We start from the raw sequence: 65,511 nt of genomic DNA, 5'->3' as shown, positions 1-65,511 counted from the left end.
GCAGCTCCCAAACCATGGGATGATCTGCCTCAGCCCATTAGACAAACCTTTTCACTGTCTATTTTTAAATTGCTTCTTAAAGGATACATAACACACACAGTTTCTGCCAGTCTCATGTTAATCTTGAGTACCTATAGAGTAGTATTGCATCCTTCATATCTCTGAAGAGTCTTTAGTTTTATCATATGTATAAAAGAGAGATACATACCTGCCAACTTTTCAAAAAACCTTGGAGTGAGATTTTGTCTGGGGAGATCAAAATTATGCCGCACACGCAGCCACACAAGTTAGTGGCTCAGATATCAGACAATTGGAATTAGTTTGATGTTGTACCCATGTATACCCTGCATTCTGGTGGTTTGTGGGGAGGCCCAAAGCCGTTGATATGGACAGCCTACTGGAGATGGACAATATTGGTTACATTCTGTGAAGCAGACATACCTGAAGGTCCACCCCCAGGAAATTTTGGATTAAGTAGATGTGATTTCCTGCATTCTAGTGGATTTTGGGGTGGTCTGCTAAAGATTACAATACCTGAACTTATTCTGATTCATGTTCGGCATCATTGTAGAGCCTTCTAGACTTGAGCTAAACATTCAACCAGAAAACTATTGTTGTGCCTAAATGACTGCCTATGTAGGCCTACCACAATAAAGCCTTATTCATAGACCAGTGTTTAAGGTTGATTAAGGTAGGTAGGTTGATTGATATTTTGATTAGAATGGTATTGGAATGGTATTAACAAACGCATTCTTCATGTATTGTGCTAGTTTAGCAATTATGTTTGGATCTACACAAAAACACACAACATTTTGTTAGTTAATAACAGGCTTCATGGTTCTTGAATTTTAGATACAGTATTCAAGGACTGGCAATTATGTGAAAACAAACATTGGTCTTAGAAAGTGCTTAAATTAAACAAAGTTAAAGAAGAGAAACCAACATATTTCTGCTTTTTCATTCAGGGAGTGTCTGCTTCCGAATTCAGACGAATGCCCTGTTTTTACACAGCTTACACATACACACAGTGTTGTAAATGTTTGTTAACTGTTGGATTGATAAGCTGTGCATTCAAATAATGTTGAATAATAATGTATATGAATATTATATAAAATCATATTTTAAATAAATGTATAATTTATCATTTTGACTCCTAATTTATAATTTTCCCTGTTTAAATTCAGTTATGTGTTAAATCCTATAAAATCCTCTGCTTCAGTCTATTGCAGATATAGATATTCATACATGCAGCATGCGTATAACTACGGTTGCAGACACACAGGCAACATTTGAATGTTCACAAAGCGCGTTCACGACCTTTGACAGTTCGAAAGCGGCCCATAGAAACAATAGGCATCTACTTATGGACAGCAGCACATGGGTTCAGTGGCGCTCATCAGGAGTTTGAAAAGAACGAACGAGTCTCGGCCCAAGATCGGATTCTTTTTTTTTTGTTTTGCGTGAGAAATTGGATGTGTGGCGTGAGTGCGTGTGAAAACAGGCAAAACCGTGTGTCACACGGCGAAAGCGTGAGAGTTGGCAGCTCTGGAGATACACTGTACTGATTCTTTTCCAAAACAGCCGAGCTCATGCAGAACTAAAGAGTCAAAAGCACACACACACACGGCATTATCCCTGGATAACTTTCTTTAATTTGGGAAGCTGAACAAGGTTATACTTCCCTCACAATCATAAGCACACTTCTTTAGTCACACTGTTGATTTCATTTTATAAAAACAAAACGACAGCGCTGTCGATGGCTCCTATAACCCGAACGAAACTCATTGATGGGCACGCTCTTGCTCTCACTCCGATTGATGTGCGCACACTCATCCGGGAGAAGTGCCCATACAAGGAATTCCGCCCTTTATGACTTCATAGAGGGCCATACTCAAAAAAAAAAAACCTTTCCAAAACTTGTTTGAAACCTGAAGGAGTGTATTTGGCACAGAAATACTCGTTTTTTTTAACTTTGGCCATGTTTAGCATGAGAAATCAACTCTTTAACAGTGTAAATATGTCCGAATTCATGAAACAGCATTAGACAACCTCCACCCCACACCCTAAAACCAACCTTTTCTCCTTGGCCTTTGACACCTTTTTGAATTTGTCTTTGGTTTGGTGCTCATTGTAAATATGTAAATGTTGTAAGAAAAATAATTTAATTACCAAAGCAATATTGCCATACACTAAACTCCTCACAAAAGCCTCTACCACAGATCTGACTGTGATATCAATCAATATGAACTGGACGTTTCATTTCTTAAATGTTTCCGGGAATTTTAGTGTTAAAAAAATGTTGTTAAAAAGTGCCTTGAATTTGAGCCCACATGAAAAACGTTTGGAAAAGGATCTGATAAATGCCAATAAAAACATCAGATTTTCTCAAACAGCTGGATTCTTTGAGTTTGTTTGTCATAATAATTTTTGATTTTGTTATATCAGAAATAACTGAACTAAGCAGAGTCAAGTGGACTCAGTAAAGTAATGTGGAATAGTATATAAAAATAGGGAAGAGTATATAGGATATGATTTGGAACATCTGATTGTAGACTGACTGTTAATTCACGGTATATTTCTGTAAGCTACTTTCACAAAAATGACAAATATTGCCCAGAATGCATTGTTTTCTACAACATATTACTGAACAAAAATCCAGTGCAGAAACTTATTTAATTATTGCTCTTGGGTTGTGTACTGAGAACGCTGTTGTTACCACTGCACTGACTACACCAGGGACTGTCGATAACCCAAAGCCGTCAAAGAGGGCATCTACCACTACAGACTTTATTTACAGCAGTGCCATCTTTTTACGGGAATGGAAGCGAGACTGTGAGAGGTAGACTAAACATACATCTCTTCAGTGTGTTGTACTGTTATTTAAAGGTGCTGTATGTAAGAATGGTACTGTAGTACAAATTCAAAATACAGTTTGCCCCCCCGCCTCATCCTCAGACTCGACGCTCACGCGGGTTGCCAGTTTGAGAACACGCAACAGTTGACAGTTGATGAGTTTATTTATTTGTGTTTTAATGTGCTTCTGTTCATAGAGATTTTTAAATGGATGCAGAGACTTTTTAGCTCAGGTAGAATCTGTGATCTTTGACCCAGTTTGTTCAGTGGCTTCCATGGCAGCAATACGTGGTGTTTTCCACCAACTGGCAACCTGTGGTGTCAATACTATAGACCCTTTTCACATTTCCGGGTTTCTCAGACCGGAAGTCGTCATAGTTGGGTTAAATATTATAGCTGTGAATGAGAGAATACATTCAATATTTTTTTGTGTGTGCCCATTTGCTCACATAGCAAAAGAAAAACGCCACAGTAGTGATTACACAACTTTCAAAAAGAGGGAAAAAATAGAGTGAGATTGATAAAGGCAGAGAAAAGAGAGAAAAACACTCCCATAAACGCTGTTACTAAACACCCTCACAGCAGCTGTAACTTTTTTATTGTAATTTGATGCAAAAGTAATAAAATACAAAGTATTAGTGTTATAAATGTACATATATACATTATATACAAAAGACGTTGCAGGATTTACGATATTGATGACCGTTAAAACGCATCATCACAGTCTGTAAAAAGGGTCTATTGGGTAAACTGGCGACGTGCGTTACCAAAACAAAAACCGACATTCCGACATTGCGACACGGAACGCACATTTCAAAGTAGAATAACTGGCTGTAGCATTGTTTTTCAGAGAAAAGAGTATGAGAACTCAGCATGTTTCCTAAATATCTGCAAACATACTATGGTGCTTTAGTTCAGTCAAAAACTTACATTCGGCACCTTTAAAGTGTTTTTAGATAGTCCTGCTGATGAAACACTGCAAAAAAATAAAATAAATTCAAGACATTTCAGTAGACAAAAAAACTCCAGACAACACAAGCTGTGGAAAATTATAAGTGATAGGAGCTTTTAACAGTGGATGCCATTAAAAACACGGTAGGCTAAGTATAATAGTTGAATATACTTAGGGAAACTATCTTCTGTTGCCATTCGGTTATTGATACACTTTATTTCGATTTTGTTATACGCTGTATCCATTTGGATAATTTGCGGAAGTGATCCCCCTTTCATTTCTCATAGCAGGCCTGGCTCCTTATTGTCACTGCCAGTCAAATCAATCAATCAATATATTGATATTTAGGGAGATATTTCATTGTTTTTTCAGTGGTGATCGGGTGTTATATTCCTATTATGACCTGTAGATGGTGTGTAATATACAATAATCCGGTACCTAAAATTGTAAAAGGAACAGATATAATGGAGAGCCAAAAGCACATGAAATAATTTATGTTGACACAATTTCTAATCTACAATAAAGGTGTAATATGTAAAAGCTTTCAAGTGTTTTAAATGGACAGGACACTAGACGACACTCCAGTGGGATAGTGTCCATAATGCTTTTATAATACAATCTTATTTATGGAAATATCAGGTTTAATATAAGTTTTTGGTGATTTTTATTACAGTAAAACTGGTAATGCATTATCAGACACCACTATTATAAAACAAATTACAATATTCAAAAAAACCTCTTAGTCTTTTAATACGAGATTACCGGTAAGCCATTTCTGATGTTTTGGTGTAAACCACATGACACTAAAATGCCAATATTGTAGTACAGTGGGAGACCACAGACGCGTGTCATTCACGGAATTGCATTAATAGAAAGCCAGTTAGTGTCAAGATTTATAATACAAAGTATTTTTCCAATGTTAAGTTTAGTATTTTCTTACCGTGTCCGCGGGGCGGGAACATGTGTGACGTACTAGACAGAACAGCGAGCGCGTGTAGCCTATAAACGCCTCGTCCGTTTGTGGGTCAGCGTGCGCAGTCAGCGGAGGCACCAACTGCAGAACCATACGTCACCGCAGCCTGAGGACAACAGCGCCAAGGCTTCATTCTAGCGCTCGCGCTCGGTGCTGCTGACTGAATGAGGTCACAACAACCCTCCGAAGGACTAGGAAGGACACAGCTTCACTAGGATGCAGCTTTCCGTTTGGGAAGCATCCTCTATTTCTCCCCCAACAACAACAACCCCCACACATCTCACAACAAGCGGACAATATCATCAACCGATAGGAGGATTGGTTTTCGTAGATTCAGAGGGGAATCTGGATCACCACTTTTCTTTCAGCCCATGCAGCAAAAAAGGCTTCTGCGCAAGAACAGAAGATAATATTTTTTGAACGAACAATTGATATCCCACAGAACAACCATTATTTTCAGAGGAATGAAGTTCTTTATTTTGCACATAGCGAGTGTTTTACTCGTGCATGGTAAGACGTAGAGCTATTTGTTCAAATGTTTATCACTTGCGATCAGGAATCAGCTCATATTATTTCTTAAGTATTTATTGCCAGCTTCACAGACAAGCTAGGCTTAAGCTATAGTCCCAGACTAAAATGCATGTTTGAGCTGTCTTCACTGAAAAAAACTTATACTGGCATATTTTAAAATATGTAGTGTCTAAGATGCAATTTAACTAAGGCCTAATCCTGGCTTTATTGTTGTGGCGACAGAAACGAGCAGTAAAACTGGCATCGTTAAAATAAGAAACATCACTTGCCTACATTAAAGATATAAAACTGTTTTATATATTTAATCGCTGTTTTTATCATTAATGGTTAATATCATCTATTGAATTGTCAGTTTTAATGGCTAGAACGGCTGAACTGGATGGTCGGCGTCGTTTATTCTGTCCTGTGACTTATAATTGTGTATTTTTTTTCTTCAGATGTGTCTGGTGTTGATACAGACACTGTGTCTGTGATGGAGGGAGATTCCGTCACTCTACACATTAGTGTTAAAAAACCCCAACAAGAGAGAATTAAGTGGTATTTTAATGACACTTGTGTAGCTCAAATTAATGGAGATCCCTGTAAGATCTGTGCAGATAATCAATGTCATGATAATAATGAGAGATTTAGAGACAGACTGAAGCTGGATCATCAGACTGGATCTCTGACCATCACAAACATCAACACCACAGACTCTGGACACTATAAGCTACAGATCAACAGCAGCAGTGACAGTGAAAAGACCTTCAGCGTTTCTGTGCGCGGTGAGTCATTTAATATAAATGTAATAGGTAAAATACATAAAATTAATGTAAATAGGTCATTTCCTTAAAGGGGTCCTATCATGCCCTTTTACAAAGTCTTGATGTTTTGGGGTGTACTAAAATATGTTTTCATGCTTCATTGTTCAGAAAACACATTATTTATCACATATTTTACATTATAACAGCTCCTCGCTCCCCACTCCAATATTATCTGCCTGCAATACTGGAGACTGCACTTTTAGGATGGTCACAATTTCAGGACTGCATTTCTAGGACCCTATTTTTTTTGTGACAGCGCCATCTAGCCAACTGTGCTCCAACAGAGAAGACCTGATTTAAACTGGTTCCACCTTATTTTTTAACAAAACAGCAGGCACAGTCATTTTAAACTGAATTACTTCAATTAGTTTAAATATTCAAACAGGGTAAGTTTAGGGCTAGGGTTTGGTTAGGACAATATATCAATTAAACAACTAAAATGACAACTAAAACTAGAAATGCAGCCTCTGGGTTTGTAGGCAGAGGCTACTCCCCCAGTCTGGCCTGAACACACTGTTTATTTCCTCTTTTGATGAAGCCCCTCCTTCTGAAACAAAAAATGTGCTGTGATTGGTTAGCTGGTCCAGTGTGTTAAGATTGGCACCACTTTGCATGTGTTCGGGAAATGTCACGACCCTCACCATAACTACTCGGATGCATGGGCGTAAATTTCATCTAACAGTTGGGGGGGACAATAAACAACATTTCTCAAGGTACATTTTTGAAGGGGACACAAATAATACAGGCAAAATTGTACTTGTAAGGATATGTGTGGCGTTTTGGTGCACTGGAAATCTATCCTTTTATCTGGCCAACCACACAAAGCAAATTGTTTAAATATGAGTTAAGTATATATCATTATTATTTTCAGTGAATACACAATGTGGTTTTTAATGATAACTCAGATGTAAATATTAATGAAATATTCATTTCAAACCAATTCAAGTCTGATTCAGTTAACAAACTAGAGGATCATGTAGAACGGATTTCATGCTCGGACTTTGCAAGCACGGATAAAACGTATAATTGGAACTGTTAATAGAAAACGCAACTACAAATAATAATAATACATACTTACCATTTGTCATCCACAAACAACAGATTGTCACGACAAAGTGGCAACTGCTCCGTTTCCGTTTTTTTTTTCTTTTGTGTGTGTATTGGCAGTAGAATCAACATTGTCATATCCATTACCATGCCAAAACACTCCAAGAGTTGTCATGACAGAAATTGATACATTTGCACAAATGTTAACAAACTAACAAGCAAAGGCTCCTCAAAGCACAAAACGTAAAGAAAACAGAGAGAAGAGATTTCTTAAAGGGGTACTTCAGTGCTGGGAAGATGAATGTGTATTTAAACTGGGTCATTTATGTAGTAGAAATTTGAAATTATTTTTGAATTTGGTGCCTTCTAGACTGAGAAAAGACAGAAAATGTATTTTTGTCTCATGTGGATGAAAGACAATAACTCCCAGAATGCACTTGCTTTGCTGCCCTCCGAGGCCACTCCCAAAGCCACGGATACTGTTATCACTTGCCCACCATTACACTGCCCCCAACGTCGTTGTGTTTTTCATAGTAATACAATCATTTCGTTCAGTTAGAGAACAGACACTACAATTAAAAATCAAACATGTCTTTTCAATAAAGTGTGAATGAGCCGAACGAAAGTCACGGCACAAACGCAGCAGGAGTCAGATTTCATTCATCACGAGAGCGAAGAGCTGAGCAGAGCTGAGGTAAGCACGGCTGTCATCCACGACGCGTGTCCAGTCTGGCGCGTTTTCAGATCACGCCTATGGAAGCTAAACTTTCATAGGAATTCATTGAAAAGTTGAAACACTCACTTTGCTCCGCACCGCTCCGTTATGAATGCCCGAGCCGAGCGGCCGTGCGCATTTACATTCTGTGAGCGAGATCTCTCCCCTATAGGCGGCTTGAAAACATGCAGAACTAGTTCCTTCTAGTGGCTGTAGTCTCTAGCCTCTGGCCAAAAAATCCTCAGATGACGCAAAATGACGATATTTGCATCATCTGAGGATTTTTCCAGCCTAATTCTCTCGTCCTGGGGAGACATGAGGGGGGAAAGTACGATAATTCGAATATACTACCGGGTTTCTACTGATACAAAGTTTAATGCTAAATCGCTGAAGTAACCCTTTAACCATGTTTACATATCCAGTTATTTCTTGGACACTTTCCCCCCAAAATATCCTCCATCATCTGATGGTTTGTGTTTCAGATGTTCCTGCCGCTGAACGAGATGAAGTGAAGAGAAAGTCAGTGATAGAGGGAGAATCTGTCACTTTAGATCCTGGTGTGATGAAACACCTGAATGATTTGTTGATGTGGCATTTTAATGAGATTCTCATCGCTGAAATCACTGGAGATCAGAGTCAGATCTGCACAGATGAGCAGTGTAAAGAGAGATTCAGAGACAGACTGAAGCTGGATCATGTGACTGGATCGCTGACCATCACGAACACCAGACACACGGACACTGGACTCTATAAACTGGAGATAAACAGCAGCAGCATCAGTCGTCGCCCCAGCATCAGCATCAGCAGCTTCAAGAGCTTCAGTGTTGCCGTCATTGGTTGAGTATATCATTTAATACACTTGAATTATATTTTTTGCAGAATTCTGTATAAACTGTTTGAAGTAAAAAAGAGGTTTGACTCAATAACATTTGATAACTGCTAATTCTAATAACTGATTTTTGAATTGCTGTTCTTAAAAAACAAAAACATCTATCAGTTCAATCAATATCATACAGCTGATGCTCAAAGAAGAAAGGGGTAATTATCAGTTTAAAATATCAGTAAAGTTGATTATCATTTGATGTCTAGTGATTATGTCTGTCTGTGTTTACTGTTACAGAATCAGCTCAGTCTGTAGCTGTAATATGTGCTGGTGTTGGTGTTCTTCTGCTGGTTTCTGCAGCTTTAAATCACACCGCTGGCGTGATTAACTGTCACCGCAATAAAGCTAAAAAAGGACATAATGTAAGTATTACATGCATACGCACAGCTGAGTTATATATAATTATATAATCAGGATATAAACTAATTCACATGCAAATAAAACAATATGGGCCAGATTTGCTAACAGCTTGCTCCAGCGCAAACCCTCTTTTGGTGTTAAAAACTACAGTCAGGATTTACTAAAGAGACCCCATGAAACGTTAGTGATGAAAAGGTGTGGACACAGTTATTTTTGCGGCTGACCTTATTGCATATGCATTTGTAGAAGTTTCCCTTTCAGACACAAAATGTGTGGTAGGAGAGTATTTAAAGCTGCTGTCCATAACTGTTTTTGTGTTCAAGATTTACATTTTCCAAACCGTGTTTTTGTCTTACCCTGAATCATTATGGTACACTTATAATAAGTGTGTATATTTGGACTATTTCAGACCGGTCTGGTTGGAACCGCGTGACTCGCCAAAGACATAAACAGAGAGAAGTAGCTCCGGCTGCAATGTTCTTCCACAAGATGCATGCAGTTCTGTTTATTAACCGCTAGAGCGCAAAAAGTTACGGACTTCAGCTTTAAATAAACCATGCAAGGTGATTTACTAAAGTTCACCATAGTCAAATTACTGGGATTTACACCATTATTTAAAGCCCAAATAAGCATGTCTTAACCCATTTTCGCTTGACATGCTGGAACTGGGGGCCAATTGTTCAAAAGTAATCTGATTGGATGAAATCCTGAAAATGGGTTGTTCAATAGAAAAAAAGGATTCTGAAATCAGATTAGATCACCAAATCCAATCTTGGTTTTGATCTGGATCAAATCAGTTTGTGTTGTTCAAACTTTTAAGTAAGATTGGGAGACCTTTGATCCAAAGAAATCCGGATTATACTGATCCCAGCAGAAGGGTGGATTACAGGAACAAAAATGTAATAAAACTTTAAAACTGGCCAAAAACACATTTGTAACATGTAATACAAACATAATTTTGCTCTCTTAGTTTAACTGTTAAAGTAATACATTAGTTTTGGTATCCTACAGTAAAGTAAAAAAGAGATTTTGGCACCATAAAATAATCCCCAAACAGCTGTAAATATCAAACAATAATATTACATTTAGATTTTAAGTGCTTTTTTATCACTTTTTGTAAACTACATTGGCACGATCATAAGAGATGAACCATCTCTGTGAGCGAGCACAATGTTTTTACACAAAACTTTTAAAGTCCTAAAGCATTTAAATATTTATCTCATATTTTATTTCCATCAGCATGTCCCTTCAGGGGCTCCGTAGAGCACCAGTAATCCAGATTTGGTCATCTGTAAAAGTGTGTATCTGGATCAGGGTAATTTTGCTCTGAAAAACTGCCACAAAAGTATTAGGAAAACATAGGATTTCCAAATCCAGATTAAACTTTTTGATCAACTGGCCCTGGGAAATAATTTTCTCCCTTTGTGTTTATTTATCTTTAATGCCAGATGAAGACGTTATCCGAACATATTGTTTCTCAAGCCACATTCATTTTTGATTTGTGATTTTATTAGTCATTATGGGAATGCTCTGCTGCGTCTGTTCTTTAACCCTTAAATGCATGAATGTTTCGCCAGTCATCATTACATATACGGGTCTTTAGCGACCCGGATCTATATCTAACACGGCTGAATCTCTACCTGTCGCGATATTATAAGACCTACCTGATATTAGAGAAACAATTACAGAAGAATAAAATAAATCATATTTTGTTACCTTTTGGAGCTTGGAAGGGTTCAGTTTGAGCCATCATCGCTGTCCTCATCAGAGCTCATTTCCCAGTACAGTATCTTCAAAATCACTATTTTGATTGCTGACAGCTTCTTCACCAGATCCATCATGAAGTGACAGTGACACTAATATTTGACTGCAGTAAATCGCTAAGCCATTTCAGGTTTTGAAAGCTTTTAAGCTTCCTATTCTATTGTTTTCTGCCTGCGGTAACTATGGCATTCCAATTTCCCAAATGGGTATCAAAAATGTCCCAAATGGCACACTTCATGTGCACTTTCAGTCTTGTGGACTTACAATGGCTGCCACATGCGTGTGTCCGTTAAGTCCAAGAGACCGTAGGGTGTCCCCATTTGTCATTTGAGGTCTCAGAAGGGTGCTCGCGAACGCCCCCTTTGCGGTCGATATGCGCCCTCGATGCGCACTTCTGCCGAGCCCGCACTGGTGCGGGTTCTGCAGCGGACTTCTTCCCGACAGTCAAAGTGTCGTTACGTCATGAAAGTGCGGACTTGTAGGAAGACCACAAGGGATTAGGGTGGCATTTGGGACAGGGCCTATGAGTAAAACGTCACTTCATCATTGTGTATCAAACATTGCCACCTTGTGGAAAAAAGGTGAACTGCACTTATTCAGTCATCAAAGATTCAATTATTGTAGTGCAGAAAAAATATTCTTACATTGTTACACACCTCGGACCCTATACGATTTTTTTTTTTACAAAAAATGAATAGCAAAACAGGTATTCTTTAATAATTGTATTGTTTTTTTCTTGTTATATTGTTTTAATTGAATTGATTGAGGAATAATAAGAAAGTTGATGTCTAACATTGTTCGATAGTCGTACTGGAAGGGTTGGACTGTATTAGGTGATGGCTTAAATCTAGCTTCCTCAGTGGGGTGTCGTAAGAACACACGGGATTCGATCAGTTCCAAGCAAAAAGGTTTAATTGTTGGCAGTCTTTATATGTACATAACACAGCAGTACACAGGTTTGTATGAATAGATGCACGGTGTGTGTGTGTGGTCTACAAAGAGAAAGGAATAAAGATATATATTAACAATATGTCCTGAGTATTATTACTCAAACATTTTCTCAGTACATTGTTTCCAACATAAATCTCTCAAGTAATTAAATTATCAAGTTATCAGAACAAATAAAGGAATCAATATCCAAGCAATGAAATTCTAAACCAATACTGCCACTTAGTGGTCAGAAACGGTAAAACGCTCAAACCCGAAACTAAATATGACGTGATTTAACTGAAAGCACGTAATTAGAAACATCGCGTTCATTAAATGGACATAGCAACTGCCTCAGCTGTTAAAGTTATAATCACTCACACATGCATAAAAACCAAACACTGGTGGCAATGTATATAATACGAATTGCAAGTTATTATTAGACACAATCAAGCATGTTCACGTGCAATCAACAGCACGCGATAAACGGCTTTAACACTGGTATATACTCATTACTCAATATCAGGATGACTTTGTATCAAGACTTTACAAACTCCTTAACCAGCATCTAGCATTAACTTGGTAAACAGTCAACTTACATTTACTTATTGACGCACACTCTGCACACACAGTCCCGCTCGTACATTCTGCTCTCTGGGCTTATGATGACTGACTGAAAAGCAGAGCATGCGCACTGAACTCGGCCTTTCTAACACACATAAAAAAATGAATGAGAAAGAGGGTAGTGAATGACACCCCGGGTCAATGAAGACCCGAAGTATGCGTTTAGGGGTTCATCTGCGCTTGCATTCTCCTCGTGTTACACACTAATTTGCCTTGTTTAGTAAATCTGGCCCTATATTTGCAAAATATGTTTCTCAAATGCAAAGCCGTATTCGCAAATATACAAGTGTGCACACAAAGTTTGGAATGCTTTAAATGTATAAATTTGTTGTTGAATTTGCATGTTATCACATGTGTGGATAATAATGCAATAGAGTTTTTGAGAAACGTCCATTATTTAAAGGGTAACTTCAGCGATTAGCATTAAGCTTTGTATCAGTAAAAACCCGGTGCTATATTCGAATGATCGTGCTTCCATACAGGCATGAAAACTGAAAACGCACCAGACTGGACACGCACCGTGAATGACCTTGCTCATTTTAGTTTCGGTTTAGAATTAGCGCCAATTCGGGGGTGGGTTGCTTGAATTGTGGGTTCATTAGCCTATTATTCTTAAAGGAACACACCAACTTTAACTTATTCACCGTACCCCCCAGAGTTGGATAAGTCCATACATACCATTCTCATCTCCGTGCGTTTCATAACTCTGTCTGACACACCCACCACTAGCCTAGCTTAGCACAAAGACTGGAGGTAAACGGCTCCAGCTATAGCCTACTGCTCAATAAGTGACAAAATAACGAACTTTGCTGACGTGCCATGGGTGCAGCGGCGCAATGATATTATACAGTGCCTGAAAATAGACTAACTTCCGTCAACATAACCAACGTGACAACCTGCTTGCACAGAGAGCGCACTGGGGACTATTTTCAGGCGCTGTGTAATATCATTGCGCCGCTGCACCCGTGGTACGGCAGCAAAGTTCCTTGATTATTACGCAGGAATGAGAGTATAGTTCCTAGCCATATCGGTCTAGAAAATCAAAACTTTTCATTTTCCGTCAGTCTTAGTACACGATGTAACACATCACAACATGTAAATAGGAAAAATTTGGCGTTATTTTGTCATTTATTGAGCAGTAGGCTAGCTGGAGTCATTTACCTCCAGTCTTTGTGCTAAGCTAGGCTAGCGGTGGGTGCGTCAGACAGAGTTATGGCACGCATGGAGATGAGAATGGTATGTATGGACTTATCTAACTCTGGGGGATACGGTGAATAAGCTAAAGTCCCAAAAAGTCGGCGTGTTCCTTTGAGATGTTACTTCAGTCTTGTTCATTCTGTGAATGTGTTTTCTTACAGGAGAATTATGATGAAGACTCGTCCCCTTATAAGGCTGAGATTCCATTGTTGACTGTTGCCGATGAATCGTTCCCTAATTCGACATCACCTTTTTTAGCCATTTAAGTAAATTATAGCATGTAGCCTAAATATATTTTTTGAAAGAAGCACACTATCAGCAATAGAACAGCGAATGCTTAATGTTTTTCTGTAGAGGTTTATTTATGATGCTGTCGTGCTTTTTGTAGCAGTTTAGTACCTCATTCTTTATGACCAAGAAGTGTATTTTACTACTCTCACGCAGCGCCATACTGCAATATGCAAGCACACAGATCACGTGCACAAATATGCAAACAAGTTAAGCAACATGAATCGACTCTGCACTACTGATAAAAACCACTGGAAAAGACTGATATTTGTCACGGATTCAGCCAGCATGCCACCAGCACCAGGTCGTTCATCTCCACCCACTCGTTCACAATCACAGAAAGAGAATGTACCTTCTTCGTCTTCCTCCATCCGTCGATCCTTCAGACTGTTCATCATCTGTGTGCTCATCGAATCATCCTGCAAAGAAACAAAGACTCCTCAGTTAAGTGTTACTGCTCCTTGAATGGCTTATGCTTGATGATCCTGAACGCTATAAACTCTTTGTGAACAAAGACCTGTTAAGTTCATCTCCGACTCTCACCTCCTGTTTTATGAAAATATTGTTACATGTGTATCTAACAGATACACTTTTAAACAGTCATATATGATATTTCACTCATTATTTTGTTTGGTTGTTGGGGTGTAATAGAATATAATGTTATATAATGGTCAAGAAAATATTTTTTCACACATTGTACATGATAGCATTACCGTTCTTTTAGTCTGTATTAAAGGGATGTTCAGTTCACCCAAAAAAAATCAGATTCATATGTTGAAACTGTATTTTTGGTGCAATCCTGTTGTCGCTGACTGTGGCTGCTCCTGTTGGTGTAATTTACTGTCTCTGCAGGAAAAGTAAATGAAAAAAAAAAGTGTAAGTATTACAGCCAAGAGAAAAATAATTAGCTTTATTGTGCTACAGTAGAGTGTACATATTTCAGTGTCAAACAGCATTATATAAAACTTATAAAACTCCAATTAGCCTATGCATTAAGTCATGCATATTAACTAATGCACATAATGTAATACTCATTAAGGAATAAACCATTAATGATTACTGCATCAGCAACTAATAAAGATTAACTGATTAACATAATGTATTTATTCCTTAACAACATACAGTATAGAGTGGTGCAGGTATGACATCAATTTGTAGCCCAAAATGCAGAAGCCAGTTTTTAGCACTTCCGGTTCCATCGCCCTGAAGTCAATGGTTTTTTTTTGAATGGGGTTTTGTTTAAATGGCTGAAATAAGGTCTGTGGCGAACACAATCTCAAGACACTTTCACGTTTTATTCTACGACATAAAATACATCAGTACTACCCCACTCGTGATTTTTTGAAGCTGTTATGTGTCTTGAAAAAGGCGGTTGCTAACAAGTGGCTGAACGTCATCACGCAGAAAAGGTACGTTTAGTCCACTTTAAAGCCTCATTATTCTCATAATTGTGCTCTTATACTAAAAAGTTATGGGAAAATGCCTTTTAGATAAAAACTTAGAGTTGTCAGACTCTGAACCCCCCAACAAAAAAAACCTGTCCAAAATAACCCCCCAAACAGACCCCAAAAAACCCCTAAAAGACGGTCCCCAAAAAACCCCAAATCACTGGACTTAATGACTACAGACCTGTTGCTCTCACGTCCGTGGTCATGAAGTGGTTTGAAAGACTGGTTCTGGCCCACCTGAAGGACATCACTGGACCCTTGCTGGATCCTCTTCGATTTGCCTACAGAGCAAATAGCTCTGTGGATTATGCAGTCAACATGGGACTGCATTATATCCTGCAACATCTTGACACAGACCTGGGACTTATGCAATGATCTTATTTGTGGACTTCAGTTCGGCCTTCAATCCCATCATGCCTGATCTTCTCTCAGCTAAACTGACCCAGCTCTCCATGCCACCCTCAATCTGTCAGTGGATCTCCAGCTTCCTGACAGACCGACAACAGCTCGTGAGACTGGGGAAACTCACATCCAGGACTCTCACTACCAGCACTGGCGCCCCCCAGGGGTGTGTTCTCTCCCCACTGCTCTTCTCCCTGTACACCAATGACTGCACTTCTAAAGACCCCTCTGTGAAGCTCCTGAAATTTGCAGACGACACCACTGTCATCGGCCTCATCCAAAACGGTGATGAGTCTGCTTACAGACTGGAGGTTGAACAGTTGGCTGTCTGTTGCAGTTATAACAACCTTGAGCTCAACACGCTCAAAACGGTGGAGATGATAGTGGACTTCAGGAGGAACAGCCCAGCTCTCCCCCCACTCACCATCATGAACAGCACTGTGGAAGCAGTGGAGTCATTCAGGTTCCTGGGCACTACCATCTCTCAGGACCTGAAGTGGGACAATCACATTGACTCCATTGTGAAAAAGGCCCAGCAGAGACTGTACTTCCTTCGTCAGCTGAGGAAGTTCAACCTCCCACAGGAACTGCTGATTCAGTTCTACTCGGCTGTCATTGAGTCTGTGTTATGCACTTCCATCACTGTCTGGTTTGGTTCAACTACCAAATCTGACATCAAGAGACTACAACACACAATCCGGACTGCGGAGAGGATTATTGGTGCACCCCTGCCAACCCTCCAGGACCTGTACTCTTCCAGAGTGAGGAAGAGAGCAGGGAAAATCATCACAGACTCCGCTCACCCTGGACACCGCCTGTTTGAACTGTTACCATCAGGACGGCGACTCCGATCACTGGCCACTAGAACATCTAGGCACAGTAACAGTTTCTTCCCACAGGCCATTTCCCTCTTGAACAGTTAAATACACCCCCCCCCCCCCCCCCCCCTTCCCTAAAGTGCAATACTCTGACTCTTTGGTGCAATCTTCTAAACTCAGGAGATTATTTATATTTATATATTCATACTACTCAAATACTGTAAATATGTTCATAATCTGTAAATGTTTAGTCTGACTAAACGTAACTGTGATCTTTTATTCTTAGAATTTGTATTACTATGTTCTTGTTGTGTTTGTATTGTATATGTGCACTGGAAGCTTCAGCACCAAGAAAAATTCCTTGTGTGTGCAAGCACACTTGGCAATAAGGCTCTTTCTGATTTTCTGATTCTGACAATATTTTTTTTTTAGCAGAGAGTTCTGGGAAATGGAGTCAAAACAGTTCATGGTGACAGTAAGGGACGGGCTGCCATCTGCTGGTGCATAATGGTACCCACAGCTGACAGTAACACCTTTCATAAGGCCAGAATGGGAAACAGAGACAATTTCTTCTAAGCATGGGTTTCAATCTATTTGTGTAAAGGGAAGGGCGTCAGTTATCGAAATACAAGGAATCTTTGTTAGGTTCAAAGACAAACTTTTTTTATGTCTTGCCAAAAGACCATGTAGGACTCAAAAGGCAGTCCATCTGGACCTGGGCTTTTATTGAGAGGAACCTGAATAATCAAACTCTTCCTAGGTCAAATCCATCTTACAAGATGACAGATTTCCATCACTTATAATAGCTGTGAATGCTTGAACCCTCTCAAAAAAAGCTTTCAGAAAACTGTGGTTTAAAAGAAGAAGTAGAGCTGTAAGTAAAAACTGGAAACAAAATGAGAAACACTGGCTTCATTTGTGACCAAATTGCCCTCAATATATAGAGTAGATATTATTTTAGCGTTCCCTCTTTTCTTTTATAAATTAAATAAAATATGCAGCATTTTTTCTCCCTGAATAGCCACTTCACTCTGGATCTAATAAAGCACCCTTAGCATTTTTTTCTGCATATAGGTTAATTAGGCTAATTCTTCTTTTATGTTGTGTCATTGTATCATCTTCATTTGTCTGTTGCTTGCCTAAAATTTGATTCATTTAATTTAAAATAGAGGTATACCATAAATATTTTGCTTTTGCCAACTGTTTACTAAATCAAAAAGCGATTTTCTTTTTACACTTGTATTTGAATAACTCCAAATTAAAAGATACTGGTTTTGCTTTTCAATCCTTTAATAATGTTCTTAATACCTAAACAATAAGAAGGAGAACAATTTCGGACTCTCCAAAAACATGGCCCTGCTCTGAATATTATTCCCACCTCAGTTCAGTCAGTGGCGGTAGTGCTCCAAAAGCTGGTTTGCCAACCGCCAAAAATAAAGAAGAAGAAGAAAGCGAGTGAAAACATTCGCAAGATACCTTTTTTTAACTTGTCTACATCAGACTGTAAAAAAAGAAATGGATTTTTTGTGTGTTTTTTGAAAATGGCGATTGTTTTAAATGTGTTCTTGGTGTTACTGTTTTTATTCGACCACGGTAAGGAGACATTGTTCTCTCTGCATGCCTACGATAAATTAGCACAGTTTTGTTTTCAGATTCGCCTTGCTACAGCTGCCTATTTCGGAGTGCCTGTTTATGCCAGCTCCACGCAGGATTTAAAAAATCATAACAATAAAAGAAAAGATCCAAATGTTATCACGTCTGCAGTGGCGTGGTAAGTAGAGCCTCGTGGAGAAAGGTCTTGACGCGGTCGACGTACATGTGTTCTGATCCGCCTGATTTTGCTATCCTTCGTTTTCCCATCACATATCACAATTTACTTTCAATAAAAATGAAGAAAATGTTCTAAAGGTGAAAATAAAGTGCATAATGACTGTTTAATAATAATAGAAGTATGTATTGGTTAGGTATAGGGAGGGCTTTTATTGTCCCATTAAGGAGGCATCCATTTAATACTTTTAATAAATAATAATAATTTACAGTTATTATTGCATCCTGTTAATGTACAACAATACTGAGGTGCAGATAGTATGTATCTGCCACGATAAAGTATAAATAGCAATTACTATTTACACATATTGCAAAGAACTGCTACTTCTACATGGTAGAATATCACTATTTTCACTTAGTGCAAATATCATCTATTGCCATTTGCCACTGCATTTCTTACTAGGTCAAAATTAATACCTTGATCAAGCTTTTATCATTTTATAAACTCCTGTCATCATTTAACTCCAATACATTATATTTTTGTTGGAAAGTGTGTCTCCTCTTCTCTGCTGCCATTGTGTTCTCTGCTGCCATTCAAATCTAATATAACTCATTGTGTGCTTCCTAGACATTTAGATTTAGAGAACATATTGACATGTTATGTTCCCTTCAATTTATCCAATGATTTTTGTCGAATTGGTTTTTAAATAAGTCTTAAATTCACCTTCATAAAACCTGCAGAAACCCTGACAATGAATCCAGACATATTTCTCTAGACATTTTCACTGCACTTACCTGTTGTTTATTTTTGTTTGTCTCAAAATTAACTGTACGTAATTTCTTTTTAAGGTTTTTTTGATGTTGATTATGTCGAAGTGTCAGTGATGGCGGGAGATTCAGTCACTCTACCGACAAATGTTCACACAAGCCAACAAGAGGATATTAAATGGTATTTCAATGACATTCGAATAGCTGAAATCAGTGGAGATCTCAGTGATGCCTGTACAGATGTTCAGTGTGAAGATGGAGATGAGAGATTCAGAGACAGACTGAAGCTGGATCATCAGACTGGATCTCTGACCATCACAAACACCAGAATCACAGACTCAGGACTCTTTGAGCTGAAACTCATCAGCAGCAGCAGCATCAACGAAAAGATCTTCAATGTTACTTTTTATGGTGAGTCATTTCATGAATGTTTAAAAGTAAGTTAAATAGGTTTAAATTACAGATTTTTAAACATTTTTAGTAAGGGATGATGTACATCCAGTCGGTTGTTATCACAGAATAAACCCAGACTGAGTGATCAGGACCCCGACGCCAAGCTTTATAATAGCAGTAGTTGTAGCTGTTTTTGAAGTCCATAAAAATGCATCTGTCCGTCAAATAACGTGCTCCACGCGGCTCCGGGTGTTAATAAAGGCCTTCTGAAGGGAAACGATGCGGTTGTGTAAGAAAAATATCCATATTTAAAACTTTATCAAGTAAAGTTCTGGCCATAGTACCTGGATGAGCGGTTTGTTATTCACTTTGGTGGTTGTTATCTGGGAATAGAGAATGGGAACGTGACGTCAGCAACGCAATGCATTCGTGGTCTTTAGGACACTGCACTACATTAGAGAATGAGTAGTAGTGGAGGTAGACTTTAAAACTTGTATTATACAGTTAAAAACACATTTGAATGGTCACCGCTTGCTGTGTTATGAACTGTCATAGCCGCTCTTTTACAACCTGCGTGGAAAACATCTCAAATCACGCGCAATATTTCAGTTTACCAGCTTGGAAATAATAAGAGTAAGTGAAAGTAATGCTACCTTCACGTGCTATCGGAAATTTGACAATTCCCACTTCTGAAGTGGTGATTACGAGCTCATCCCATTCATATTTCAAAAGTGGAGGGCGTTCATGTGCAATTTTTACCAAGGAAACTCCTATTCACGATAATTCCGAGAGCACGTGAAGGCAGCATAACACTCGGAAATAAACAACTTAGCCAAAATGTGTCTTTATAATTTGTATTTATTATTTATAACAGATATATTACAGATGAATATTTTCTGAACCGCTTGAATGTGCTCACACCATAAATAGTGCATGAAACGCGTCTGGAAATGCTTCATTGTTCAGCTTCTCTCAGTAGAACGAAATCTTGTACTTGTTCCATTTAAGTCCAGTAAAACTTTTTAGTACTGTAGGCTAAAGCGCTTTCAAATACAAATCATTTCAAAGCTGCATTACGAGCCATAATCTGTTATCCTTTAATGCACGTTAAGGAATTAGGGCGATATGATATAGGCTATGTTGATTGTATAAATGATCCACTGGCTGAGATCAAGCTATAAGTATATTTACTATTTTATATATAAGATACAGACTTTTTAGTTAGGCTATTAAAAAATAAACTGCAAAAGACAAACCAATGTGTGGTGCGATAGAAGGCGGCCGTCTGATTTCTCATTGTATGAAACGTGATGAATATGTGCAGTATCCTGGCCGCACGACTGAGCGCTCATGTACGTTAGAGATTCGAATATTAGTCCATTTATTATAAGTGAGTGCAAGCAAGAGATCTTAAAAAGTATTAAAGTAAATACAGTCGTTTTTTCCTCTGGTGATTCGCATTTGTTATCATTGTACGCTCCTGAGCGTGTCCTAAAACATGGCGGCGACTACCCATAATGCAATGCGCAATGACGTAGTTTCCCAGACTCTATAACATACCGCTGGAATGCGCGATTGACCAATCAGAATCAAATATTCCTCAGAGCTGTGTAATAACATTCTTGCCATGTTCTTTTCTCTTATGCCTTGTTTACACCTGGTATTAAGATGTGTTTTGGTCGATCGGATCACAAGTAGACAAGGGAGACACATTCCCGTTTACACCTGGTATTTTAATCACTTTAATCACTTGTTTTTTTCCACTTTCAACCTCTTCTGTCCTGATTTCTTCGAGGGGAGGGTTTATGGGCTGGTAAGTAAATGTGGTGTTTTTCAGATCTTTCGGTATAATCGCCAGATTAAACTTATTCAATTTACATATGAATGTGCCTGGAGACAACAGAAAAACACACAGAGAGCATCAGCTTTTGTTTCTGATAGGCGCAAAACCAGCCGAACGCTGTGAGTGTGTGTGTTAGAAATCAGGAACGGTGACGGCCTTTTGTGACTGTTTGAACATATTCAACCACATGAGCGTTTACACTACGAAAACAATCTGGTCGAATGTGTTTTCGACTACCTCTGGAAGTGGTCGAAAGTGGACAGGCTCAAAACATTTTAGACCCCGTTTACACCTGTGTTTAGCGTCGTCCACTTGTGATCCGATTGACCAAAATGCATCTTAAACAGGATTTATTCTATTTTAATGCAGTAAATACTTAAAGGGGCACTTCAGCGCTGGGAAGATGAATGTGTATTTAAACTGGGTCATTTATGTAGTAGTAATGTGAAATTATTTTTGAATTTGGTGCCTTCTAGACTGTGGATGAAAGACAACAACTCCCAGAATGCACTTGCTTCGCTGCCCTACGAGGCCACTCCCAAAGCCATGGCTATTGGTTATCACTTGCCCACCATTACACCGCCCCCACCGTCGTTTTGTTTTTCATAGTAATAAAATAATTTTGTTCAGTTAGAGAATAAACACTACAATATGTCTTTTCAATAAAGTGAGTGAGCCGAACGAAAGTCACGGCACAAACGCAGCAGGAGTCAGATTTCATTCATCACGAGAGCGAAGAGCTGAGCAGAGCTGAGGTAAGCACGGCAGTCATTCACGACGCGTGTCCAGTCTGGTGCGTTATCAGATCGCATATGGCAGCTTAACTTTCATAGGAATTAGGGCTGCACGATATGAGGAAAAGCTGCGATGTGCGATAACATTGTTTAATATTGCGATGACGATATGACTTGCGATAAATATTCAAATGTGAATGCTAGCTATAGCCTACTGTTCCCATGTCTTAGTGCTTTAATAGGTCGTGTTCAGTGTTGGGCAGTAACGGAATACATGTACCGGCATTATGTATTTAGAATACATAACTGTATTCCGTTACAGTTACAATTTAAATAGTTGATATTTAGAATACATGAGTTTATTTACTATCTAAATAAATTAAGGCAACTAAATGCATTTCTCAGAAGCCCCAAAATGAAAACGAAAAAATGCACGGTTTGCGTGATCAGTCACAATGGAGTCGGAAGAGGAGCAGCGGGAGCTGTAGAGATGGAGCCAGAACAACAGAGCCAGGGCAAGAAAACGTTTCTATCTTGGAAATTCAAACAGCATTTCATATTAAAGAAAGAGAAGGGAGAACGAAATATAACACGGCAGTGCAACTGTGCAGTGGCGCGGTGGTTGGGGTGGCGGCTACGCATGCATGCCTATATTTTTTTATATAGCCTATTATATATATAAATTCGTTAGGCTATATATTCGTTAAATATATTATTCGTTTATATTTTATTTTCAAAATGTAGGCTATTTAATTGAGATTGAGGTGTATAAATATAAAATAAAATATTGAATATTGAAAATAAAAAATAAGGCTCAAACGTGCGTTTATTTTAGTAGGCATACTTCCGTCAGTGAAACAACATAGCCTACTACAGCCTGTAAAACATTTTAAATAAATATCTGTAAATAGGCTAATCGAAATATAAATAATAATGCATGGAAACAAATGGATTCATGCCGAACGAGAGAGGAAGGTGTGGTGAGCCAAATTTAAGTTTGCTTGCGTTTTGCTATCAATCTGGTCACACGATTTTCCACGAATTTAACATAGGCTTACTCCATTTTATTCTACTGGACATGGAATCTCTTATTTATTTTCCCAAATCCTCATTTACGTCTCTCACATGGGATAAAACGTTTCTTCCTTGTTTGATTTATTTAGGAGTAGGCTGTTCGCATCATTTACTGTGGTAAAGTAGAAAACGGAGTAGGACAGATACATTTTACTTCTAAATTTACTTTATTTAACACAGTTTGTGCTTGCTATTAGACTTGGTCAAGTTTATGTGTAGGCGTAGGCTATTTCATACACGCCGGCGATTTTTAGTTTCGCTTTCTCTCACAGCGCATAATCAGACAAAGCCTCAGTTCTTGACCCTGCGGAAGATAATTCTGTTCTTCACATTTTACTACAAGTAGCCTATCAGTTTTGGAACATCAGGAGAAAACATGAAGATATTAGAAAACGATGCTTCTTTCCTGCTCGTGTCATCCCTTTCAGCACAAAGAGGTATGACGCACGTCTGTGGGGAAATATAAACACATTTTTTCTTTAACTAATATTGGCTGTGATGTAACATTTAATTGCAAACCTATTATTTATTTTTAAATAAAGCTTTGTGCTTCACTCGTGTCATAATATTCACGTAAAACAGCATTCACATACAAAAAAAGCAACCTGGTCTCATTGTGAAAATGTACCTCTGGCAACGTTTTTGCAAACCGCCAAAATACGTGCCAATAAGTACATATCTCTGCAGTTTCAAAGTGAAATGAACACTAGAGGCAGTAAAACAGCAAGCACTTTTTATCGTTTTTTTTTTTCCCATGTAAATGAATACATTTTGGAGTTTGCGTCACTTAATCTGCTCCATATGCTCGGCTTTTTTTATATAATAAGTTTGCTCAGTAGCTCAGCTGGTACAGATTTGTACTTGTAATAATGAAAGCTCAGGTACGAATCCCGTGAAAGACAAGTCATGATAAAAGAGCTCAAAGATGAGTTCACACAAGCTAACAAGACATGGTTACTATTGTATTTTTGTCACATTTGCTTTTGTTAACACTATCGGTTAGGTTTAGGGTTTAGTGTAGGTGTACGTGTACGTTAAAAAACAATGTCACAAAACGTCAGATTGACGCTCATCTGTTCCGGGGAAAAAAACGAAGCTTTTGGCGGCACCCAGTGGACATATCACTTTGAAACTGCAGTGATATGTACATATTGGTACGTATTTTGGGGTTTGCAAAAACGTTGCCAGAGGTACATTTTCGCAATGAGACCAGGCTGAAAAAAAGTGTTTTGGCCGACCACTGCCTGTGCTCCTGCTTAGTTGACGTGCAACTTTACATTCTCCTATGTGCTGATTTACTAGCCCAAGAGCCGTTTGACGTTAGCTAAATATTTTATAATATATGTTTAGTAAGCAGGATTTGATGGCCGCATTCCTACACTTATACTAGGGTTGGGCGATGTCCCCTAAATTGGCAGTTGACGATGTTTACAGTAAAACATCGTGATGGTCGATGATATCGTCGTTTTAGGTTTTTTTTTTGGGGGGGGGGGGGGGGGGGTAAATAGGTAGATAATATACTATCTTTACATAAATAGCTACTATTCTATTAAAACTATAATTTCGTTATTTTTACTAACCCAAATAATGACTCATCCGCTAGTTTGCACGTGAGGGGAAAAAATGGGTTCCTTCCACTTAAGAGTTGAGCTCTTTTTATTTTAATATATCTCTTTACATAAATACTATTTTCTACTTTAAAAAAAAATTACTTCGTTATTTTACTAACCCAGTGTTTTGTATGTGAATGTTGTTTCACATGAATATTACCACAGGAGTGAAGCACAAAGCTTAGCCTAGAAAGGAATTAATGGTCAGAGAGCACTTTTTCATTCTGTTTTGCGATCTGGATCTGGATCTGGATCTGGTCACTCGACTTTCCGTGAATTTTAACAATAGGCCTAGTCCATTTTATCCCAATGGACATGGACATCTCGTTTCTTTTCCCAAATCTTCACTCGCGTCGCACCCATGTTCACAGGGGATTATAAAAGTTTCTTCCTTTCGTTTGCTTATAATTAAGTATATTATAACTATTCACATCCTTTACTGTGGTAAAGTATAAAAAACACTGTAGGACGAATACCTTATTACTTCAAATTTTATTTAACACAGTTTGTTATTAAACTTGGTAAGGCGCGTCAAGTGTGGTTTATTTGAATAGCGCATTTCGCGCGCGCCGGTGATTTTAGTTTCGTTTTCTCTGGCAGTGAATAATCAAAGATTGCCTAAATGTCTTGACCCCGTGGAAGATAAAATTCGCTCTTCAGACCTTTTACAACAAGTGTTGCTTTGCAACATCAGTAGAACATATGAAGATGAAGATATTCGAGAAGGTCTATCCAGCTTGTGTCCCACATTCCTCTCAAAGCGCAGAGCGGTATATGACGCATCTTTGCGGGGAAATAGTATGAATCAAATATTTTTCTAACTAATTAATTTTCTTATATTCTTGAGGTTACCATTATTTACTGAAAATCGTTTAAATGTTTTATAGGCTGTGTTGTTTCACTGACGGAAGTGCTTAAATAAACACGCATGCTTATGGATGTTTCAGCCTCAAATAATTTCAAAATGTAGGCTATATATATCTGGCATAGACTACAGTATTTAAAATAGCATATATGCATTAGTTACATTCTCAATTTAATTTACAGAGGAATCCCTGCTAAATGTTTAGTTTAATTAATACTATAGAAGAGGATTTGTGTGTGTCGCACTCACAACAGACTCGCAACGGGGGCGGGGCATCACGATGGTGGCGCTCCATCGTGATGTCGGTCAGCATCGTCCATCGGCACAACCCTAACTTATACAATGCAATTCAATGTGGAAGTAATCCAAGTATTCAGAATACGTTACTCAGATTGGCGCATGTAATAAACTGTATTCCCTTATTCATCGTGTCAGGCTGTCTGTTGCGATGTGTTCATCGTGCGAGTTCATATCGCGATGACGATGAAAATTCGATGTATCGTTCAGCCCTAATAGGAATTCATTGAAAAGTTGAAACACTCACTTTGCTCCGCACTGCTCCGTTATGAATGCCCGAGCCGAGCAGCCGTGCGCATTTACATTCTGTGAGCGAGATCCCTCCCCTGTGGGCGGGTTGAAAACAGCTCCTACTCTACTGGCTGTAGTCTCTAGCCTCTGGCCAAAAAATCCTCAGATGACGCAAAATGACGATATTTGCGTCATCTGAGGATTTTTTCCAGAAATGAAATGCATAATTCTCTCGCCTCAGGGGGATATGAGGGGGAAAAGTACGATAATTCGAATATACTACCGGGTTTCTACTGATACAAAGCTTAATGCTAAATCGCTGAAGTAACCCTTTAATCTCTTTGAAAACACACTTCCTGTTAAAATACTGTATAATTCAAAATGTGTGCAAAACAAATAAATGTTCCTTTTCAAAGAGCATGATAAATTGTTCTCATATCCACAGTGCTTTCACGTTTTTTTGTTGTTTTGTTTTCAAAAAGCTCCTTCAATCATCTGTTGGTTTGTGTTTCAGGTGCTACAGAACAAGATGAAAAATCACTGAACGTGGGAGAATCTGTTACTTTAGATCCTGGTGTAGCAAGGAAACCAAATGATAAGATGACGTGGTATTTTAATGGCATTGCCATCGCTGAAATCACTGGGTATCATGGTAAGATCTGTGAAGATGATCAGTGTGAAGAGAATTTCAGAGACAGACTGAAGCTGGATCTTCAGACTGGATCTCTGACCATCACAAACAGCAGAGCTGAAGACTCTGGACTTTATGAACTAAAGATGACCAGCTTCAGATTTCGTCGCATCAACAGCGATATCAGTGTGAAGCGCTTCGGAGTTACTGTTAGTGAGTATAATTTAGTTCCCATGAGCTAATTATAGCTCTTTTTTTACTCACTCAGTATTAATTGAGATTAATTCTATCACCTTCACATGCACATCAAGTTTATGCTGAGTTCACACTGCACTAGGGCTGCACGATTTGGGGAAAATATCTAATTGCGATTATTCTGGTTAAAATGCGATTTATATATTATTTTTTACAAATGAAAAGTGTGTATATAACATTTTGTGTTTATATATTTATATGGCTAATAATAATTATTATGATTATTATTATTGCTAAATAAAAATTTGAAATATTACTATTACACCCATTAACCCAAATCGCGATTGCGGTTCGATTTCAATTAATTTGAAAATCATTCATCAAATGACTGTTCTTTTCACACTGCATGACTATCTGGGGTAGCATTCAGTCATGGCTGTGTTCACACTCTATGGATCGGCAACAGGAGGTTTCACACTGCATGACTTTACAATAGGAAGAATCACAGACAACTCTGTCTCGCCCGTAAACTAACATGAGAAGTGATGAGGAAATAACACAAGATCATGCATGCGTCAGATTGGAATTATTAAAAATGATATCCTGCAAGAAGCTTGCGATCCAAATCGTCTGTGCGCTGATTTTCAGCAAAAACAGGAAAAAGAAAAAAAGATTATGGAGGACGAAATGGTGCAGCCTAGCATGGATAAGAGCAGGGAGAGCAGCAATAACCCACCTTAGGGTAAACAGAACAGAACCGACATAACGTATTGCATATCATTAATGTTGATATTAAATGTACAAAATAATTCAGTAATTTAGTGTGATTCAGGGGGAATTAGAATACCAAATCCTGACTGGACGAGAGGAGGAGCTGGGGATGGAGGAGGGTAAATGAGCTCTGGAGAAACTTGATAGCTGCTGATAGTACTGAAGGGGCTTATATATGTATGCTGTGATAGACGTTGTATTCCTATAGGTAGACGTGATCAGCTGATGTGAGCTTGACTAACGTGACCCTGCCAGAACTGACGCTATACACTTGAATTTTGCAATGTGCTGCTGTTGCAGCTGGTCAAGCAAATGCTTTTTCTTTGTTTCTGTTTGATAGAATATCAAATATATCTATAAAAATACTGATATTTTGGTCTATACCACCTCCCCGAACTTCTCGCTGCCCTGTATCTTGCTCTCTCTCATTGGCTGTAGGTCATCGCCGATGTAATTTTCAGTCAGAACACGTCACACAGCAGGATTTTAAATCGCCGACAGGTCCAGATATTTAGCATGGCAAATATCTCACGGGTGTCGGATCTGTGATTCTCCCTCTGTGATTCTCCGTTCTCGGATCTGTGATCTGTGAAGCACTGATTTGCCTCCGACTTCGGGCATTTGTCTGCGATTTTGCGAAACCTGGCGAGTGAAAATCGGGCCTAACATCGTGCAGTGTGAACTCGCCATTACACGCAATGTCACAACAAACGCATGCTGTTAACAGGTCTAAAGTTATTAACATTATAAATGCATAACATTAGTTTTTCTGTGAACATTAAGTGCACACTGCTGTGATGCTGTTTTAGCTGCTGTTATACATTTTAGAAGATGCTGCCATTTATTAGCTAACTCAAGGTCATACAATTGACCAAAGTAAATATCAAAAGGTGTAAATGTCAGGCAAAGATATTGTTGAAGTTGATATCAGTCGCTCTCTAGTAATAATTGACTGTCTGTCTTCAGCTGTTCCAGGTTCAGGTCTGTCTTCAGGTGCTATAGCTGGAATAGTTATTGTTGTTCTGCTGCTTGTCGCTGCTGCTGCTGTTGGAGCGATTTACTATCACAAGCCTCAAATGATTGTGAGTATTACATACAGCTGATTTAACAAGATGGAGATTGTAAAGAATATTTGCAACTTATTCTGATTAAGTGATCTGTGTTTAATTGAGTTTGTTATTATTGTTCAAACAGACCCTGTGAGCCAGCACGATAATCTGGTAAGCTACTAAAGCCTCATTCAGTGCATATCCAATTGGTAGTGGTTCAACGGATTACAAAACTCATGGTTTGGATCATATTAACAGTTTTGAGTCACGGCTCTGGGGGAGTATTATAGAAACATCTTGGCTGCATCCGAAATCGCGTACCTGTTGAGTAGGTACTACATTTGAATTTGAAGGATCTTCGCGACCGTTAAAAAAGTGCGTTCTATATAGTATGAATGAATGTAATTCGGAAGTACAGTATCCGCCATGTTGTCATGATCATGTGACCTACCAGCGTCAGATGCGTCCCATCACCTCCATTCATAAATCGTCTCCCGTGGCCAAATGGGATAGTAAAGTGTCCATCGTATGCACACTTCAGAATCTCGCCGGAAGTAGTCATTTTCGCCTACTGTTTTTCAAATACTATATTCAAATTCAATATTCGGATCACAAGGCGACGACGCTAAATACAGGTGTAAACAGGGCCTAAAAACGTTTTGAGCTTGTCCACTTTCAACCACTTCCAGAGGTAGTCGAAAACGCATTCAACCAGATTCCTTTAGTAGTGTAAATGCTCATGTGGTCGAATGTGTTCAAACAGTCACAAAAGTGTAAACATTGCGTAAACATTATGGGAAGTGCTAGTCAGATGGGATTTAAGTTCAAGACCAAAGTTTAGTTTGAAGAGGAAAAACTTACCAAGAACAATGTTCTCTCACCATTCCTGATTTCTAACACACACTCACAGTGTTCAGCAGAAACAAAAGCTGATACTCTCCGCATGTTTTTCTGTTGTCTCTCCTCGAGTTCAAATGTAAATTGTGTGAGTAAATTTTTTCCGTTAGATTGAAAGATTTGAAAAACGCATACAATTACTTGCCCATAGGCTGTTATGACTCTGGTCTATGGTCAGAGTGTAACATTAAAGTAATAAGTCACAATATAAAATGACAATCACTATTAGAAAAACCCCAATTCTTCCAGAATGTTGCATTTGTAATTCTCAATGCTTCAGATAATATGGCATGCAAACATTTTATATTACTGTAGTATAAAACTGTTATTCAGTTTATCAGACTGAAGATAAACCATCTCGTCACAGAGATGTTGTATGGTTGTTGACATGTGAGATCCAAAAGACACACTTCCAGTCCAGTGCTGCATTTATCAACTTTGTTTATCACAGAGCTCAATGATATACTTTTAAATTCACAGTTCCAATGCTCAAACACATAGTAATCCCACAAGCTTCCACCTGCACGTCCTGACACGTCAAAAAATGTGCTTCCCTCCATGACACACCTGACTTGTTTTACCCTCTGGCTACATATGTACTCATTAGACCCACACTCCACCCAGTGTCAAAGAATGGAATTACATTAGATATTTAATGGCTCTTTCACATTGTGTTTAATATTGAGGAAAAGAAAACTACTATATATTTTGGAAACACTGAAAGAAATGTGTGTGTATGAATCATCAGTGCTGTTCTTCTCTTTTACCGTCTGTGAATCTGTATATCTTCTTACAGGAGGATTCGTTCCTTTATTGAGAATAATGCTAAAGTGATGACTCCTGCCCATGAGATGAATGTGTCACGAACAGGCGGTGTGGATAAACTTGATGGAGGCGAATTAAGTTCAGACAGCTGAATATAATGAGTGACCAAGACAACTAACGACTAACTCAGGGAGAAGAGACGCAAAAAGTCCAAACTAACAGAACCGTGACAGAATACCCCTGGAACCCACGTAGCCGGAGAGCTGATGAGGCGAAGTGGAGCCGCAGCGACGACCCCCCCTTCCGTTCATGTGCGCTCAGTGCTGCCGGTTCTCTTGAGCTGAGCTGCGGCAGAGTGATCTCGCGCCACAGCGCCAAAGCGGTATTTATGCTTTTGAATTTCGTCAAAAATGGACGTAATCTAAAATCTGAGACTTTGTTTCATATCAATAGTAATAAAGCACAAAGATTATTGCGATTTATTGGATGGGAGGTGCGCTACTAACTGAAAACAGGATGACTAATCGATTCTTGGGATTTAAGAATCGATATTGTTTTGTAAAAGTGAGAATCGATTAAAATCGAGAAATCGATATTTTTTACCCAGCCCTACTATACGTACACTAACTGGACATTTAAAGTGCACATTTATTTGGACTCTTCAGGGTGAACACTACTCACACTATTTAGAGGATGTTTACAGCAGTGTGTTGTGAACTTCTGTTGTTTCTTGAAGTAGAGACCAGGAGAACTTGGATAGGTTTTTCAGCAGGATTCTTTATTGAGAAAAACGTGCTGTCTTTCCGCTGAGGTTCCAAGTCTGACTAAAGCCAGTTGAACATTGTATTTTATATACATTTCAAGGGGAGGGATTATACTGCAGGGGAGGAGACACTCTAAGCAATACAATGCCTGATTTAATCAGCATAACAGTGTCAATCAAATGCATAGATGCTAATCCAATCACTCAGCATAACAGTGTCAATCAAATGCATAGATGCTAATCCAATCACTCAGCATAACAGTGTCAATCAAATGCATAGATGCTAATCCAATCACTCAGCATAACAGTGTCAATCAAATGCATAGATGCTAATCCAATCACTCAGCATAACAGTGTCAATCAAATGCATAGATTCAATCAGCCTACCACTCAGGGGCTCCAAAAGTCATTAAAGACAAATGGTGCTCATTTTAGAAACAGGAACTGGCCTGGAAGAATCTGATCTCATCAATTTGACCTTAAATGCTAAATACAATGTACTTTCTTAAATTTGTAATCCCACAGGTGTTAATTTCGTTGATGATTAATTTTCACGAATTGTAACGTGCTGATCTAAACGCGGGAAAATGCGGCTGTCAACAGGCTCAAGCAACAGCGCTTCAGAGCGGTTCAATCAATGAATAGGGCACATTTATGCTAGGTAATTTGATTACTAAAGCTGAGGAAAAATTACAGTGTTTACTTTACAATGTTTATATGGTAATATGTTTTATACGGTTGTAACAATGCATATTTTATCTCCCTCATCTGAACTTGAATGAGCAGCTGCAACTGCAAAAGTAAGCGCAGACATTTCAAAATAAGAGTCACAGTGCATTTCGAGCTTGTTATAATTAAAAGTCACGCATTATACATTTTTGGTTACACAATAAACTGTCATTTCATTCCCATTTAATTCATAGTCAGGAGGAAAGACCAAGAACAGTATTTGACACATATTATTCAATAAAGTGTCAGGGTTATAATAGTGTAACTAAAACCATTAAAAAATATTCATTACTTCAAATAAAAATAAAACTTATTTGAAGCTTTAGCTTAACCTGATATACTAACTAAAACAGAAATACAACATTATGTAAAAAATGTAAAATGTAAAAAAAAAGTGAATTGAGCTCTCTTTCGTATTTTTTTTTGCGCTTGAACAGTCAAAAACACAATTATGTCAATGTCAGTTTTGACATGTGTTTAAGTAACAGTCGGTTATGTAACTCTTAAATGCTCAATTAATGCATTACAATTTAACTAAACTCATTCGATTTTGGATGACTAAATCTACTGTAGATGTAGTCGACTAAAATCTTATGATATTTAGTCAACTAAAACTAGACTAAAACTAAAAACAATTCAGGTGACTAAAATATGACTAAAACTACAGGGCATGACTAAAACTAAATCAAAATTTGCTGTAAAAAATGAAAACTGGTTTATAGACATATGCCGGTATACGGTAATACCAAAGACTGTAAAAAAATATGGACGTAGTATCTGTGACGGCACCCATAGGATTCTGATGAGCAGTTTTGAGGCATAAAATAAGGTCGAGCTGGCCGTTGCCTTTAGTCACTCCCGGACAACAGAAAATGGGCAAAAAGGCGGGACGTGGGTGAGGCTGAGGTGATGTGATGACTAACAGACAGCAGAAAAATGGCTATCCACCTGTCACTCAAAATGGCCAGTGGCCATGCCCTTAATTATGCAGAACTTTAAGGCTTTATGTAATATAAACAAATGAGTTATAAAACATTTTTTAGGGCAAATAAAGGGCAAAATTATATATATATATATATATAGACCAAAACCACAATTTGTACCAGGCTGTAAACATGTTTTTCTGCTGTAAAGTTGGGCATTTTAACATGGGGCTCAATGAGATTCTGCTCCCTTCTGGAGCCTGTCTCTAGTGGCCAGTCGATGAATTGCAGTTTAAGTCACTTCTGTATAGACCCTTTTTGCGCCAACAATTACGTCACAGCGTTAGCTGGAGGCAAAACAAAGGAAAAACTGGAGGCGGCCAATACAAACCAGCATCAGAGCTCAAAATGTCATCTTTTTGTGATTTTGGGTGCCAGAATCGACGGAGTACAGGCTCCAAATTGAAATTTTACGCATACCTGCTGCTACTGCCAGACAAAAAAACGACAACAGCTGCGTTAAACGCAATAAAAAGAGCGGACTGGAGTGAGTGTGTGTACCAGGTGCTGGCTAGACAGAACTTTGGATCGTACGACACAAAACTCATCTGTTAAAGGTCCCATGGCATGAAATTTTTATTTTATGAGGTATTTCAACATTAATATGAGTTCCCCTAGCCTGAATATTGTCCCCAAGTGGATAGAAATGTTGATCGGTGTAAAACCGAGTTCTGGCTGTCTTTCTCTGCCTTTGAGAAAATGACAGGCCAGACTAGCCAATCCTGAAGTCTCCTGGTTTGACGTCCAAGCAGGAACGGTTACCTCCCTTTCCTCCGCCCAGAGAATCTGGCACGCCCATGCAAACGCTATATTATTGTCCTCGGCTTGTGAACGAGTGAACGCTGGCAGTTTCTCAGTGTTTGGATGTACAAATGAAAATAGAAGTCTTTTTTCAGTTCCTTCTGATCTGTGATCAGTGATTTCTTATGTGTAGCTAATTATTTATTATTCGTGCACACACTGCGGCTTCTCCCGACAGAATGGTGTTTTCGTGTTTTCTATCTTGTGAGTCAGTGTTTTTGTACGTCCTCGTCGCGTCTATCTGTTCTTAAATGTGCATACAGTCGGGAGATTCTGCTTAACATCGGCAGAGCCACATCTTTAGAGATAAACCTCACGCACGCCGAAGCTCGGCCTTCAACATCCCCGACCCCCAGTACTGCATCTGGCCCACAGCGGAGGCACCAAACGCGGCGTGAGATTAAGCAGAAGGGGGGTAAGCGTGAGGGTATCCGGCTAGGCTAGGCAGCTTTCCCCACAATAAACTGGATTACATTCGATTACTGCTGTTGTGTCTTTGTTTGCGCTGTGTAAGTTACTCAATGTGCGTCACTGACGCTTTTCATATGATTGGAACATATCTAGAAATAATACTTTAATCAAACTTACTAACTCGTTCATCTCGCTGTAATGGTACATTGCATGTGTTACAAAGTTGGTAGAATAATGATGAAGCCTGGGACTCGTGTTTATTCAGAACTCTCAGATACAAACACAATAAACTTGCGCTGACAGACAGCGCTCTCATAACTCAGTAGTTACTATAAATAACTTTGTTAGCAATCGCTCCGTCTCCATGATGTCTGGTTCGCGACCGAATCATTCTTTTGAATCGGTTCTTTTTAGTGAACCGAACCAGTTCACCAAATCGGACTGAATCGTTCTAAACGGTTCGCGTCTCGAGTCAGCGCTGATCCATAATTTACTAAAGTTACCAACTTTCTGACATGAGTGACAGCCCCTCAGACTAGAAATAAACGAATAACCTGAAGTATATTCTAGTAACTACAACAGTTCACCCTGAACTGAGACATGCTGAGAACTGATGTGAAGTGAACTCAGGTCCATCCGTCTCTCTGGCAGCAGCTCGTGCGTCGTAGACCTCGTTAAACCACGCCCCCTCCGCTCATTTCAAATGCAAAGATGTCAGCCAATCACAACAGTGGGCGTTTTTACTGAAGTCTCACAGCAGACACGCCTCTTGAAACAGGGCAGTCAGCCACAGGGCAAACCGCAGTATAGACAAAATGCCTTTTATTTCTAAATTATGACATTTTATGATGTAAAAATCATACTAACAATATAAGTACACCTCAGGAAACACTATAAAATAATAGAAAAATGCCATGCCATGGGACCTTTAAATCTTTGTATTTTAAGTCTTATACGTGTCCATTTAGCACATAGTTATAGGCATCTAACAATCTAAACTATGCACATTTATGGTTTCCCCATGAAGTAGAAATTTAATGTGAATTTTAATTTTTTTTTTTGCTATTTTAAATAAACCTGTATATAAATATCATTACTAATTTCGGCCTATACATTTTAAAAATGCCCTATATCCCCTTAAAACTGAAGAGTAAAAACATTAGTTATAAAAAACTGACATGAGTACCCAGAACAGCTGCTTGCATAAAGTTTAAGGTAAAAATAAGCATTTGCCTATTCCACCTATTCCGCGGCCGGCCCTGTTCAACCGGAGGTAATGCTGTCAGATTGTCCATCCTTTGAGTACGGTGTACGGGTCGGTCAATCTGGTTCCATCTGTTAAGGTAAACTTTTTAAAATAACAGTCACGGTCCCGGACAGAGAGTGACCTTACATATTCAGATACTACTCCAGTCATTGTTACAAGCTCACCTTAAAAAAAAACGTACTGGCTAGCATTAGTGAAGCGATCAGGGGAATCGTTGTTCTACCTCCAGCTAAGCTCCGCCCACAAAAAAAGTCACTATGTTTACTAACTGAAAAAGGGTCTATTGGCTTCAAAAGAAACTGCGGGAGGTTGCCGCTTGGGTAATACCATATACCGCAATAATGAATATACACAATATTGTTATTGTAGGCACCTCAAAATACAATGAATATTTATTTCTTACGAATTAAGGAGTAATGCGTATTATTCCAGCCCAGCCCACCCACACTATTAGAGGCCCACCCATCATCTAATTTCTGCCTACGCCACTGCAATGATGTACTAAAAACATAAAGGTTTTTCCTTTGCGTTGTTTTGCGCACAGGCACCAACATTATCCAAACAATTTCTGTTCACATGGATCCGTGACAACGACTAAAGCTCTGTATTCTGGTCAGGCCAGTAGTTGGCCCCCTGCTCCTCCCAAAAAAGTGCATGTACACAAATATACACTTTGAGTTAAACAACAGGTATTGAATCGAGTTTGTACTACTGAAACTGTACGTGTTTTTGGGAATTTTTTTGGTTATTTTTTAAATGTACTTAGGCTTTGTAGCTATTTTTACCAGCAAGGTGCCTTTGGTCAACCGTCTTCACCAAGAAAAAAACCTGGTTGACAGACTATGAACAAAATGTCTTTTTATACAAGCTACACCAGCACAAAACCAGCATTTACTAGCTTGTTTATTAATTTTATAGTTGATGAAACACTTTACTGAGATTTTTTTATGTTCCACAACTGTACCTGTATGCATACAATGATGATACGGCTGTGTTCAATGTTGTAACTCTAGTGTTAAGCTACTGAAAACACTTCATGTGATGTTTGTCAGGAGAAATGTTACAATTTCCACACAAACGTTTGGAACATTATTCAAACATAACATTTAGTCAAACATGTTTGTGAAGAAAACGTGTGATTATTTAAGTGTTAAATGTCTAGAGTTCTTTAATTCATACATTTCATTTCATGGACCTGTGGGGTGTTATGAGACATTCTTTTGTTATTGTTATTAATTTACAGATTTTGTCACATTAGTATTATTGATCTTGTATGGTTGGTTTGGATTATTGTAAACATTGTTTTAATTCTTAAAACAAGATTATTCTTTAAGAAAAACTTTTTTGCACTGTATTTGGGGTGTTCCAGAAAGCAAGGTTAACTTATCATCACATATACCCTGAACTCCCGGTTGATTAACCCAAATCTTGGCCCCAAAAACGAGTCCGGGAGTAAGTTCAGACTCAGAGTATGTTCCCGGTTAACAAGACATTCTCAACAGAGCGACGAATCAATGATTCACAATGGAAAAAACACACCCTCCAGGTACTTACGTTCTGCCAGTGAACGACGCCTTGTGGTGCCATATCAGAGAGGCATGAAATCGCTCTCACGGACCTTTTCTTGGACCGTTCCCACCTGGTGGAATGACCTGCCTATCTCAATTCGAGCGGCCGAGTCTGTAGCCATTTTCAAAAAACACCTAAAGACACATGTCTTCCAGCAGCACCTGACCAATCAAGAATAGCACTTATCATTCTATTCATTTTCTGTCTGTCTAATTTATTTATAAAAAATAAAAAATAAAAAAACTGTCCTGTGTGTTCTGTGCTAGATTAACTGAGACTTGCTACAGCACTTGCATACTGTTGCCCTTGACTGTTCTAGTTGCTTCTTTTGCTCTCATTTGTAAGTCGCTTTGGATAAAAGCGTCTGCTAAATGACTAAATGTAAATGTAAAAAAGACGCTAAGAAAAAGTGTGCCATACAACTTCCTCTTCTTCTTTTGTTTAATAGTGATTTACATAACCTACTTAGTGCACATCTTCACCTATTTGATGGTTGTGCAATAACTTTTTTAATCTTTTAGTTTAATAAATAATCTTCATCCCTGCTGAAAAATCCGGTCATATCTGGTCATAGCTGGTTTTTCAGGCTGGTTTAAGAGGGGTTTTGAACACTTTTTAGCTGGTCTTAGTTGTTGCAAGGAGCACTAGTTTCAGGAACCAAGTCCGGTTGGGCCAATATAGAGCGACCAACAGGACTTGCTCCTCGTCCTCCCTGACGTTGCACAGTATCTGTGCAAGAAGGCTCACTGATTGTCAGGGCATCCAAGCCGAGGGTCCCCCCCAGTCAAGGAATAAAACAACTGGGACATTCTACCAGAAACGTACATTATCTGTCCTTGTTTACAGTGCGTAAAAAGTGTTTCATCCAAAAATGTCTAAAACTGACTGATGGTCGATTTCTGTGAGTTGTTCTGTAAAGGAATATGTCATTCATTAGGTTCTCAGATATTTTTTTCTTTATTAAAAACACTTTTTAAAATTACAAATCCTGTCCTTGTCTTTGTCCTCAGCCGAATTGGAGCTGCAGCTTTCATAGTTTTGTTATGCTAAAAACTTTTGTTATGAAAAAAAAAAACTCCATCAATAACAAGTTTTAAGTTATCATTCACATCAATTGATAAAAAAAAAAAATGAAATTCTACATAAATTCTACAAATAAATACTATTTTACAACTGTTTTTGGTCAGTCCTGTCACATTTACATAAAACTCTACATAAAATGTGTGTGATAAGCCTTTAAGGGTATGACCTAGAGGAAGTGACATCATTTGACTGAGGAGAAGCTGACACTGATCAAGGATGAGTTCTGTCATTTAATTGTATGATTTTAAGCTTGTTTTTGTATGTTTTTTTTTTGAGGAGGACGAGCTAAAGGGTCAGGCCCTATCACGGTAAAAAATCAGAGAAAATAATGAAAATGTTTTAAATCTAAAACACGTCTAAAAGGATAATGAAATCCCTTTTTTGCATGATAACAGTTTTTATGCTAGCATGCTAGCAGGCTGATTAATGGCGGTTTAAAATGGCCGACCGTCAGGCCTATCACATCAAGCTCTGTCACATCCTGGTCACATCCCTGTGTGACAGGGCCTGACAGTCATGTGACAGGGCCTTACAAATGAATGGCATTGTTCTTTTTTATTACCTTTATTGCATATAATATGTATTTAACGCATGCCATAGTAAAACATTATTTGAATAAAAATACATTACACTGTAAATTTGAACCTTTTTATGCTCATTGACCATTTTTTAAATGTTGTCCCTCTTTTACCTATAGGCCTATGTAGCACTGCTTTTTTTTTACCATCACAGTGCCACTTCATATTACAGCTTGATAATAACAGGAATATACCATGGTAATATATATATTGTTACATAGGACATTACATGCAATTTCTGTTATTATTACCATGTAATTTCCTAAGTAATAATGTAGATATTACCATAGTATTACCCTGTTATTACTGAGCCGTAATATGATGTGGTACCAGTTACTTTACATTGTGCTATTCAGTTAAATGCCTATTGAATACAATTGTTAAATCAATTGTTAAATTAAATGTTTTTATATTGGAATAAAATTAAATTAGTTTATTGAATTAAAAAAGATGTTTGGACTATATCAGTTGTCAGTCATATTCTAATTAATTAGGTCCATATTATATGTCCTTGGCTGAACTTTACCATAGTCTAATATTACATTAACATTAAAATTATAATAATTTAAAATAGGAATGCTCATCAAAACTTAAATAAAGAACAGAAAACATAACTTTTTCTGCATCAATGAAATCCATAAAGTCAGTCCTGTCACGCCACAGTCAGTCCTGTCACACAGGAAATTATATAAAAATGTACTATTTGAGGAAATATTGACGAATTCATCTCTTTAACTGTGTAGATGAACGTGGGGGTATATATCCACTACTATGTTTTTGTAAAAATCTCCTATGTAAAGGTAGTTATTTTATAACTATATGAGTGCCTGGCGGATATTCTGCGATTTATGTGTACTACAGTTGACCGAAAAGTTGCTTATATTTCTTATAGGAATTACAAAACCATGTTAGATACAATCAGGGACATGTGACCAATAATAAAATGCTATTTAAATATAAAAAACCATTCTAACATAATCAAATTTGTCTGTGACAGGGCCTGACATTTTAGGGTTGCAATGCGTATAAAAATTATTAAATCATAAAAACATGCTGAGGTGGCATGATATGTGTTTCTCATAGTTTAATATATACTCCATTTGACTCAATGTTCAGATTTAACAAAAAAAAACTTGCCCCCAAGATTTTTTATAAGTGGAAATGTACGTTTCTGGTCGAATGTCCCAACTGGCAATGAGGTGTGGCCTGGGCGGCAAACAGGTCTAACTGTGCGGTCCCAAGCGACTCCAGATCAGCTGGACCACCTAGGGAGCACTGGCTGTCGTGAGAGCTCATCGGCTGCATGATTGATCAGGCCCGGAGTGTGAATGGCACGAAGCGACCTCAGATGCTTCTGACTCCAGAGGAGGAGGAGATGGTGGGCGAGTTGTGACATGCGACGGGAGCGTAGACCACTCTGTTTTCTTTGACGTACGCAACGGCCACAGTGTTGTCCGTACGGACCAGAACGTGCTTGCCTAGTAGCTGCGTTTTGAAGCGACCCAGCGCAAGACGAACTGCTAACAACTCCAAGCAACTATATGCCATTGCAGCTGAGGCCCCGTCCACAGACCCGAAACTGCAAGCCTGTTGTACGTGGCCCCCCAGCCGGTGGATGAGGCATCTGCCTGGACACTGTTCTAGGGGAACTCCTGCCCGAAGAAACAAAGGGTCCGACCACGGGCTGCAGGTTTGGATGCGCTCCTCGTGAGGCATGCTGTCAGACCGACCGAGTCCAGCTCCGTACAGAGAAAAGTGGGGCAGAGTTTGCTCTTTTCTCCATTGACCTGAAATCCCAAACGGCTGAAGTGCCCCATGCTCTCTCATGGGAGCAATGGCCGCCTCTGCGACTTTCGTGAAGACATGGGGCGACAGGGACAGCCTGAAGGGTTAGACACTGTACTGATATGCCCGTCCCTCGAATGCAACACGTAGGAACGGTCTGCGTCGAGGGAGAAATAGAGACATGAAAGTACACGTCCTTCAGGTCGATCGCTGCTAACCAATCTTGGGGACGGATGCACTTGAAGATGCGTTTCTGCGTTTGCATTTTGAGTGGAATTTCTTTAAGGGACCGGTCCAAGAATCGCAGATCCAAGACCAGCCATAACCCGCCACCTTTCTTGGGTACAATGAAGTATGGGCTGTAGAACCCGTACTTCATATCGGCTGGAGGGACCGGCTCTATCGCGTCCTTCGCCAGCAGGACTGCGATCTCCGCCTGGAGCACAGGGGCGTCCTCCTTCGACATGGAGGTGAAGTGAACGTGTCCCTGAACTTGGGGGAGCGCCGGGCGAACTGCGACGTACACTGCGTCGTACACTGCCAAGCGCACTCTCCGACTGAAGGAGCGGCTGAGCGTGGCAAGGCTTTGTGGCGTCGCACACGGCCTGCCTCACCTCCTTCTTCAGCGGGGAACAAGAGCGGTGAGGCATAGCGTTGCACACTGTCGTCCTCGGACCGCTGAGAAGAGGGGAATGGGAGTGGCCAGGCTTTGTAGCGTCACACACACTGCCATTCTCGCCCTCTTGCGGGGAGGGGAATGAGAGCGGCAAGGCTTTGTAGCGTCACACGTTGCCATTCCTAAACTCCCGAGACCCAGAGGTATTGGAACTGCTCTTAAGAATTTGGGATCCACTGTTTTTAACACCAGTGGCAGAACAGAATTACCAATGGTTTTCCACCTGGCCCTCCTCCTGGGGAAGAGCAGCTCCTGACCAAATCCAGGTCAATGGTGTTTCTGGACCAGGGTGGACATCGTCTGGCCAAGGGCCAGCGCGGTGCGCAGCTCAACCTCGGCTGAGAACTACCCTCGTGCACAAAGAGCGCAGGGCAGAGGTGGCCTGCCAGTCGCACTGCCACCCCACCGATGAGGGTAGTGAGAGAGAGGAAAACTTTATACAGATTATGGCCCTTTTGGTGTTCCATATTTTGGCACCAAATAGTTCCACAATGCCAAAGCCTTCCAATGCACATCCGGGAAAAGACAAGGGGCGGGCAACGCGATTTACGCGTTGCACTGCGCCTCAGCCACCCGGGAAAACATGGCTGTCAAGTATGAATCTGATTCAGCACGAGCGCCCACTATTATAGTGGGAATCTCAGCATCATCTTCATTTTCAACACATAACAGCACTCTCTCCGATGCAGCGATTGACATCTGTCCTCTGCTAGAGCCCCAAATGAAACGCTAGGTCCCTTTTTTTTTTTTAAGGACCAGCAATCCCATCTGTAAGCTACGTATGTGAGATAGTGAGCGTGGCCATGAGACGGCACACGACGCGCTGAACACTCAAGCCCTTATGAAAAAAGCAAGATGAACAACGCTCCGACGTGGTTATGCTCTCATGAGAGAGCATAGTCCACCCACGAACACAGTCTCAACATGCTTGCGATGCGATAGAGGAGTGAGGGGCCCACAGAGATGTGCTCGGCAGGGAAGCCTCACTGTAATCCTCAGGTCACCCAGGCTTATCAGCCAAAGTAGCCCCTTTTCTGGTGCATCAGAAAATAAACTAGATCGGGGTATAAGCAAAGGGACTCAACCCCGTTTGAGGTTTCATAGTCGAGCGCTGGGTTGCCATGACAACCCGCGCTGTCACCCGGCAGCTAGACGACACACGGCACACGTGATCCCGTTCCCCTGAGAGAACATGGATCAACCACGAACGCAGTCTCAACATGTTTATGCGAGAGGGATCGTGGCCGTCAGGACAGGAAGCAACCGCATCCAGAAACGCACGGGTGGAATGACGTCTTGAAAAAGACGCAGTGTCACACCCGTGTTGCTCTTTTGTGAGGAAACGCTCTTTCAACGGTGCTGAAGCACCCAGGGGGAAGACCGCGGCAGGTCACAGGAGATAGTGCAGTCCTGTGTCTGCACTCAGTGCAGTCCTGTGTCTGCACTCATTGAAACAAACACCCTCACCAAACCGACAGTTGTTTGTTATGCAGATGCAGCAGTGAGCATGCGGTCGCGCTGATTGTGCCTTTTCGCCAACACAAAGCGTCCCTTTCATTCTCTGGAGTATCTCTCTTGTAGATAAGCTCTCTTTTAGAAAAGCAGTCTTGCTTCATCAACGCCGTTCGGCTCCGAAGTGAATGACAATAGTGTGCTGCTCTCGCTTCCTGTTTATACCCGCGGGGCGGAGCGCGAGATGCAAATCTCGCACGGCAATGGCCCATTGGCCTGTTCTGTATATCTCGAAGCTGATAAGGGCTCCCTGAAGTGATCCCAATTCGTCGGTGACGTCCGACGTACGTCGAACGTGACCGACTGAAAGGGAACAACTGTTCTAGCGATATATTTTAAAATGTCATTTATTCCTGTGACGGCAAAGCTGAATGTTAACAGTCCTCAGTGTCACATGCGCCGACGTGTTTCTTGAGAACCAAATCATCATATATTAGAATGAATTCATGACAGATGAAAAGTCAATATAACAGCATTTATTATTATCATTTTAAAATCTTTTGTAAAATTGTTTCTTTACTTACAGAATCCGCACCCTTCAGTTCACACTAACAGGTTTTTTCTTTCACAAGAAAAATAAAAAATTAACACTTTTGTCGTTTACACTTCATTAACAGATATTCTTCTTTTCCAGTCCTATGCAAAGCGTGCTGGGGACTAGAAATCCACTGCCAAATTGCCAAAGTTATCAAGACAATTTCATTAAGATGTTGCATCTTAATTTTAAAAAAGTAAATTAATGCAGATATTTTAAATTACACACAATATTAAGTTGATGTAATAATCAACATTACTGTCAAAATGACTCAACTAAATGTTTGCAACTTTAAGGTTTAATTAAAACAATAAATTATAATTTTTTAACTTGCAACCATGCATTTATTTAATTTGTGGTAACAGCACCCCTAAATTACTTTTTAAAATCAACAATAGAATAGTAAAGTGCTTCAAATTCATTTTGATGTGATAAATGTATGATGTATGAATCAATGTAACTATAATTAATCTCTGATGAAACTGAGATGCTTTTACAGTCAGACCTGACTCAACGCTTGTCTTGTCAGTCTATTGCATAAGGCTCAGGGAATGGGCCTTGGCAAGTCAGATTTGTTTGTCATGTTTCCTTGTATTTCTTGGCTGACCAGTTCTTTTTAAGGTATGAATTTCCTTGAAACTTCAGAAACAATTTAGAAAATGTGCATACAAGAATATATAAATATGGTGTTCGTTTGAGAGAGACATTCAGATACACTGAGCAGACTGGTAGAATGGCTCTGACAGTGATTATTCTTCTGTGCTTTGCAGGTTTGCTGCCTTTCCCAGGGCTGGGAGAGCGTGAACACTCAGGTGAGTTTTCTTTTATAAAGCCATGAACTCTGCTTAAAGGAATACGCCGAATTTTTGGGACTTTGGCTTATTCACCATATGATATCCCCCAGAGTTAGATAAGTCCATACATACCATTCTCATCTTTGTGCCATTATTCTGTCTAGCCTAGCTTAGCACAAAGACTGGAGGTAAACGGCTCAAGCTAGCCTACTGCTAAATAAGTGACAAAATAACGCCAACATTTTCCTATTTACATGTTGTGATGTGTATAGTTACATTGTGTAATAAAATCGACGGAAAATTAAAAGTTGTGATTTCCTAGACCGATATGACTAGGAACTCTCATTCCTGCGTAAATATCAAGGAATTTTACTGCCGTACCATGAGTGCAGCAGCGCAATAACCAACGTGTAACAGACTTCATTGTGATTTATCTTATAATTTGTTTTTTGTGTACATTTTTGACATTTCTGTGTGTTTAAATAGGTTTAAAGGTCCCATGGCATGGCATTTTTCTATTATTTTATAATGTTTCCTGAGGTGTACTTATATTGTTAGTATAATTTTTACATCATAAAATCTCATAATTTAGAAATAAAAGGCATTTTTTCCATACTGATGTTTGCCCTGTGGCTGAATGCCCTGTTTCAAGAGGCGTGTCTGCTGTGAGACTTCAGTGAGAACGCCCACTGTTGTGATTGGCTGACATCTTTGCATTTGAAATGAGCGGAGGGGGCGTGGTTTAACGAGGTCTACGAGGCACGAGCTGCTGCCAGAGAGACGGATGGACCTGAGTTCACTTCACATCAGTTCTCAGCATGTCTCAGTTCAGTGAACTGTTGTAGTTACAGCATATACTTCAGGTTATTAGTCTATTTCTAGTCGGAGGGACTGTCACTCATGTCAGAAAGTTAGTAACTTTAGTAAATTATGGATCAGCGCTGACTGGAGACGCGAACCGTTTAGAACGATTCAGTCCGATTTGGTGAACTGATTCGGTTCACTAAAAAGAACCGGTTCAAAAGAATGATTCGTTCGCGAACCGGACATCACGGAGACGGAGCGATTGCTAACAAAGTTATATATAGTAACTACTGAGTTATGAGAGCGCTGTCAGTTTATTGTGTTTATTGTGTTTGTATCTCAGAGTTCTGAATAAACACGAGTCCCAGTCACACCGAGTCCGTCTTTATAATTATTACCAACTTTGTAACACATGCAATGTACCATTACAGCTGTCGAGATGAACGAGTTACGAGTAAGTGTTGATAATAGCATTATTTTTAGATATGTTCCTATCATATGAAAAGCGTCAGTGACGCGCATTGAGTACACAGCGCAAACAAAGACACAACAGCAGTAATCGAATGTAATCCAGTTTATTGTGGGGATAGCTGACTAGCCTAGCCGGATACCCTCACGCTTACCCCCCTTCTGCTTAATCTCGCGCCACGTAAGGCGCCTCCGCTGTGGGCCAGATGCAGTACTGGGGGTCGGTGATGTTGAAGGCCGACCTGTCAGTGCAGCTCGAGCTTCAGCGTGTGTGAGGTTTATCTCTAAAGATGTGGCTCTGCTGATGTTGAGCAGAAACTACTGTATGCACATTTAAGAACAGATAGACGCGACGAGGACGTACAAAAACACTCACTCACAAGATAGAAAACACGAAAACACTGTTCTGTCGGGAGAGAGAGAAGCCGCAGTGTGTGCACGAATAATAAATAATTATCTACACATCAGATATCACTGATCACAGATCAGAAGGAACTGAAAAAAGACTTCTGTTTTCATTTGTACATCCAAACACTGAGAAACTGCCAGCGTTCACTCGTTCACAAGCAATGATCTCTCGAGCGTTTGCATGGGCGTGCCAGATTCTCTGGGCGGAGGAAAGGGAGGAAACCGTTCCTGCTTGGACGTCAAACCAGGAGACTGCAAGATTGGCTAGTCTGGCCTGTCATTTTCTCAAAGGCAGAGAAAGACAGCCAGAACTCGGGTTTACACCGATCAACATTTCTATCCACTTGGGGACAATATTCAGGCTAGGGGAACTCATATTAATGTTGAAAAACCTCATAAAATGAAAATTTCATGCCATGGGACCTTTAAGGTCTGCATTATCTGTCTTAATAAGTAGGGACTTTTATTTTGACGGATGTTGTAGTCTACGGAAAGATAGTGAGAGCTTGCGGTTCATCGGAGTGGTTAGGCAGATTTTAAGTTTTCAGTTTGTTAAGCACCCCCCGAAAAGGCATAGCCTAAGGTGTGTATGTGCTTGTTTACTGTCAGTTGTAATGAGTATTTTTGTGTATTTCGCTGTATGTTAATGATAATGCTATGAAGAGAGAGCGTTTGTGTATGAGGTGTTAATGCGCACTTCTTTATTTGTTCAGCTCTCACGGTGATTTTTTGGAGATCAAACGGTTTCAATAAACTTCATGAAACATCAGTAAAGTCTGGCCATCATTCGGACAGGGTCCGCTACACAACGTGACAATCTGCTTGCACAGAGAGTGTGCTGGGGACTATTTTCAGGCGCTGCATAATATCATTGCACCGCTGCACTCATGGTACAGCTCAAAGTTCCTTGATCATTACGCAGGAATGAGAGTTTAGTTCCTAGCCATATCGGTTAAGAAAATCGCAACTTTTCATTTTCCATCAGTCTTAGTACACGATGTAACTATACACATCACAACATGTAAATAGGAAAATGTTTGCGTTATTTTGTCACTTATTGAGCGGTAGGCTAGATGGAGCCGTTTACCTCCAGTCTTTGTGCTAAGCTAGGCTAGCAGTTGGTGCAGAGTTAGAGTTATGGCACGCACGGAGATGAGAATGGTATGTATGGACTTCTCTAAAGCTTGGAACATACTCTGCAAGAACAAAGAAATTTGTTCGTTTTCTCGAGGTGGCAAGAACAAGAACAAAGTTCGTTCTGGCCAGGACATTCCATACTTCACGAGAAAAGCAGGTGCCGAACATCTCCGTTTCTCTGCATTAACCCCGCTCACTTTAAAATTCTGACCAATCACACAATAGTTCTCGGACACCCACAAGAAAAAAGTTCTGCTCAGACGATGTGTTGAGAACGAGCTGCGAAAACTCCCAAACCAGGGCTCCGAGAACAAAATTACGTCATTTTGTTCTCGCAGCCCTGGGAGCGAGAACTTTTTTCTCTGTTCTTGCGGAGTATGTTGCAGCCTTAACTCTGGGGGATACGAATAAGCTAAAGTCCCAAAAAGTCGGGGTGAATTCCTTTAAAACAAAGATACATATTACTGAATTCAAATCCTTTTAGATCTAACTTCCTAAATAACATTTGTGAAGTATGTAGGGGATTACAAATGGCCAAAGTATTTGTTTTTAAGCCACAGTTTGTGCTGGTATTCTCAAAAGTGGCTTGCGTGCTTTGGTCTTTCACTTAAATGCGGTCTGTTGAAGTGAATATGAATTTCCTTGACACTTCAGAAACAATTTAGAAAATTTAAATACAAGAATATATAAATAGGGTGTTCATTTGAGAGAGACATTCAGATACACTGAGCAGACTGGTAGAATGGCTCTGACAGTGATTATTCTTCTGTGCTTTGCAGCTTTGCTGCCTTTCCCAGGGCTGGGAAAATGTGAACACTCAGGTGAGTTTTCTTTTATAAAGCCATGAACTCTGCTTAAAAAAAAAAGATACAAATTACTGAATTAAAATCCTTTTAGGTCTAACTTCCTAAATAACATTTGTGAATTGTGTAGGTGATTGAAATCCATGATTCAAATTACAAATTGCCAAAGTATTTGTTATTAAGCCACAGTTTGTGCTGGTATTCTCAGAACTGTCTTGCTTGCTTTGGTCTTTCACTTAAATGCGGTCATTTAAATAACCTGTAGCAACCTTTCTCTGTTTGTTGCTGTCTTTTGAACAAGAGAACTGGCAGAGTTGTTAGTTGAGGTGGATGTCATTAACGAATTTGTTAAGAAGATTGTCACCTACAACACCACTGCGAAAGAGGGAATGCCAATGTTTGGGGTCTTAAATCATCTACAGGACACCCAAATATTCAAGTATGGCACACACTTTATCAAATTATTGTAGTTTAATGCACTTTACATGCAGTAGGCCTAATTCAAGTATAGTATAGTATAGTATAGTAAATCAAAATCATGACTGAATGAGGTTATGGGGAAAAGGGGTATATTTTACCACTGTGGAAGACAAAAACAAAGCAATTCTATAATAACTCTATAATATACAACTTTATATGACTGAGATGCTTTTACAGTCAGACCTGAATCAAGGTTTGTCTTTAAGTCTATTGTACATGGCTTAAGACAATTAGGAACTTCTTAGTGCAAATAAAAAAATTAATAAAATTGTTAATTCTGCTACCTTTTATTTTTATTAGTTTCACATACAGCATTAACAAAAGCTATGGCATATATCTGGAAAGTGTGAATGGAGTGCCTGGGTCTAAAGAAAACCACACATACTGGGAGCTTCTGTCTATGAATGGAACATCTATAACCCCACTGAGCGTGGGTAAGTATATGAGTTTAATTTTAAAGCATGCACTTATATGTCATAGTCTTGAGGTAACGTTTTCAATTCATTCAGTATTTTGGTTTCATCCTATTTACAACACAAAATACATAATTTTTTTCCTTCAATCTTTTGCAGGAATTGGCTGCTACCAACCCAAGAACAAAGAGATTTTCATTATGAATTTCACCACTTACTAATAATAGAATTTGCAAAAAATAGATCAGTTGTATTTTGTGGTTTCAAACGAGACCACTCTGATTTATGTCAGTATACTATATCAATCCCACATCTTGTATCAATCATCAAGTGAATGAATAATCTAATATTTCATTGTATCTACAGTATAATACACTAATACAATTACTGAGCACTGCTGGAACTGTTTCTGTGATCTTTCAACAATTGTGACTAATTAAGGTACAATCAAATAGTGTGTCCAATTTCATAGATAACCAGATGCATAAAATGCCTATATATACACATTTTTATTTGAGTTTTGCATTTCAAGCTTATCTCTATGCATTCAAATAAAGATTAATTTGGTTGTTTCCAGAACTCATATTAACAAAGTCTTCATAGAAAAGGATAAACGGATTCAGTCTTCTATGCTGTAGAAGCTGAGACAACAAAGACAAACATTGATTTTGCAGCATTATTTGTATTACTGCTGTATTTGCCACTGTTTTAACAAGCATAGCAATTTAAATGACTCTCTGAAACTTACCACAGGGAGTGAAGCAGTCACAGTCGCAGTAGTTGCAGCGTGTAAACCAGTGCTTACTGCCTGATTCTTTAGTCCTGCAGTTCTCAATGCGACTGCTTTCGTGATAGCTCTCAGCATCAGGACAGGTGGACGAACACGTCCCGTTAATGTCCTTCTCATTGATCTCAACCTGGCCACGATGATACACTCCCAATGTGACATACATGAGAAGACTGAGAATTGAAATTCCCAGTAATCTGTCATTTCTGTGCAGCGTTCAGCCAGAAAAGGACTTACTGAGGCAGGGCGGTTTGGGCGTCCATTTCCCATTGGACTGGCGGGCTCGAGCAGGATCTCCAACCAACACAAATCCTGGCCTGCAGTCGTACCGCACCACAGAACCCACCCACCAATCACTCCCATACACCATCCCGTTATAGTCCACATCAGGTTTTCCACAATTCACCAGGGCAAAAGTTTTTTGGAAAAAACGAATGAAGCGCATGAAAAGTGCCAGTGTACACAGAATAAATCAACAGAATAATCACAAAATATTCTGTGTGTTTGTGGAAATGCCTCAAAGTAAAAAATGCAGTGCATTTCATTAAAATGATGATTGGTTTTACCTCTACAAAGGGATTTGTATCCCACCCAGCAGCAGTCTGAATCTCCACATTTGTCTCTCTTTACCTCCCTGTGTCTGCCCTTAACACCCTCCAAAACAAAGCGGGGCTGTCCTGGACCAGTTAGTGTCTCCCAGGTCATCCTCCTGTTCAACCTCTAACAGACCTGAGGGACATAGTGCAGTGCTCAAATTGATACATATTCAATGTACGATATTTCTGACACTATGTGCAATTTGTATGCTTAGTTTAGATATTTTGTTCATTCACGAATAAATCAAATGTTCCTCTTACCACGTTCTAGATCTTCATCCACAGCTGTTTGTTCAGTAAATGCCTAGTGTGCGTGTAATTACTGTAACAATATAGCTCTGTGAAAAGTGCTCTAACACTGACTGCTGCAGTAATGCATAAACTTCTCCCTAACCCAGCACAACCCGCCTGCTGACTCCTGTCCTGAGAGATTCAAACAAACACAGGATCACCTAAGAACAAAGTGGATTATCCCACATATACCTACCTGACATAGGCCTACCTGTACAATAGGAACATACACACTACCAATAACAATTTGGGGTTTGTGGTAAGATTTTTTAATGTCTTTGAATGAAGTATCTTACTTGAACACAGTAAAAAAAGAAATTGTATTACAATTTAAAACAACTGTTTTCTATCAATATATTTTAAAATGTAGTTTATTCCTGTGACGGCAAAGCTGAATGTTTAGCAGTCCTCAGTGTCACATGATCTGTCATGAATTCATTCTAATATATGATGATTTGCTTCTCAAAAAACATTTCAGTTGTGCTGCTTAATATATTTTGTGGAAAGCTTGATACATTTTTTCAGAATTTGTTGATGAATTGAAAATTCAATGTAACAGTATTTATTACAAAAAAGATTATACATACAAAAAAACGTTTGAAACATTGTTTGTCTTACAGAATCCGCACCCTTCAGTTCACACTAACAGGTCTTTTCTTTCACAAGAAAAATAAAATAATTAACACTTGTCGTTTACACTTCATTAAAGGGGTCATGAATTTAGAAATCAACTTTCCCTTGCGCTTTTGATATATAAAAGGTCATGGTAATATAAGAATATCCTGTAAGTTTCAGAGCTGAAAACGTCCTTGTTAGTCAAATAAAAAAATGTATTGACACCAGACCCAGCAAACGCTCGATCTCAGAATATGCCCAGCTATGACGTCAGAGTGTGGTGAAACACCGCCTCAACAGAAGAAGAACAACGCCTGATTCTGTAGCCCCGCCCACCGACTCGTGCCACTAACATAACACAGGCCTACATTGAGCTAAACCGGATAGAATTTCTAAACATACCACATAAGCTTAATTCGGATTACAGTATGAATGCATGGATGAACTTATTTTTTAATGAATATCCAGCTCACGTGGGGAAGACTTTGCACGATTTTTCCTTCATTTCTGATCACGGATTCGTTTGTAAACAAGAGACTGGATTTGCAGAAAGGATGATATTACATGAATGAATGAAGCAACACACTAATGTGAGTAAATGTGTGTGTGTGTGTGTGTGTGTGTGTGTGTGTGTGTGTGTGTGTGTGTGTGTGTGTGTGTGTGTGTGTGTGTGTGTGTGTGTGTGTGATCTATGGTTCGCGATTATAAAATAACATTCATATTAATCACGGGTGGATGAGAGATAAATCATTGTGTTTGTTTGATAAAGACGTTTTGTGAGCCCTGTGGGACGAATTATTCCGGTTGCCGCTTTCCCACATGCTTCAAAACAATCCCTCACGGTGTACTTGCGGGGAGCCGAAGTCCATTAAATATGCAAATCTTATCCAATCATAGCCGTGGGCGTTTACTTCCAAGTCTTCAGTGCGGCACGCCCATAAAATCAGAGCGTGCAGGAGAGAGCCTCAAAACCAGGTTAGAAAATAGCCTATCACTTATTCATTATGATGTTTTTTAATGTAAAAACCACGTTGTAGCGACTATGAGTCAGATAAAATAATAACTCAATGGGGAACTGAATGAAAATGAAAGAGACTCGAATGACACTATAACTAAAATTCAGAATTAATGTTTTCACCTTAACTTATTCGTCCGCCGATATGTAAGAACTTAAAGGGGGCTCTGTTAAAGGGAAACATGTATATTTAGCTCAAATGAATGAATTAATGAATTCATAGGGAATTTTGAGAGTCTATTTTACAGCCGAGCAAATGACTCTTCCAGTGTTCATTTGAACGGGCCGTAAATATCAACTCTGCAGCGGATATTAATATCCGATCAATAGTGAAACACTATTTAACAGCCAGGTAACTTAGATCGGCAGTTCAAGACATTAAATTGATAAGCACATAACACAAGAACAGTTATTTTGAATACAAACGGAACTTTATTGATTAATCTAACACATCAAACTAATATCTAACACAAACACACGCACTCGCACATTCACACGTTGCAGAAAGGAAGAAGGTGAGGAAAGAATAAGTTCTAAGAGAGAGAAATTATGAAATCCTAAGCAATCTATGCATTTATGAAACATGACCTGAAGAAACCATTGATCAGTAATTTAACCTCCTATCGTTTCTTAGGCAGGGTTATTACATTTGATCTAATGCACCAGTTCAGCTCAGAATCAAGAGGCATTACTTGCGTTTATGTCTCGTGTGTCGTCTGACAAGGGGGATTCCCTTCTCCTGGCTGGACAGGGGTTTTCCCGGATCTTTGATTCCCTGAAGGTCTGGTCGACGTCTGGGGAAGCCAACCACGTGGCGTGTTGGCGGCTGGATGAAAGTCTTGTGGGCGTTGTTTGAAGTTGGAGCGCGCTGTTAGAAACTCGTTGTTGAGAGACTTTTGCGGCGAAACTTAACAGAACCCGAGACTTAACGGAAATAAAATAAACTTTAAGTAAAAGAAAGGAAAGTGAGAGAAATACAGATGGCCTGAATGAAATCGTTGTTAACCCATTTTCTCTGTTGTTGGTCTGTCACGATCGTCAGATCGTCTCCTGGGAGCTCTCCGTTCAGAACTCACTCTGGTCATACTGCTAGGACTTAGCTCATCTCTGAACTGCGAACAGGCCGCGAACCAGCTCGAACCGAACTGGAACCGAACTTGAGCTGACTTGAACCAAACTCAACTCAACTGAACTAAAACTCTGAACTGTGCTCTGAACTCTTCGTTCGTGTTCTGAGATTAAACTCAAATATTTGCCCATCCCCTGGATGGGTTCTGGCCAATTAGGCTTCAGGGGTGACTGTGTCTCCACCCCTCCCACAAAATTGGGTTATCTATAGAATTTAGTTTCCTGCTCTTAAGCAGAGAGTAAATTTAGACCTAATTTCTTAATATAAGGACATAATCAATTCTATAAAGATTTCATTCAGCTCATCTGTTGGATTATACCCATACGAACACGCCGGTATCAAACACCGTGCCTTTTCATCCACTCATTCAATAGTTACATAATTGCATGAATTGGGAGTAATGTACATGCATGATAGTCACGTGTATCAGTTGTAAACACACTAACAAGCTATGTCGAAGGCTATTTGAATGAAAGTCCAATAATCAGTTTTTTGATGCACTCCATAAGCTAACAGTTTCTGTGAGCTTGCTTGGAGTTTTAGCTGTGTAACGTGGAGTTCATTTACAGGTCATTGCAAAGACAGAGATCTGGTTTGTTTCTTTGTCTTGTGAACACAACGAGTCCTCTGTCCTCTTTGTGTAAGTTTGGTCACAAGTCCATAGGAAATCGAGTAATTATTAACTATAACTGGTAGCTCCGGGTAGCTCTCGTGATCGATGGTCGATTTCCTGGGGTCTAGAGCTGAATTAGGCTTTTGTGAAAAGGATGTAAATTTGATCGAATCATTTGGAAGATTAATTCATCTATATGTCTGCGGCCATAATTGCTACAACGTGAACGTCATAAGTTGACCTCAGACAACAGTATACAGGTGCTGGTCATATAATTAGAATATCATCAAAAAGTTGATTTATTTCAATAATTCCATTCAAAAAGTGAAACTTGTATATTATATTAATCTATTACACACAGACTGATATATTTCAAATGTTTATTTCTTTAAATTTTGATGATTATAACTGACAACTAAGGAAAATCATATATATATATATATATATATATATATATATATATATATATATATATATATATATATATATATATATATATATATATATATATATATATATACAATGGGCTGTTTTTGAGCTCTAGTCAGACACCATCGTTTTTCTTTTTTGGCCGATTCAACATAATCAGTGTGAGAGATCTCTTGCTGTTCAGCTTTTAGCTAACGAGTCAATGCACAAGAATAAGACCAAAAGGGATGAAAGCGAGCAAGTAAGTCAAAACTGATCGGACAGAATTGACTGTTATCTCCTTTACACGAAGGTGCAGTACGCGCATGCTAGTTGACAGTCACCTGTAGTCCTTTTAGTGTGTTTCGGGTGCTGTTTTTTCCCCCGACACAGGCAACAACACAGTCAGCTTTCATCAGCGCTAGTTCTTTGGTGTAGGTTTGGTGTGTCCCTACCTTTTAGACAGGACTATTAAACAGATCGTAAACTAATGAAGATGGAGAGTGTGAGCACTGTTTCTGTGTCGTTTCAGAGCTCCTCCAACATTCCAAAACAATTGCGGCGACAGCTGAGAAAACACGGACACTTCATCATCCAGTGAAGACGAGCATTTCATTTTATTTAAAAGACCGAAAAGAAGGTTTTGGGTGCACCCAGTCTTAAAAGAACAGTGAGTCTATAGGGGAGTATGCTAATCTTGTACAGGAGCTAAAACTTTATCATGGCCGGTTCCGCTCTTACTTTCAAATGTCCATGGGAAATGTTAAGGAGCTCCTCTAGAGACAGTAGCAGCGCATCTGACGAGACAAACTACAAACTTCAGGAACCAATCAATCAGGAGCAGCTATGTTCTAGTTGAGTTGGTAAGACAAAAAAGTCTGGGGTGCTCAAGGAGTTCAGTCAGATGTTTGAAGATGCTCTTTGGGGTCGGGAATTCAAATTAATGTAGAAAAAAGGAAATCCAAGGCACTCTTCTTCAACATAAAAGCTTTTATTTTACTGGCTATTTCATAATAGAAAATTTAAAAGACACGGGAAAAAGCAACCCACACATAGCGGCACAGACAGCCTTCTTCAGGGTGTGTCCTTTTGGTATCTGGCACCAAGACATTACCAGCAGATCCTTCAAGTCATGTAGGTTGTGAGGTTAAGCCAACATGGATTGAATTGTGGGTCCAGCAAATCCCACAGATGCCCAATTGGATTGAGATCTGGGGAATTTGGAGGTAGCACCTCTACATAATAATATTTGATGTATGTCAGTGTGTTATGTAAGAATTTAAATGTAGCGAGGTTGAATAGAGTAGAATATCTTGATTACTAAAAATATGTTGTTTTGACTCCATTTCCTATAATGCTGTTCTGGATTTGTGTATAGCTTCTTGTTTTGTTTCTTCCTGTCTGGTGATTTTCTGGTGACTCAATGGGTTCTTCTCATTTCTTATTTGTGCATCCTCATTTCCTGTCCTTGTGTCTCAGTTCCAACACACAGAATTGAGATGTCCTTCAAGATGACTAACTTTGATTGGTTTCCGGGTCACAGGCTGGAGGACGGAGGAGCGAGGAAAAGAGGAAGCATCAATTTGAGTATTGAGAAGCACCTATAATATGTATAAGGGGGCAGGAACTATTGTGTGCTGCATTGTTCTTCCGGGAACTTTTCCAGTCGACGGACCTCTAGTTTACCAGGTGGATATCCATGTTTGCGGCAAATTCCTTGCTGGCTGGATTTACTTGTGTGTTTTTGTAGCGTTTCATGACTGTTTGAACCTATTATTACAATGCAGCACCAGAATCTGGGGTATATCTTTCTGAGACTGTCCTAATTTATGATAAGATATATGTGATTCATATGCTATTGCATAGACCAGGGGTTCTCAACCCTGGTCTTGAGGGCCACTGTCCTGCAGAGTTTAGCTCCAAACTTGATCAAACTCACCTGCCTGTAATCCTGAAGAGCTTAATTAGCTGGTTCAGGTGTGTTTGATTAGGGTTGGAGCTTAACTTTTCAGGACAGTGGCCCTCGAGGACCAGGGTTGAGAATGCCTGGCATAGACTATGGGGACTACTTTAAACTACGATCAGGTGAACTCAGCTCATGTGGTTGATGAATGAAGGGGTATCAGAATATATTTTGGTGATCGTATAATACAATACTTTTTGCACATGAAATGACTGAACTGTCTTTATCTTTATTATTGTGACCTCGCAAATATTGGGAGTTGTGGCAGGGTGCATTATCCTGCTGAAAGAGCCACTTCCACCAGGGAACACCATGGTCATGAAGGGTGTACCTGGTCTGCAACAATGTTTAGGGAAGTGGTTCATGTCAGATTGACGTCCACATGAATGGTGCAGAACGTTGCCCAGAGTGTCACACTCCCTCCACCAGCTTGTCATCATCCCACAGTGATCCTGGTGCATCACTTCCCCAGGTAAACGGAAAATATGTACATATATACAATATATAATATACTATAGTATAAATATAATATGAAAAAATATACAAGAAAACGAGACTCATTGGACCAGGCAACCTTCTTCTACTCCTCCAAGGTCCAGTTCTGATGCTTGTGTGCCCATTGTAGGTGCTTTCAACAGTGGACAGGGGTCATCATAGACACTCTGATTGGTCTGCGGCCCCATACACAGAAGAGTGTGATGCACTGTGTGCTGTGACACATTCCTCCCATAAACATCATTAACATTTTGTGTGACGTGCCACAGTAGACCGTCTGTTGGCTCGGACCAGACAGATACCCTTCATTGCCCTTGTGCATCGATGAGCCTTGGGCGGCAAACATCCTGTCGCTGGTTTGTGGTTTGTCCCTCCTCCGATACTGTTGGTGAATTCTCACCATTGCTGAATGGGAGCAACACACAAGCATTGCTGTTTCAAAGATACTCTGACCTGGTCATCTTGCCATAACCATTTGGCCCTTGTCAAAGTCGCTCAGATCTTTATTCCCACCCATTTCTCCTCAATCCGACACATTGATTACGAGAACTGATTATTTTCTTACCGCCTAAAGGCCCTTTCACACTGGATGCGTAACGAAAAGCGAAGCGGAAAAACGAATATTTCGTGTGCGAATAGTTTGCGTCAAAACCATTCACATCAGCTGCAACACGAATTTGTGATGTCTGTGATGTTTCAGAGCTCCTCCAACATTCCAAAACATTTGTAGCGACAGCTAAGAAAACACGGACACTTCATCACCCAGTCATTTTATTTAAAAGACCGAAAAGAAGGTTTTAGGTGCACCCAGTCTTAAAGAACAGTCTGTATGGGAGTATGCTAATCTTGTACAGGAGCTAAAACTCTATCATGGCCGGTTCCGCACTTACTTTCAAATGGCTATGGGACAATTTGAGGAGTTCCTCTAGAGAAAGTAGCATCGCATCTGACAAGACAAACACACACTTCAGGAACCAATCGACCCGGAGCAGCTATGTTTCCAGCTATATTTCCAGTTGAGTCACAATTTAAACATTTAAGTGCCACAGTTGTACTGACGGAAACATTCACTTTCCAATCAAACTTTTCCCGAACCCCGTGGGGAGGAGGGCCACAACATCATGGCCACCAACAAAACTCAGCAAAGATTGTTCTCCGGCTTTAACTTCTGGATATTCGGCAGCGTTGCCGAACGGACCGAATGGTTTCAATCGCATCTTTCTCTGCCGCCATTACTGAACTACAACTCAAACTGGTATAAAACTTGATACCTGGCAAAGGTTAATGTTGATTGAATCTGTTGATCTGTTGCTGCGAGAGTTTTAAAAAATCGACATCGAAATGAAAAAAAGAAACATTGTTTTTTCACCACAGCACATTCGTGTTCAAAAAATAAATAAAACCATTGTGTGAATTATTCGCACGTCACAATTGCGTCCAGTGTGAAAGGACCTTAATCCACCCAGACCATAATATGTGGCCTTGCTAGGAGATGATTATTGATATTCACTTCACCTGTGACTGGTCATAATGTTTTGGCTCATCAGTGTACAGTGTTTATTATTGGCTCCACTGTGAGATCTGTTTATAATACTCCCTATTGTTTAAAAGTAGAGCTATTAAATATTGTACACCCAATTGCTAATAAAAGTAATAGTATAGCAGACCTCTCAATAAGCCGGACAATCGGACACCTCCCCAGCAGGCACCGGACGTCAATATGACGTCAGATTGACGTTGGACCCCAACGTCGGACAGACGTTGCATTTTGGTTGAAAATGAAAATCGGGTTGACGTCAGAACACAACATCAGATTGAAGTTGGGTTCTGACGTCAACCCGATTTTCATTTTCAACCAATTTGCAACGTCCGTACAACGTTGGATGTTGACGTCAATCTGACGTTGGGTTCTGAAGTCAACCCGATTTTCATTTTCAACCAAAATGCAACATCCGTCCAACGTTGGATGTTGACATCAGTCTGACGTTGGGTTCTGACGTCAATCTGACGTTGGGTTCTGACATCAACCCGATTTTCATTTTAAACCAAATTGCAACGTCCGTACAACGTTGGATGTTGAAGTCAATCTGACGTTGGGTTCTGACGTCAACCCGATTTTCATTTTCAACCAAATTGCAACGTCCGTACAACGTTGGATGTTGACGTCAATCTGATGTTGAGTTCTAACGTCAACCCGATTTTCATTTTCAACCAAAATGCAACGTCCGTCCAACGTTGGATGTTGACATCAATCTGACGTTGAGTTCTAACGTCAACCTGATTTTTATTTTCAACCAAAATGCAACGTCCGTCCAACGTTGGATGTTGACATCAATCTGACGTTGGGTTCTATCGTCAACCTGATTTTCATTTTCAACCAAAATGCAACGTCCGTCCAACGTTGGATGTTGACATCAATCTGACGTTGGGTTCTGATGTCAATCTGACGTTGGGTTCTATCGTCAACCTGATTTTCATTTTCAACCAAAATGCAACGTCCGTCCAACGTTGGATGTTGACATCAATCTGACGTTGGGTTCTATCGTCAACCTGATTTTCATTTTCAACCAAAATGCAACGTCCGTACAACGTTGGATGTTGACGTCAATCTGACGTTGAGTTCTAACTTCAACCTGATTTTCATTTTCAACCAAAATGCAACGTCCGTCCAACATTGCATGTTGACGTCAATCTGACGTTGGGTTCTAACGTCAACCCGATTTTCATTTTCAACCAAAATGCAACGTCCGTCCAACGTTGGATGTTGACATCAGTCTGACGTTGGGTTCTAACGCAGAGCCGATCAGCCCTATACGTTCACTACGCAAGCTGCGTAGGGCCCCGCAAATTACTCAAGGCCCCGCCTCCTCCCGTGTCATAGCGCGTCACGTCACCGTCAATTAATGTTTACAACATCCATGACAAAATTAAGCGAAACTATCCTTCTGGTCATGAAAAGAGGGAAAAAAAAAACCATGAAAGTGAACTGCGGGAACAACAATCGGGTAAACTTGTCTTCTCTCTAAGTTTGATGTCAGTAAAGTAAAGTTTATGTGCATTTCTGTTGTGTTTTTTCGGTCTTGCTAACCTAGCTGTACAGGCAGGCAGTACATCTCTTGCATCACTTTGTGCCTGACAAAAGTGAGAGTAAAATACAATTATTTATTACGTTTGTTTTTGATAAACGACAAAGTGCAACGGTGTTTGTTTACTGCAGCTCGGAAAAGATAACCGCGTCGTGTGTGTTATCATGCGTTCATTCATATGCACGAAATGAAATGCACATTTTTCAAGCAGAAATATATGTGGAGACCAGACAGACTTTACAATATATGGGCGTGAATGATGGCACTCCTCATCAAAAGTGCACATTATACATACATACTTTTAAAACAAGACACTGATTATCTAGTCTCAGTCAATGTGTAGTTAAAAACTCTATACAACTGCACTGCACTAATTATGCAAGATGGAAAGCAATGTATTGATAATTTGACAGTGATTGACTTGATTTATAGGCTATATTGAATTTAAAATGTTGATTAGCTGGACATACTGGTCAATGTGTGGATGCACATCCCTCAGTTAATAATAACCATAAATCAAGAATTGCTTCACCATATGTATTACAAAAATAAAAAAAAACTTTAACATGCTATGGCAAGCCATTTTAGCTTTTATTCATTCACAGTTTATGCATTTTTGATATCAAGCATTAAATTTTTTTACTATTTGCAATGTGAATTCTTGATTATTTTTACTAATAGTTAGTCAATAATAGCTAATACTAATAATATTAAATAAAATAGACTGGTGTTGCCCATACTGATGCCGAAAATGCCCAGGCTGTAGAGAGAACCTAAGTTAATCCCAAAAGCCAAAGCTCAGAGTTATAATTTATTATTTTCTTCTTATTTATGTTTACGTTAATATTCACTTACTTAATAATATTCACTTGTTATCTTAATATTCTATAGGAAATACTCTATTCAATAAATATTGTTTGTTTGAACCTCATTCTGTATTGCGACTGTTTTGTTTAAAGGAGGGAGGATTGTATTGGGATCACTGAAGTGTCAGGTGTGACTGTGTGGCAATGGCAAATGGTTTACATAGCTCACGGCGTCACGGGTCAGTTAGAGGGCCCCTTAGCAGAATTTTGCTTAGGGCCCCAGGGAGGTCAGGATCGGCACTGTTCTAACGTCAACCCGATTTTCATTTTCAACCAAAATGCAACGTCCGTCCAACGTTGGAGGTTGACGTCAATCTGACGTTGGGTTCTAAACTCAACATCAGATTGACATCAACCTCCAACATTGGACAGACGTTGCATTACATTCATATTGAAACTGGCCATATCTCATTTGTCATCAGCCTGTGGATATAAAAAGAAAAGGATTTAAATGTCCAAACAATTAATAATACATAACACATTATGAACCGGTTGTCATAGTTTTTGTCAGGTTTGTCATATCTAATGCAGATGTCACACTGGTTCTACTCTGGTGCTAGATGGAAGGTCATGGGCTCACCCAGATTGCCCGGTTTTTATCTTCTGGCAACACAAGTGATAACATGCAATTCAAAAATCTAAAACCTAAAAATCTCTAAACATTTACGTAGGTCTGTTGTGAATATGTACACAAAAAAGAGGAGAAACAACAAACAACTGACTGAGCAATTATTAGATGGAACCAAAAGCAATGGTTTAGGATATTTCACACTATGAATTCTGTGATATCACCAGTCTGTAATCTTTGTCGTTGCTGCTTCTTCTTCGCCTGTTTTAATCAAGAGATGCTGTACTCGTTCAGGAGATGTGTAATAGCGCCCCCTACCGTATAACATGGAAAGTGGAAAATATCATAGAGATAACAAAAGACAGAAAAAAAAATCACTCGCTACTCTTGACGGAATAACTTTTAATAAGGGTTAATCTATATTTATATGCAGTGATATATAATTTAATGCAGACTATGCAGTAATATTTTACATTTGATTACTATTTGTGTACCTGAAAATCTAGTTTAGACCTATATTAGCCTACATCATTTGTATGTTTGTTCTGCTGTATTTATTTGTGCTGTTGCTCGTAATTTGATTATTTGTTCTTATTTTATTACTGATTGTCTTTAACAATATTTTAAATATATATTAGTTAGGCTAGTAGTTTTTGGAGTCATATTTATTAAGATTGCATGGATCAAAAACAACAAAAACAATACTGGGCTTATTTTATTTTATTTATTACTTTTTTTACGGTGGGGCCAGTGAAAATTTTGGCAGGGCAAGTAGGAAAAAATCCTTATATAAAAAATGAGTCCTTTTATATATATATATATATATAAAAAAAAATAAAAAAAAACGGAAGCATGAGCTCCATGTAGAACGGAAAAGGTGACAATACTAAACAGACAAAAAAAAATTTTTTTTTCCTTAAAAACAACAAAATCCGGAGAAACAACTCAAGCAAAGCCTCCTTTGTTGTGTTGTAAATAGTTGTGTGATGAATAAATGTTCATTTACCAAATGTGCACTCTTGTCATTTCAGCTCACTGTAGAAATGCACCAATAAAAAACATCCGCCTACTGCGTGCCGCATCTGACAACACCACAAATCCGTAACGCCCGCTCCGCGACACTAGTAGTTTCAGGAGGTCTACCATCCCCCCTGAAAGGGTAAACACTGATATGAGACAAATGTGTTAAAACCAACAAAATATCAGCGTCTAATGGCGTTACAGTTTCCTGTTTCATGTTAGAGTTTCACAACCTAAAGGCACAACCTACCTCATGACTAAATGTCAATATTTGACATCAATATGATGTTGGCTCAACGTTAGATTTTGTTTAGTTAATACCACACCCTAAAACCAACAAAGGATCAGCGTCTTATAATATTAGAATCTGACGTCAATATGATGTTGGCTTGAGACGTTGGCTCAACGTTAGATTTTGGTTAGTTAATACCACAACCTAAAACCAACAAGGGATCAACGTCTAATGATGTTAGAATCTGAAGTCAATATGTTGGCTTGAGACGTTGATTCAACGTTAGATTTTGGTTAGTTAATACCACAGCCTAAAACCAACAAAGGATCAGCGTCTTATAATGTTAGAATCTGACATCAATATGTTAGCTTGAGACGTTAGCTCAACATTAGGTTTTGGTTAGTTAATACCACAACCTAAAACCAACAAAGGATCAACGTCTAATGATGTTAGAATCTGACGTCAATATGATGTTGGCTTGAGACGTTGGTTCAAAGTTAGATTTTGGTTAGTTAATACCACACCCCCGATCACACAGAACGCGTTTTCAGGTTCGAAAACGCGAGGCGCACTGCACTGCCTTTTTTGGTTGACGTTTAGCTGTGCGCTACGTTTTTTGTTGAGTGTTGAGTGTTTTGTTCAGTGTTGGGCACGTTACTTTAAAAAAGTAATTAGTTATAGTTACTAGTTACTTCTTACAAATAGTAACTGAGTTAGTAACTGAGTTACATCATTATAAAAGTAACTAATTACCAGGGAAAGTAACTAATGTATTACTTTTTTTTTCTTCAAATGTTCAAATATGTCAAATAACTTGGATGCCCCCAATATTAAATATGTTAAATGAATGAATTGGACACTAAATAGAATCAATTATTATTATAAAACATTGTACATTAATGTGCACTATTGTAATGTTGCTGTGGGACAATGTGAGAGACGCCTATCAAATTCAATATATTATTGTAAATATTATCAGTAGACCTACTATAGTGTACATATTGTGTAAATATTATCAGTACTTCTTTAATACTCCTCTGGTAGTGGAGCTCAAGTTATCACCTGGGTTTTAGCCACTAATGTTGTGGCTGTGATGACGTGAGGCTTCATTAGATTAGAAATAGAATTACTAGCCACCGACGTGGAGAGACTCTTTCTTCCTGGGCATAAGCTGCACGTTACATAAACATATCTTACCTTTCACCTCAACGAGGGAAAAGTAGCGCTTATACTTTCAGTTTGCGAAAGCTACCTTTGAAGTCGTTGGACTGCCATCGCTGACTGTGCATATGCGTGTGCGTCATAGGTGTGTGTGTGTGAACTCAACCTATCAACCTCAACCTTGTCTCCCACCCACCAATCATCATGAGTGATGTGTACCACCCAACCCAACCCCCAACACGCATGGCTGGCGCGCACACACACGCGCGCGTTGCAGGTCCGACTGACAGAGAGCCTGTTCGGATGAAAACCGCTTCAATGAGCTCAATTATAGTAACGCCGCATTTTTTTCCTCAGTAACGCTAACGGCGTTGTAACGGAAGAAACAGTAATTCGTTTGATTACTCGTTACCGAAAAAAGTAATTCCGTTAGTAACGCCGTTTATCTATAACGCCGTTATTCCCAACACTGGTTTTGTTGAATGTTGCTAGGAAACCCCAGAATCAGCTGTCCTGTCAGTCTAATCAAGGTAACGGTCGCCACAGAATCGAAGACCCGCCTCTCCATTCATTCGATTGGACAATAGAAAAAAAATGCTATGACATCAGGCACTTTTCCGCTCCGAGTTGATTTTTTTTCAACTTCATGCGCTCAGAGCGCTCCTTCTAAAACGCGAGGCGCCCGGGGCGCATAAGCAGCGTGCATAACGCTCTCTGCCAACAGAAATATTCAAAAGAGGCGCCTCTTGCTGCAAAAACGCGTTCTGTGTGATCTTAGGCTTCTTTTATTTCTATTGTCCAATTGAATGAATGGAGAGGCGGGCTTTCTGTTGTGGTGACCGTTACCTTGATTAGACCAAGGGGGTAATCCAGCACCCGGAAAGCATACCTTCCATAGGGGCAGCCATTGCTAACCAAGCCATCACCTGCTGTTAGCATCCCATTGACTGCCATTCATTTTGGCATCACTTTGACAACGAATAACTTTACATCTGAGTCGTTTAAAGACTCCATTTGTCCATTGTTTATTTCTTAAGAAGCATGACCATGTATAAAAGGCTCCATTACCTTGTATCTTACACTATCGCCCCGTAGAAGCCGTTTTTGTAAAAAATAGGCTTACGATTGCGTCATAACCACGCCACTCTCTGCGCATAGTAGAGAAATTACCGTATAGACAGGAGGAGAAGCTCGCAGGCAATCTTTTGCTGTCTATGAGGCAATCGGGGGGACGTGGAGGCATAAAGTCCGATAAAGTCAAGAGAGAAGCATGGGGAGAAGCCCATAGAGAGCCAAAAGCAACGGTTCAAAATATTTCAACTAGACATGTGCTGGTAAACGGTAATATTATATACCGCAATAATGAACATGCACAATATTGTTATCGTGGGCACTTCAAAATACCGTAAATAATTATTTCCTACGAATTATTCAGATTTTTAGAATGCATTTTAAGAATACTTTACCCATCAACCGTTTAAAATGAACAACATGTCAAAGAGGAACGTGCACTGATGTAAACAAACCCAACATGCATGAGCCGAGCACATGGCGGAACGAGTGAAGGACATGCGCTGAATGAAATGCACATGCACTCTCTGACAGCAGAGGGCGCTGACAGAACAGCAGAAATGCAGCCGTTTCCCCGGTAATCCTCGTAAACAAAACAGTTTTCTGTATTCGCTATGGTGCTCATCACATAACCTAATACTTAAAGACTTAAGGCTATTCATTTTCAAATTTGAACATTTTATATTTTAATCTGGACTAAATTCCAATGCCCTAGATATTGTTTGAATATGTTCTGATTGTTATTCAGTCACACACTTTCCAATAAGGCTCTATTATTTAACATTAGTTAATTCTAGTGGTGGGCTGTTATCGGCGTTAACGTGCTGCGTTAACGTGAGACTCTTATCGGGCGATAAAAAAATATCGCCGTTAATCTATTCTCAAAGTTGGGTTGGGAGCTGTGTCTATACTACGCAAGCTATGATGACTTTCACCTTGATATTTTAGCGCGGATGTATACCTAGCCGAATTGCACTGCAGGGGGCGAGAGAACGAGTCTTCGAACCTGTGTGTATGCCTAGTGTTGTCAAAAATATCCATATTTCGCTATGTATCGATACTGAAATATCTGAAACGATACGATACTCATTCTCTACAGCTGCGGTCTCCTCTTCGACTGA

General features: G+C 39.4%; 3 protein-coding genes across 4 annotated transcripts; all 3 read left to right on the top strand.

The window, feature by feature from the left end:
- The first annotated feature begins 4,835 nt into the window (after window positions 1-4,835).
- Window positions 4,836-15,241, top strand: LOC307120669 (uncharacterized protein). The gene is made up of 5 exons (XM_079807793.1): window positions 4,836-5,288; window positions 5,747-6,073; window positions 8,357-8,710; window positions 8,995-9,119; window positions 13,791-15,241. Exons 1-5 carry the CDS (start codon window positions 5,243-5,245, stop codon window positions 13,893-13,895), a joined length of 957 nt encoding a protein of 318 aa, XP_079663919.1. The 5' UTR covers window positions 4,836-5,242; the 3' UTR covers window positions 13,896-15,241.
- Window positions 15,242-18,007: 2,766 nt separating this feature from the next.
- On the top strand, window positions 18,008-32,349 carry LOC307120380 (uncharacterized protein). 2 transcript variants are annotated; one of them, XR_013815782.1, is made up of 7 exons: window positions 18,008-18,178; window positions 19,202-19,531; window positions 26,682-27,011; window positions 28,731-28,846; window positions 28,959-28,984; window positions 30,507-31,453; window positions 31,593-32,349. XR_013815782.1 is itself a non-coding variant. In XM_079807398.1 (6 exons), the coding sequence occupies exons 1-5, from the start codon at window positions 18,127-18,129 to the stop codon at window positions 28,965-28,967; spliced, it is 837 nt and encodes a 278-aa protein (XP_079663524.1). In that variant the 5' UTR covers window positions 18,008-18,126; the 3' UTR covers window positions 28,968-28,984; window positions 30,507-32,349. The 2 variants fall into 2 exon arrangements, 1 of the variants encoding a protein (XP_079663524.1); XM_079807398.1 differs by having other exon boundaries at window positions 30,507-32,349.
- An 11,420-nt stretch (window positions 32,350-43,769) lies between these two features.
- Window positions 43,770-50,735, top strand: LOC307120400 (cobalamin binding intrinsic factor-like). The gene is made up of 5 exons (XM_079807425.1): window positions 43,770-43,979; window positions 47,558-47,599; window positions 47,885-48,020; window positions 48,362-48,495; window positions 48,634-50,735. The coding sequence occupies exons 1-5, from the start codon at window positions 43,901-43,903 to the stop codon at window positions 48,693-48,695; spliced, it is 453 nt and encodes a 150-aa protein (XP_079663551.1). The 5' UTR covers window positions 43,770-43,900; the 3' UTR covers window positions 48,696-50,735.
- The last annotated feature ends 14,776 nt before the right edge of the window (window positions 50,736-65,511 follow it).

The sequence above is a fragment of the Gobio gobio genome, assembly GCF_949357685.1.
Source record: "Gobio gobio genome assembly, chromosome: 24".
NCBI classification, from domain to species: domain Eukaryota; kingdom Metazoa; phylum Chordata; class Actinopteri; order Cypriniformes; family Gobionidae; genus Gobio; species Gobio gobio.
Note: the sequence above shows the minus strand (reverse complement) of the source record. Positions and strands in the feature narration are given on the sequence as shown.

Bases quoted from the DNA above. Each gene is read 5' to 3' on its own strand.
- LOC307120380 (XM_079807398.1), top strand. From the start codon at position 18,127: ATGGCGATTGTTTTAAATGTGTTCTTGGTGTTACTGTTTTTATTCGAC. The intron at 19,532-26,681 runs GTGAGTCATTTC...TTTGTGTTTCAG, and splicing joins CTTCAATGTTACTTTTTATG to GTGCTACAGAACAAGATGAA. The intron at 27,012-28,730 runs GTGAGTATAATT...GTCTGTCTTCAG, and splicing joins GCGCTTCGGAGTTACTGTTA to CTGTTCCAGGTTCAGGTCTG.
- LOC307120669 (XM_079807793.1), top strand. From the start codon at position 5,243: ATGAAGTTCTTTATTTTGCACATAGCGAGTGTTTTACTCGTGCATG. The intron at 8,711-8,994 runs GTTGAGTATATC...TTACTGTTACAG, and splicing joins CTTCAGTGTTGCCGTCATTG to AATCAGCTCAGTCTGTAGCT. The intron at 9,120-13,790 runs GTAAGTATTACA...GTTTTCTTACAG, and splicing joins AAGCTAAAAAAGGACATAAT to GAGAATTATGATGAAGACTC.
- LOC307120400 (XM_079807425.1), top strand. From the start codon at position 43,901: ATGGCTCTGACAGTGATTATTCTTCTGTGCTTTGCAGGTTTGCTGCCT. The intron at 48,021-48,361 runs GTATGGCACACA...TATTTTTATTAG, and splicing joins CAGGACACCCAAATATTCAA to TTTCACATACAGCATTAACA. The intron at 48,496-48,633 runs GTAAGTATATGA...AATCTTTTGCAG, and splicing joins TATAACCCCACTGAGCGTGG to GAATTGGCTGCTACCAACCC.